The sequence below is a fragment of the Urtica dioica genome, chromosome 6 (genome assembly GCF_054948205.1).
Source record: "Urtica dioica subsp. dioica isolate 48M chromosome 6, U.dioica_male_clone48M_v1_H2, whole genome shotgun sequence".
Taxonomy (NCBI): Eukaryota; Viridiplantae; Streptophyta; class Magnoliopsida; order Rosales; family Urticaceae; genus Urtica; species Urtica dioica.
Window position 1 is genome coordinate 32,042,449 of NC_142761.1, and position 70,001 is coordinate 32,112,449.

The 70,001-nt window shown below is 40.5% G+C and overlaps 8 protein-coding genes and 1 non-coding gene across 11 annotated transcripts; 6 read left to right on the forward strand and 3 right to left on the reverse strand.

Moving 5' to 3' along the window:
• The first annotated feature begins 9,952 nt into the window (after positions 1-9,952).
• Positions 9,953-10,753, forward strand: LOC149393664 (uncharacterized). The gene is made up of 2 exons (XM_089618109.1): positions 9,953-10,072; positions 10,232-10,753. Exons 1-2 carry the CDS (start codon positions 9,953-9,955, stop codon positions 10,751-10,753), a joined length of 642 nt encoding a protein of 213 aa, XP_089474235.1.
• Positions 10,754-16,210: 5,457 nt separating this feature from the next.
• LOC149393665 (uncharacterized) lies at positions 16,211-17,381 on the forward strand. The gene is made up of 3 exons (XM_089616888.1): positions 16,211-16,468; positions 16,560-16,689; positions 16,808-17,381. Exons 1-3 carry the CDS (start codon positions 16,312-16,314, stop codon positions 17,358-17,360), a joined length of 840 nt encoding a protein of 279 aa, XP_089473014.1. The 5' UTR covers positions 16,211-16,311; the 3' UTR covers positions 17,361-17,381.
• Positions 17,382-23,076: 5,695 nt separating this feature from the next.
• LOC149393666 (uncharacterized) lies at positions 23,077-33,919 on the reverse strand. Its single transcript, XM_089618110.1, has 3 exons — positions 33,804-33,919; positions 25,072-25,315; positions 23,077-24,984 (listed from the first exon to the last, which is right to left on the reverse strand). The coding sequence occupies exons 1-3, from the start codon at positions 33,917-33,919 to the stop codon at positions 23,077-23,079; spliced, it is 2,268 nt and encodes a 755-aa protein (XP_089474236.1).
• Positions 33,920-37,581: 3,662 nt separating this feature from the next.
• On the forward strand, positions 37,582-40,528 carry LOC149393667 (pentatricopeptide repeat-containing protein At3g12770-like). Of its 3 annotated transcripts, XM_089617359.1 has the most exons (3): positions 37,582-39,130; positions 39,302-39,692; positions 40,463-40,528. In XM_089617359.1, the coding sequence occupies exons 1-2, from the start codon at positions 37,619-37,621 to the stop codon at positions 39,671-39,673; spliced, it is 1,884 nt and encodes a 627-aa protein (XP_089473485.1). In that variant the 5' UTR covers positions 37,582-37,618; the 3' UTR covers positions 39,674-39,692; positions 40,463-40,528. The 3 variants fall into 3 exon arrangements, with proteins under 3 accessions (XP_089473485.1, XP_089473484.1, XP_089473486.1); XM_089617358.1 differs by lacking the exon at positions 40,463-40,528 and having other exon boundaries at positions 39,302-39,876; XM_089617360.1 differs by lacking the exon at positions 40,463-40,528 and having other exon boundaries at positions 37,582-39,124; positions 39,302-39,876.
• Positions 40,529-41,967: 1,439 nt separating this feature from the next.
• On the forward strand, positions 41,968-44,836 carry LOC149393668 (Haloacid dehalogenase-like hydrolase (HAD) superfamily protein). The gene is made up of 5 exons (XM_089617741.1): positions 41,968-42,500; positions 43,449-43,491; positions 43,768-43,828; positions 43,993-44,127; positions 44,416-44,836. The coding sequence occupies exons 1-5, from the start codon at positions 42,140-42,142 to the stop codon at positions 44,578-44,580; spliced, it is 765 nt and encodes a 254-aa protein (XP_089473867.1). The 5' UTR covers positions 41,968-42,139; the 3' UTR covers positions 44,581-44,836.
• Positions 44,837-44,981: 145 nt separating this feature from the next.
• TRNAK-CUU (transfer RNA lysine (anticodon CUU)) lies at positions 44,982-45,054 on the reverse strand. The gene has a single exon. It is a non-coding gene; the product is annotated as a tRNA-Lys (tRNA).
• Positions 45,055-45,101: 47 nt separating this feature from the next.
• LOC149393670 (uncharacterized) lies at positions 45,102-46,500 on the forward strand. Its single transcript, XM_089617620.1, has 2 exons — positions 45,102-45,854; positions 45,969-46,500. Exons 1-2 carry the CDS (start codon positions 45,357-45,359, stop codon positions 46,284-46,286), a joined length of 816 nt encoding a protein of 271 aa, XP_089473746.1. The 5' UTR covers positions 45,102-45,356; the 3' UTR covers positions 46,287-46,500.
• An 8,370-nt stretch (positions 46,501-54,870) lies between these two features.
• Positions 54,871-56,850, forward strand: LOC149393671 (Major facilitator superfamily protein). The gene is made up of 2 exons (XM_089617572.1): positions 54,871-55,033; positions 55,475-56,850. The coding sequence occupies exons 1-2, from the start codon at positions 54,883-54,885 to the stop codon at positions 56,572-56,574; spliced, it is 1,251 nt and encodes a 416-aa protein (XP_089473698.1). The 5' UTR covers positions 54,871-54,882; the 3' UTR covers positions 56,575-56,850.
• A 5,865-nt stretch (positions 56,851-62,715) lies between these two features.
• Positions 62,716-63,221, reverse strand: LOC149393672 (uncharacterized). Its single transcript, XM_089618111.1, has 2 exons — positions 63,192-63,221; positions 62,716-63,144 (listed from the first exon to the last, which is right to left on the reverse strand). Exons 1-2 carry the CDS (start codon positions 63,219-63,221, stop codon positions 62,716-62,718), a joined length of 459 nt encoding a protein of 152 aa, XP_089474237.1.
• Positions 63,222-70,001: the final 6,780 nt, after the last annotated feature.

Here is a 70,001-nt window from a genome sequence, read left to right on the forward strand (position 1 = left end):
GAGTCTTGACTCTTTTGGATGAAACAATGTGACTTGTTAGCTCCTCGTCAATACATTGTTTCTAACTTATTCACAAGCGACAAAGGAGTTGAGGAAATAACAGCTAGAAGGGTAAAATGGTAATTTAGTAAATCCCGACTAGCTGATGACATTCATGAAGGGTAAACATAGATAATATTCAGTGGATCCGCTCATCATAATTAGGTCGAATTCTTGAGTAGAAAATAAATTCATTTGAACCGAGAGATTTTCAGTGTCAGCTCTTTAGTGGAGTCAGTTGGAATTAAGCTAAACTTGGAAAAGGTTTGTGAACTTTTGAGTCCAAGTGTTTAGCTAAAGCTTTGTTCATTTGGATCCATGAGGTCACTGTCACGAATCACATCGATAGGAATAGTTAAACTGGAAGCTAAGCCAAAACAAGAACGAAAATAGTTAAAAGGGTATTTTTGTCTTTTGAGACAAAGGATGAAATGAATGTCAATAAATTTTTGACAAGGTCATTTTGTGACATGTTTCACTCGGCCATGACTTGATCATTGGGCCTTGTGAATTATTTTCATTTCATAAGAATTTTATTGAAAATTCTAAATGGGCCTTTTCTTATGTTGTCTTGAACAAGTGAAGAAAATTCTAGAAGCCTTTTTCTAGACATGTTGGGCGCCCATAATACCCAAGAAAGAGAAATTATTTTGTGCATAAATGTATTTAGATACTTGCCAAAAGAAAAAGAGGAAACAAATTTGCATATTAGATGCACAAGGGAATCGGCCAAGAGACTAATAGGCAAGCCAAGGAACAAAAAAGGAAACAAATCCTAGCCTTCTAGAAGGCTGCCTTGGGCGCCTAAGAGGAATGGGAAATAAGGGTTATTTTGCTCATGAATATGTGATATTCTATAGAAGAGGAAACTACCTTATTGAAGGTGAGACCTCTCCTATAAATAGGAGCCTCATTCTTCTCATTTTCATTCATCCAAGTTTAAGAGATTTGAGAGACTCTCTCTCTAGAACTTGGCCGAAGTCCTCTTCTCTCTCTCTCTAGTTTATTTTCGATTTTTTTCTTGTCTTGGCACCTAGGTCCTCACTCGACCTAGCGTTTAGCTCTGCGACTTCAAGACTTGTTCTTAAGTCGTAGCGTTTAAAAGTGCCCACTCACTGATTCCTTCTTTTCGAGTGATTTAGTGATAGAAACTATCGTGGTTGCTCGAGTTCCCGAGGAAAGAAAAGAGAGACGTGCTGCGAGGGGAGACGAACGTTGCCAACCTTCCAAAGGCTCATCAACGTTCAAGCATCAAAAAGGTTAGTAACTTTAATAGCTCATATTAGTTTTTATTTACATGCACATGCTCTTGTCTAGGTTAGTAAAAACTAGTTTTACTTAAAAAGAAAATTTTTAAAATTCCGCCGCTTAACGAAGCGTTAAACTTTTTCTCAAACCCTAGATCGATTCCAACACTTGCAACATTGATACTTGGCATGCACGTTTAGGACATCCGTCCAAACGAGTATTAGATCAAGTGTTAAAGTCTGTACCTGTGTCTAAACAACCAATAAAAGCTGACCAGTTTTGTGATGCGTGTCAAATTGGCAAACTTCATCAATTTCCTTTTCCTGTGTCAACTTCCAAAGCAAAGTCAATTTTTGAACTTGTTCATTCAGATATCTGGGGACCATTTCCTCACACTTCACGAGATGGTTTCAAATATTACATTCACTTCATTGATGATTTCAGTCGCTATGTTTGGATCTACCCCCTCAAAGCTAAGTCTGAAACCTTTCAAATCTTCAACAATTTCAAGCCTTAGTCAAAACACAATTCAACATCACCATCAAAGCCCTTCAAACAGACTGGGGTGGAGAATATAGACCACTCTTACCTCTACTTCAGTCCTTAGGAATCCATTTTAGACATCCCTGCCCACATATGCACCAACAAAATGGCACAACTAAACGAAAGCATTTACACATTGTTGAAACTGGTCTAGCCTTACTTGCTCAGGCTCACATGCCTCTGTCTTTCTGGTGGGAAGCTTTTGTGTCCGCAACCTACACCATAAACAGACTTCCAACCCCAACATTACAAAACATGTCACCATTTGAAAAGCTCTTCCAAAAGAAACCAGATTACACCTTTCTCAGAACCTTTGGCTGCACATGTTTCCCATATCTTCGACCTTTCCACAACAAAAAGTTTCATTTCAGGACCACAAAATGTTTGTTCATTGGCTACAGTCCACATCACAAAGGGTATCGTTGCCTACACAGCAATGTCAGGGTATACATTGTTCGAACCATCACCTTCAATGAGTCAGAGTTCTCTTATCAAACACTCTTCCCAGAGTCAAACCATGAACTCACCAAACACATCACTTCTGTCTTTTATCCCCCGGATTTTCCCAGGCTCACATCACACACTGAATCAATCAGACCTTCACAATCCCAACCTTCTCACACACATGATCCACCAAGCCAAACTCACTTCTCAGCTGATATTGAACCACAAATATCTCCAAATCTACACTCTCATGTCTCATCATCTTCTCCAAATTTACACTCCCCTGCCTCATCATCCTCCTCTGCTCAACCACCCTCAGCTGATCCTCTCCCTAGTTCTCAACAACAAGCAATAACCACACACACTATGATCACTCTGTAAAAGTCAAGAATTTTCAAACCAAAAGTTTTCAATGTGGAATTATCTTTGTTAGAATTATTTAGAGAACCTTTTACTGTCAATGAGGCTCTTCTAGATCCTAGATGGACTGATGCTATACAGGTGGAGCTCAAGGCATTGCATGCTAATGATACGTGGGACTTGGTTCCAGCCCAGGAAAATATGAATGTGGTGGCTAACAAGTGGGTCTACAGAATTAAAAGGAAAGCTGATGGCACTCTTGATCGATTGAAGGCCAGATTGATGGCCAAGGGTTTTCAGCAAACGGCTGGCGTGGATTTCTTTGAAACCTTCAGTCATGTTGTAAAAGCACCAACAGTTCGAGTGTTACTTTCACTAGCCATGACATATGGTTGGCAGATACAGCAAATTGACATCAACAATGCTTTCCTCAACGGTGTTCTCAAAGAAACCGTGTACATGAAGCAACCCGATGGCTTTGAAGACCCCTCGAAACCAACACATGTCTGCAAGCTCAAGAGAGCCCTATATGGCCTAAAACAAGCACCTCGCGCCTGGTTTGAAAGTCTCCGAGCTGCCCTTTACCAGTGGAACTTTGTCAACTCAAAGTCAGATAATTCCCTATTCTACAGAAAGTCTGCAGGCAAAATCCTACTCCTAATCATCTACGTTGATGACATCCTCATCACCGGAGATGACTCAGCTCACATAACTCAACTCATCACTGACCTCAACCAAAATTTTTCTCTCAAAACCCTAGGCGATGTTAACTACTTCCTAGGCTTTGAAGCTCACAGAACACCCTTAGCCATGTATCTAATCCAACGCAGATATACCCTTGACCTACTCGTCAAAACCAACATGATACACGCAAAACCAAGTCCAACCCCCATGTGTCAAAACACCAAACTCCACACCACAGACAGCCCTCCCTTTGAAAACCCCACCTTGTATCGGAGCACAATTGGCGCCTTACAATACCTCACAAGCACTCGTCCAGATATAGCCTTCACTGTCAACGAGCTTAGTCAGTATCTTCAAGCTCCAAGTGTTGTGCACTGGTCAGCGTGCAAACGTCTTCTACGGTATCTCCGTGGGACTGTGACTCTTGGACTAACCTTCACACCGTTCACGCGGTTCAACATCAGCTGTTTTAGTGACGCTGACTGGGCGGGTGATCTGGACAGTCGTCGTTCCACAAGTGGCCACTGCTTGTTTCTTGGCAATAATCTCCTAAATTGGAGTGCACGAAAGCAACAGGTGGTTGCTCGCTCAAGTACTGAAGCTGAATACAGGTCTCTCGCTGCTACTGCTATAGACGTTGCGTGGTTTGAGTCACTCTTCACTGAACTTGCGCTCCCAGTAGAGAAGCCACCTGTCACTTGGTGTGAAAACATCAGTGCGAATCTCCTTGCCTCCAATCTGGTGTACCATCAACGCACCAAGCACATAGAGATTGATATTCACTACGTTCGAGATCGCGTGCTCGCCAAGGAACTGGATGTGTGATTTGTGAGCAGTGAAGAACAGGTGGCAGATGTATTTACCAAAGCTCTCTCGATTCCTCAGCACAGTTTTCTCCGCGACAAACTACACCTTGCTGATGCCTCTCTGCCCCCCACCGGAGTCCGAATTGAGAGGGGCTATTGATGTAACTTAGGCAACACGCTACTAGCGTGTATAGTGTGTAGTGAATCAAAACCAGCTCAGCTGGTAGTTAGTTAGTTAGCCAAGTGGATGCCACGTAGGACAGCAGTTACGTCTAGCAGTGGCACACTTGTAAATTATCAGTCTCTTGTATACGTGTATAAATCCTCACAATCAAGCAATAACAAATCTGTCAAAATCAGTTGCTTGAAATCTCATCGTATCCGATCTAGTTTCTCTCTCTATTCTGTTACACTTTCACTTCCTCTAAAAAGAATTTCAAGTCTTTAGGATACAAAAACAAAATGGATTATATATTTTTGCGTTATATATAAAACAAAATTTTGTTCTTATACCATTACAAGGATTAACATCAACCAGAAATATATCATTCTCATCTACTATCTGCAATTTAAGACTAAAAAAAATCTGAACTACATTTGATGTACATTATATATACGGACAAAAGTTTTGAGGAAAATATATAAAAATTCCACAAGATTACAGAGCAGTATATAACCAAGATCTTTCAAATCATTCATAGATTTTCTCTCCCCATCGATTGCGATTTTTTTTTTTTTTTTTGGTTTTAAAGGGTACTAAAATTTAACAGTACACCTTAGTAATGTATTTGGAATTGGATTATTTTTATACACGTGAGTCGTGACGTAACCCGTAGCTCCTAAACAACGTAGTTAAAATTAATAATGGTAATATATATCTGCAGACTCAACCAATAAAAGCTAGTTTCAGACAAAACGAAGATAATACGTATCTTTTGTATGCATCGAAAAGCAGCTTTACAAAAGTAATTATATACAAATTGGTTTAAGCAAGATTGCATAATTTTTTTTGCCACCGCTGATGTGCTAACATAGTATTAAGATAATCATTATAGCCTCATTATTTCATTGTGGAAAATTACACAACAATGACAAAATAAATTTTTATTTGGGTGTCCTAAAATAGTTTCTAGCAACCTATAATAAATTAAAGGCATGGTGTATTGCTGTTTGCAATTGGCTTTGAAGCATTTGTTTCAAATACTCAATTTTAAATTCTTTAAAAATTTTAGACAAAATTTCATTTTATTAAGAACATAGCTCACCAAACCTGCAATAAATGAATAAATTAAAGCGTAAGTTTAATTTACTCTTTCATTAATTAATTTACTGCGATCTTGATGAGTATTTTTCTTGATAAAATAAAATTTTAGTTATTATTTAAAAGAAGAGTGGACTAAATGATTACTGTCGTAATAGTCCCGTTAGCTTTTGGCACCTATGGTTCTTAAGTTTTATTTATTTATTATAATTGTATGTTAGCATTTATCTTCTTGAAGTTTTTATATCGTATATTTTATATTCTATACAAACTACTGTTGAAATTTTCAACAAAATAATGTATGTTTCAATCTTCTATATAATTATTAAATTATATCATAACATTATAGCTAGTTGTTTCATAAAATATCGGAAAAATTACATATATATATTATGTGTTTTAATGAAATGTCGAGTTTAACTTTTGATTTTCAAAAATATCAAATGTGTACTTTATTTATAATTAAAATGACGAGATTATACCATAAAATAGATAACAGTGCCACAATCTTCTTTTTGTTGAATTTTCATTGATGTTGACTCTAATATTTATATGTAAACCCCATTTTCCCTTATTCATTCGCACAATATATGTAATTTATTTAAAAATAAAAAACAGATAACAATCTCTAAATCGTGGAGAACGCAGACAGAGAAATGAGAAAAAAAAAAACCGACAGTCAATAATCATCAAAATCACTGATTCGAGCGTGAAATCCAAGACTTAAAGTTGCAAGTCGAACACGGAAGGAAGCCATCTCTTGGGATGTATGAATTTTATTAGTCTATTTCGATTAGAGTTATTTTTTATTTCAAAATTGGGAATTTGGAAGTTAGGGTACTAGTTTGGGGTTTGGTTTGGTTTCTTATATCAGAGTCAACATCAATGAAAAGTCAATAAAATGTAAATTTGTGGCTTTGATGTCTATTTCGTTATTTTAAGTAAATAGAAGGTATAAACTCGACATTTTCTAAAACCAAAAGTTAAACTCGACATTTTTGAAAACCAAAAGTTAAACTCGATATTTCACTAAAACACATGGTATATATGTGTTATTTTCCCTGAAATATAGTGCGTGGTTGGAGAGCATGCGTCTCCTGTGGAGGTGAAGCGCCCACAGGAGATATCGAACGCTGCTTCAACCCCCTCCTCGTCTCTGTTCGTTTCTTCGATGGTCGATTCGGACAGTAACTCCTTAATTGCTAAAGCGGCGCCCCTCGAATCGGAGGGCCGCCGAACTCAATGATAGGTGTTATGTGGAACGTCCAGGGGCTGGGAAGCCCCCGGACGAGGAGGGCACTCCACTCTCACACGTTGACGCATCGTCCTGAGCTTATCTTTCTGTCGGAGACGAGGATGAGGAGTGCGGCGGCCGAGAGAGTGCGAGTGTCTTTGGGGTATGAGGGGTGTTTTACGGTGGATTGTGTGGGTCGGAGTGGGGGTCTTATGGTGCTTTGGAGGAAGCCCATCGGGTTCTCGGTTCGGTCGTTTTCTAGATTTCATGTGGAGGGAGTGATAACGGACGAAGAGGGGAAATGTTGGAATTTTGTGGGGCTTTACGGAGATCCGGTGGCTGCGCATAGAAAAATGTCGTGGGAGCTGGTTCGTAGGCTGCAACTGTGGCCGGACTTCCCTTGGCTAGTCGGCGGAGATCTGAATGAGGTGGTGTCTAATGCGGAGCTCAGCGGGCAGAGAACGAGAGGGCCGGGTTTGATGGAGGAGTTTCGTAGGATGATGGAGGATTGTGGCCTTTGCGACCTGGGGTTCGAGGGGGGGCCTTTCACTTGGCGGCGCAATGATTCTCCGGGGAGTAGTGCTGGCCGTCTGGATAGGTGCCTTGGGAATGCGGGATGGTTAAATCTGTACCCTTCTGCGTCTGTTCGCCATCTAGAGTTTTGGGGGTCCGATCACAGGCCCCTCTTGCTTTGTACGTCGGGGATCCCGAGAAGGAGGGATTACAGAAGTCATACCCACTTCTTTTTCGAAGAAGCGTGGTCTCTGGAGGAGGGGTGTGAAGAGACTATTCGGTTGGCTTGGGATCCGGACCCGGCCAAGACTACGGAGGGGCGCATTGCCGAGTCCCTTCGTAATTGCCAAACGATGCTCCAACGGTGGGGGAAAGCTAACTTGAGGGCCATGGGAGATCGGATTGCTAGACAGAAGGAGGTCTTTCGGGAGACTAGTGAAAGGGAGGAGGGCAACAACGTGGAGGAGATCCGTCGTGAAGAGCGACAGTTGGATGCGCTTCTCGAGAAAGAAGAGGTTTACTGGAGACAGCGTAGTAGGATGTCGTGGCTGAAGTGTGGGGACCAGAATTCTAAGTTTTTTCACCGCAAGGCCTCGGCAAGACGAAAGAGAAATAAGATCCAGGGGCTTTGGGACGACAACGGGACCTGGGGAGAAGGTAATCATAATATTGAAAAAATTATTACCTTTTATTTTTCTTCTATTTTCTCCTCTATGCAGCCCACGCGGGAGGCCTTGAAGGTTGTGGGCGATGCTGTGACGCCGAAGATTACCGCAGCCATGAACGATGCTCTCCTTCTCCCTTTCTCTGACGAAGATGTGAAGCGGGCGGTGTTCGACATGGACGCGATCAAAGCTCCGGGGGCAGACGGCTTCCCGGCTCTGTTCTACCAGAAATATTGGGGTATTGTTGGTAAGCTTGTTGTTGATTTCTGTTTGGGGGTCCTGAATGATGGTAAGTCGGTAAAGGATATCAACAACACGATTATTACACTTATTCCTAAGATTGACAAACCGGATAGAGTTAAAGACTTCAAACCTATAAGTCTTTGCAATGTTTTATACAAGGTTATATCGAAATGTTTGGTGGACCGCCTCAAAGGTACGATGGCCTTCGCTATCTCTGAAAACCAGAGTGCTTTTGTGGGGGGACGCCAAATTTCTGACAATGTGATGGTTTGTTATGAAGCTATACATACTATGTCTCGAGGCAGGTTTGGCAACGGAGCATGCGCGGCCCTCAAGATCGACATGACAAAGGCTTATGACAGGGTGGAGTGGTCCTTCCTTGAGTTCATGATGCTGAAGCTCGGGTATGATGTGCGTTGGGTTGACAAAGTGATGAGCTGTGTATCGTCGGTGAGCTTCTCCTTCAACGTCAATGGGGAGACTCGGGGTCGTATTAGGCCAGAGAGGGGGTTGCTTCAGGGAGATCCTCTCTCGCCTTTCCTCTTCCTTTTCTGCTCGGAGGGCCTATCGTGTCTTATTCGGTGGCGGGAAACTGAAGGGCTGATTAGGGGGACCCGGTTCGGTCGGAACGGCCTGGTTGTGTCCCACCTCTTTTTCGTGGATGATAGTATTATGTTTTTTCAGGCCAATGATGGAGAGTGTGGAGAGGTGGCGCGGTGTCTTGATACCTACTCGGCGGCGTCAGGTCAGGTTATTAATTATTCTAAATCTGACATATGTTTTGGTTCAGAGGTGGACGAAGCGTACGGAGTAGAGCTTGCCGAGTCCCTTCAGGTGTCGGTCACTTCTTTCCATAACAGATACTTGGGGCTGCCCACGACGGTGGGAAGAAGGAAAGCGGATATTTTTGCCTTTATCCGTGAAAGGGTCTGGGAGAGAATTTCCTCATGGCGGGGCATCTTTTTTTCACAAGCGGACAAGGAGACTTTGATCAAGGCGGTGCTTCAGGCAATTCCGACCTATGTGGCGAGCTGCTTCCGCCTTCCCCAAGGGCTCGTCGATGGGATTCACAGTGTCATCGCGAGCTTTTGGTGGGGAGACACTGAACAGGAGAAGAAGATTCATTGGTGCAAGTGGTCGGAGCTTTCTCGCCATAAGTCCGAGGGTGGTCTCGGTTTCCGTGATATCGGCAAGTTTAACCAGGCCTTGCTTGCTAAGAGCATGTGGGGCTTATTCGGCGTCCGGAGAGTCTCGTTGGGCGGGTTTTTCAGCAAAGCTATTTCCCAAACGGAGACATCTTGCGCGCCACATGTGGGTCTTCGGCATCATTCATTTGGAGGAGCCTGATTTGGGGTAAGGACATTATTCTGCAGGGTTCTAGGTGGAGGATTGGGGACGGGGAGTCTACTTCTGTCTCTCTTGATCGGTGGATTCCCCGGCCTCCGACTTTTTTGCTCAGCGACCCTTCTCCGATTCCTGCTGACATTCGGGTTTCTGAACTTAAAGAGCTCAATGGGGATTGGAATATCCCTCTTATAGAGGCTATGTTCCCTTTCGAAGATGTCGAAGCCATTCTGAAGATTCCGGTGAGCCGGGGAGGAGGCCCGGACTTGCTTCGGTGGCACTTCACCAAGGACGGAGAGTATACAGTGAAGAGTGGATATCGAATTGTGACGGAGGCTCATGGCGGAGAGAGCCCTTCGAGACCGTCCGGGAATGTGGAGTGGTGGGGCAAGCTGTGGAGTCTCAGGATCCCCCCCTAAGGTGAAGATCTTTGTGTGGAGGTTGTGTCGGGGATGGATCCCGACTCGTACCAAGCTTCGTCAACGCCATGTCATTTCAGATACGAGTTGTCCGGTGTGCGAGTCGGGGGGGAGGGGGGGTTGCTGGGGGGGAGACCATCTTCCATGCCATGTGGGGTTGCATGTGGGTCAAGAAAGTGTGGAAGCTTGGGGGTTTCAAACCCATTGTGAAGAAGCTCTTCGACGGGGATATTATCGGAATGCTTCTTCTTACATCGAAGGAGCTCAAGGTAAGTGATTTCGAATTCTTTATTATTATCATGTGGGAACTTTGGAATCACAGGAACAACGTGTGCTCGGGTAAGAAGGCTTGGAAACCTGGGGAACTGCTTGAGTGGTCGGCCGGATTTTTACGTGATTACCGGAAAGCTTGTGTCGGCAATAAGTAGGAGCGGGCAGGGGCACTACATTGCAAGTGGAGTCCTCCCCCGACCGGTGCAGTGGCGATCTCGGTGGATGCGGGAGTCCGGGAGGATGCTAGACGTATCGGGATAGGTATCGTGGCGCGGGATTACAAGGGGGTGGTGCTAGGTGCGGAGACTATCGTACTTCATCTCGGTCTTTCACCTCAAGTTGCGGAAGCGTCGGCGGTTTTTCATGGTATGATTTTTGCTTTGGACAAGGGATGGGTTCGGGTCGTCATACAATCCGATTGTTTGGAGGTTATCTCGGCTATCCAAAAACGCAGAGCGACGGCTACGGAGTTAGGTACGGTGCTAAATGATGTTTTTATGCTCTTGTCTAGATTTGAGGATATTTCGTTTACTTTTCACCCTCGGGGTTGTAATAAGACAGCCCATGCTTTGGCTGGCTATGCGTGTAATTTTGATTCGGGCGCCAGTTGGTTGGACTCGGCTCCTCCGTGTGTGTTGCACGAAGCCGAAAACGACCTTCGTGGTATTAGTCATTGATGTAACCACGGTTTTCCTCCGCCATTTACGTGAGGGCTTATTAATAAAATTCCCCGTGGTGCCGACCACGTTTAAAAAAAAAAAAAAAACAACAACAACAACGTAGTTAAAATTAATAATGGTAATATATATCTTCAGACTCAACCAATAAAAGCTATTTTCAGACAAAACGAAGATAATACGTATCTTCTGTATGCATCGAAAAGCAGCTTTACAAAAGTAATTATATACAAATTGGTTTAAGCAAGATTGCATAATTTTTTTTGCCACCGCTGATGTGCTAACATAGTATTAAGATAATCATTATAGCCTCATTATTTCATTGTGGAAAATTACACAACAATGACAAAATAAATTTTTATTTGGGTGTCCTAAAATAGTTTCTAGCAACCTATAATAAATTAAAGGCATGGTGTATTGCTGTTTGCAATTGGCTTTGAAGCATTTGTTTCAAATACTCAATTTTGAATTCTTTAAAAATTTTAGACAAAATTTCATTTTATTAAGAACATAGCTCACCAAACCTGCAATAAATGAATAAATTAAAGCGTAAGTTTAATGTACTCTTTCATTAATTAATTTACTGCGATCTTGATGAGTATTTTTCTTGATAAAATAAAATTTTAGTTATTATTTAAAAGAAGAGTGGACTAAATGATTACTGTCGTAATAGTCCCGTTAGCTTTTGGCACCTATGGTTCTTAAGTTTTATTTATTTATTATAATTGTATGTTAGCATTTATCTTCTTGAAGTTTTTATATCGTATATTTTATATACTATACAAACTACTGTTGAAATTTTCAACAAAATAATGTATGTTTCAATCTTCTATATAATTATTAAATTATATCATAACATTATTGCTAGTTGTTTCATAAAATATCGGAAAAATTACATATATATATTATGTGTTTTAATGAAATGTCGAGTTTAACTTTTGATTTTCAAAAATATCAAATGTGTACTTTATTTATAATTAAAATGACGAGATTATACCATAAAATAGATAACAGTGCCACAATCTTCTTTTTGTTGAATTTTCATTGACGTTGACTCTAATATTTATATGTAAACCCCATTTTCCCTTATTCATTCGCACATATATGTAATTTATTTAAAAATAAAAAACAGATAACAATCTCTAAATCGTGGAGAACGCATACAGAGAAATGAGAAAAAAAAAACCGACAGTCAATAATCATCAAAATCACTTATTCGAGCGTGAAATCCAAGACTTAAAGTTGCAATTCGAACACGGAAGGAAGCCATTTCTTGGGATGTATGAATTTTATTAGTCTATTTCGATTTAGAGTTATTTTTTATTTCAAAATTGGGAATTTGGAAGTTAGGGTACTAGTTTGGGGTTTGGTTTGGTTTCTTATATCAGAGTCAACATCAATGAAAAGTCAATAAAATGTAAATTTGTGGCTTTGATGTCTATTTCGTTATTTTAAGTAAATAGAAGGTATAAACTCGACATTTTTTAAAACCAAAAGTTAAACTCGACATTTTTGAAAACCAAAAGTTAAACTCGATATTTCACTAAAACACATGGTATATATGTGTTATTTTCCCTAAAATATAGTATTGAAATTTAATTTTATATAGATATTTACTTATATTTTTATTTTTAATGATAACGCTGTAAATATACACTAAAATTAATTAAAAGTTTCAAATACGAATTTTTCATTGAAATATGAAGAAAAAAAAATCAAGGGCTAATATCCAAGATTAAATTTGAGAAACAAAGTGTAACTACCCAACAAGTTCAAACAAATGTGATTAATTAATATAGTGAACTCAAATGAATAAAATCTAGTATGATAAAGGTTGAAAAAGTGCAAGGACTAGGGCAACTTAATCCCAAGTTGCATGGATTTTATATTAATGAATCTTTATTCAATTTGTTGGCTTTGGGAGCAAATCTTGTATTAAGAATCCATGATGTATATCAAAGATTATGTGATCATACTAATAGTAGTATGAAATATCTTCCACCTAAATAAAATACATAAAGCGAGCACATTAGCATAGCCATCTTTCTCAGTGAAACTCCTAATCAAAGAACGAAATATTCGTGACGAAACCAATGAGTATGATTAATTATAAAATTTGAACGTTATATATAGACAATAATATTGGAATATATATATATATATATATATATATATATATATATATATATATATATATCTGTGTGCGTATATAAAACTTGGTATGTCCAGCCAAAACATAAAAACAAATCAAATAGGAAATAAACACACGCGAAATTCCACACGTATATGATCATTATTTAGTTAAGCAGAAAATATATTAAAGAAATCTTGTATTATAATATAAATGTTTCTAGAAAGACATAAGTGCCACTACATTCCATCTCACATTAAAGGACTATTGAGTTACAAAGATGAATGGTACTTCCAACCCCACATCATCATCTACATTTAAATAATCTGCTATTACAGAGCATTATTCAAAATAATTTAAAAAGAAAACATCAAAAGGTAATCCCTTACCAAGGAGATCATTCTTTTTCGAGTTTTTAAATCAAAGCACACACATGCTTAGCTGTTAAACAAAGCTTATTAAGTGTCTATGCCTTTTATTGATTAGCCGTACTAAACATGGATTAGTAGTATCTGGTGGAAATAATTATAATTTGATTAAATCCGTAGTGATATCATGACTAATTGACAAAAATATGAGGCAACCAGTAGTTTTGGTGACCCTTTGCTAATTGTACAAACTAAAATTAAGATAGTATTTGGTGACTCATCTGCAAGAACCCAAATGATCAATTTATTAGTTGTTCAAAAGTGGTTTTTCTCTCTTCAGAAAAATGAGATCCGCAGTCTTTGTGGACTAACACACAAGTAATAATTCTTTTTATCGTGCTAACTAGTTTGGTCTGGTGATAATTTCACAAATAACTCGATTGAGAGGTCATGCATTCGAACCTCTCTCTTACAAGTAGAAGTTTATCATCTTTCAACTTAATATCTCTGTACTTAAAAAAAAAAAAAAAAAAAAATCAGCCTTTCCTTTTAATAAAATAATGTCTTATTGCTTAATTCACCATTTACTGTGTTCAGTTATAACCTCACATTGTATTCAAATCAATCACAATAATTTTCAATAAGCAAATACATCAATGTAATATAACACAACAATTCACAAAGTGATACATGAACAAAAAAATATCAAAGTAAAATTTTATATTTGAAGGTTAATGTTATAGATGGTAATAATAGTTCTTAAAGGTACGTATAATTCAGTTGATACAAATTCGATCAGAAGAGAAAGTGTAGTCGGGGCCGATCCAAAGTATTACGGAGCCTTAGAAAAAAATAAAATTTGAGGCCTTTATTTTAGAAACATATAAAATATATTATAAAAAACTGGGTCATGTACATAATAATTTTATTTTTGATGTTTTTAAAAAAAAAAATATATAAGACTTCTTTTAAGCCTATTTTTTCATTAAAAATTTGATGCCATGGCCTAAATGGTCAAATGATAAGACCGGCCCTGAGTGTAGCAAAAGAGAACGTGTATTCAATAAATATCAACCAACGATATAATAATCTGCTATATTCCTTAATAACAGTTTAATAATTGTTCTATATTATCTAACCGATAACAACACTTTAGCGGCACTCAAAAACTTGCCAATGCCAATGATCAATTTGATGACAAGAAAATAGCGATGACCAACACGACGTTGAGCGATACCAAGTGGACGTTCATCGGAATCTTGGGCATAGATTATTTTTTTTTTGGCACACGGGATATTCTTAGTACTAATTAAATGAAACATACCATTGAACACTTGGTAGATATGTTTGAGGTTGTTAGATACATGGATGTCAGTTATTTAAACTCCTAATTTCGAAGGATAATATTGGTTAATGTTTGATAATAACTATTTATAAATATATATTTATTAATATCAATTGTGAACCTAGAAGAAAAATGCAACAAACTAAAAATAATGTCAAGTTGGCAACAAACTATTACTTATAAATTTGAATTTACAGTTGAGATAAAATGTGCGTGCGTGCCTCTGAGAGAGAGAGAGAGAGAGAGAGAGAGTTCCGATTTCAAAAAAACATAAATTGATTAATAAAATGATGATGTAGCTAAATAGCCAATTTAAAGTTATGAATTTGCAAAATAGTCAAAATTTGTCTTAATTTAGTAAAATAGTCAATATGTGCAGTAATCTAGTTTCAATTTTTTTTACCCCAAAAGTAATTTTTTTAAAGTCCAACGTTGCGTATAATAATCGTAAAAAAATTTAATCTTGGCTGTCAAAAAAAATTTTAAAACGAAAATTTGATTATTTTGCTGAAAAGTTAAAACTTTGACTATTTTGCTAATCAATAAGTTTCAAATGACTATTTTGTACAATTCTTCTTAAAAAAAAAAAAACCAAAAATAGAATGCTAGGCACTAGGCCTTGTAAATTTTCTAAAACTTAAATGATTGTTTAAATTTTAGTTAACACCATTTTATCATAATTAAATAATATATGAAACTATTTTATGCTCTCACATAAATGATTTTTGTAATTAAGTTATTAACCGAAAGTAACTTAATTTTCTCCATTATTACGAGGCATTATAGATAACAATAAAAAGAAAATACGTGTCCCTTCTTAGTGACGTGTGAAAACCATAAAAAACGCCCTCCAATATTTTAATTCACCCAATACTATAAATGGAATCCAACAAATCATATTTTACTTTGGTTTTAACTTTTAAGATGTTCAACATGTGTCAATCTCCTTAATAAGCAAGCAAATCCAACACTTGGTATAATTTCATTGGTCTCCTTGCATTTATAAATTTTATACTACTAGAAAATAATCCACCTCCTACTTTTCTTTTGGCTTTTCTTAGGTTATGGTATAGGAGTAATTTAAAAATATTTATACTATATAATAAAAAAAAACACTCATAGTCTCCAATGCATTAGCTCTAGTTTATACGTGGCTTCATAACATATGATTCCTATTATCTCTTTTGTCTCACTTTTGCGTCGTACGAATTTTTAAGTAATAGATTTAGATCCCTCGGTTATACCATGTCACCCAATGTATTAACACAAAATTTTCAGATACCGAAATTGACCTTGAATTTGAACGATGAATCGTGAATCTTCCATACTTTCTTAGCCACTAGATTGTGTAATTTAAACACAAGCATCAAATGATCCGAGGGTCGAGATTCATAGATGACAAACCAACTAACATTTTGGTCATTTCACGTACTTTTGTGATGGAATTTGGATGATTATTTGTACCTTAAACACGGTTGAAAAGATAGAGATGATCTGAAAACGACATCAAAATATGACTTGTGGGAAAGAGGAATAAGGAAAAGAAAGTAAAAACAGTGTCTTTGTTTGCTAATATAAATAGGCCACAAGCACAAGCACAAACAGCCATAGAATTTTGGGAAAGACCAAAATAAAGAAATAAAATCAATATCAAGTACAAACCTCATTATTATTATTATTATTATTAGGGTAATATAAGCTCTATTTTCATAAGATGTATTGGGGAGTGATGGGTGGTCAAATGGGTTGGGGTGTGATTGAAGATCAAGGTTGGAGAAAAGGGCCTTGGACTTCTGAGGAAGATAGATTGCTCATTGACTATGTTAGGCTTCATGGTGAAGGAAGATGGAACTCTGTTGCCAGGCTTGCAGGTATATACAATATATCTATACGTACATACATATCACATAATCACAAAAGATGGGCAGTTTCAATATCACTGATCAAAACATGATTTTTCAGGGCTGAAAAGGAATGGAAAGAGCTGTAGACTGAGGTGGGTGAACTACCTGAGGCCGGACCTGAAAAGAGGTCAAATAAGTCCACACGAAGAGAGCATTATTCTCGAGCTTCACTCCATATGGGGAAACAGGTGAATAAATACCCGTTGTCAATGAGAAGAATAACTCGTGATCTTTTCAATTTAATGATCAATTATGTCCTTGTATCTTGGGATCGGTTTTTTAGTATTTGTTTATTTAATGATTAAGGTGGTCGACGATAGCGAGAAGCTTGCCGGGAAGAACGGACAACGAGATAAAGAACTATTGGAGGACCCACTTCAAGAAGAAGCAAGCGAAAGCCTCGTCGGACAGCTCGGAGAAAGCGAAAGCCCGGCTCTTGAAGAGGCAACACTTTCACCACCAACAACTGCTTCAACAGCAACAACAGTTACAACTTCAACAGCAACGAGAAGAGCAAGAGCAACAGGCTCAGCTGGACCAAATGGAGCTGAAGAGAATCATGGCTCTTCTCGACGACACCGACCACAAGCCGGCAAGCTCAGTGCCGCTCTCTGCGGCATTTCCTCAAACACTTGACGTGCATGGGTTTTTCTACTCGGTTCCCGCCAATAACAGCAACGGGAATGTCTCTTCTGTTCTTGATGAGACCACAAACGGCCGAGAAGAGGCTGTTTGGGATTATGGGCTGTGGAGTTTGGAAGATTTCCATGGTAATAACAATACTAACGGCTATAACCCAGCTTGTTCTACCGCTAACAAAGCTGGTATGCCAAATTTGGTCATGCCTTTTTGTTCATGAAGATGATGAAGAAAAAAACAATTACTAGTAGTTTTTTCAATTTAGTAAAAAAGAAAAAGAAGCTCTAATAAATCAAAGAGCTTCGGATAATCTATTTCGCAGTTTTTAGTGTAAAATGATTGGGTTGTTGTGAAATAATGCAATCCGGGGAGTTTGTTTACGTATCTCTAATAAGTTGTCAAAAAAATAGAAGGAATTAAAGTCTGTTTTTTTTTTTTCTTTCAAAATGACAAGGGCTTGTTCCTACTCAATTTTATTTTTTTGTAAATTATGCTCTGAGTGAGGGCTTTTTCCCTTTTACCATGTTTTTATTAAGCACAAAGGTTATTTTACTTTGTGTGGTGTAATAGCTTGCCATCTGTACTTTAATTAAAAAAATCTTCAGTCAGTTTATGTTTAGAATATATGGATACACCAAAGTACAAAAATTACGGAATGCTTTTTAATAACGGCACCACTCTTTTATGCTTTTTTTTTTTTAATGACATGTTTGTCTCTCCATTAAGAAATAAAAAACTTTGATAAATAAACAATTATTATTATGTGGAGGTGTAGATTAGTATTCACCAGATAAGAACTAGATAGATTCTCTTAATCAGATTGTTTGATTAAATTAATCTTGCCTTTTTATTATTTATATTTTGTATGTTCATTTAACCTTCCTTGAATTTCTTATACGCGGTATCTCGCTTATCTCACTTCGTCATTCAAATCGATACCTGTCCGAATTCTTCAACTCTATAATTTTTTTTTTCTTGCCAAATTTCTAATATATCAAGATCAAGATCGTTAAAATGTATTGAACAAATTATGTTAAAAAGAATCAAAACATTCATATTCAAGAAACTACTCTATAAAAATTTTACGTCTTAGCCAAGGATTTGTCTTAGCCAATTAATTAGTCTGAATTGTTAGAGATAGCCAAGGATTTGTCAAAAACAATGACGACACATTTCAGAGAAAAAAAAAACAGTGGTAAAATATTTATGAAGAAAGCACGGATTGTACAAAATTCATTCAGTATGAGGTTATTAGTGGGATAATATTTAATTTATGTTTTTAAATAGTAGATCTATTTTTGGGTGTGAAAAAGATTTTCTAATCCACTAAACGAGCCAAAAGAGGTTAATGAAAGATGCGGTGGTGCAAACTAATTTAGTGCAGACATGGCTCAAGTCGAATTGAAGAGTCATTTGTATTTGTCACAAACACGGCTCTACTAGTTCCTGTGAAAGAGTGTATTATGTTTGCAAGAATATTGTTATTATAATTCCCTTAAAACCTGATCACCTTTTAGATAGATAAACACTTTTATGTTTAGTGCCTTGTCCGTGTAATCTATTAAGTACTTTGAATAGAGCCTATTATAGCAAGAGCCTAACAAAATTGTTGTCCTCATCAACTCTAGTCTCTGTTCAGGTCTGAAATGCCTCAAGTATTCAAGGTTGGAGTTAGTATTGAGCTCTTGTCTACTATTATAAAGTGCTTCTTGCTTGCTCCAAGAATTACAAAAGATCTTTGTTAAAAGGGCTCAAAGAAGTTCGTTGTCGGGATTGACATTCCGATCATTATAGACCCTTGTCTGTTTTGGTTGCTTTGTCCATATTTTGCTTATCATTTACAGTTGAAGACACATCTAGTTATGGAATGAGGGTCCGGTCTCTGTATCAAATCTTTGTATGCGTCAAAAATAAAATGTACGAAAGTGTTCGAACGGATCAAAATTTATTATATGCATAATAATAATTTTTTTTTCATAATCGAAGTGTCCTAAAATTACGAATAAAATTAGCATGTGAAATGTAAAAGAATGTAAAATTCCATTCGATAAGCTTCAAAAGCGGAATCGGAAAATTTTTGTTTCGGTTTCAATATTTCTGGTCTTTTTTTATTCTATGAATACTAAGTGAACCAAAATTTCATTCCATCTATAATCTTATTATTGATGTTTTTATTTTTTGAGCATCAACATATTTTAAGTTTAACATAACATGATGCTTCAGATAGAGCTAGAATCTGAAATTCTTCTAACAAAATTTGATTTGGACAAACGCAAGTTTTGTTACACATGGTTAGTTGAACAGAAATTCAAATTATAAATTTTTGTTTGAAGGTGGAATTTAGTCTCAGGAACCTTCAATTGGTTTAAGCATTGGCTTAGTAACCTTAATGTTTGTTAGTAAACTTATTCTGGCTAGGAAATACCATCAGTAGACGGCTTATTCATATAGAATTACATGCAACAGTTACTAGACCAGACCACTAAAAAATTAGTCAATTTAAACGTTTGATATTGCTAAATAGCCAACGTTTGGTAAATATTAGGTAAATAGCCAATTTCATATATTTACAAACGTAAATCTTAAGTAAATAGTAAATGTTGTATGTTAAGCCATTTATTGGTATTTACCTAAAATTTATCAAAGGTTGGTTATTTAGCAATATCAAATGTTTAAATTGGCTATTTTTCCTAATTTTTTGTAAAAATATCTTATACAAATATATAAATTAAATTCATCAACAAAATGAAAATATATCCTTTATTTAAATCAAAATTTAAAACAAATTGATTTCATAATAAAAAAAATACTACGCCGATCAATAAATAAATATTAAAATTATTCCTAAATAATAAATTAATTTGTAAGAAAATTCTTCTACACAAATCAAAGCAATAAAAAAAAATTATCACTATATGCAATGCGCTATACTCAAATATATCCATATATGATATATGATCAGCTCAAAAATGTCATATAATTATAACTGACAAAAAAAATTGAATGAATCAAAATAATATGGTAACACCATGAAATAAGCCCATCATTAACCAAGAATACTAAAAAAAAATACGACATTGACCAAAAAATTTCAAAGATGTATCGAGTTAAAGAATGAACAAAAGTAATTCTAAACCCACATGTTGCTGCGATATTTTTATAACTAGCACGCAAGCAGACGTATCGAACAAGTAATAGTGTTACGTAAGTAATGGATATCGATCCCACAGAGACTAGCTACTCTAGCGATTTTCTAAAACTTGATGCTAATTAATTCCAAGTAAAATTAAGAAGATGGTTGTAAAAAAAAAAAGCAATAATAAAACTAAAGCAGAGAGTTAAATACGAGTTTTGCAAGAAGAGAAAGTAGGGGTCAACTATAATGACATGAACAAAAGCACGATTATTTACTCTCTCTCGAGTAGCTAAACAATCCTAGATAACAATTCTAATGGTGATCAAGCACTAGAAAGCATAATGAACAATTCATATCAAGCAATCCATAATAATGAAGCAAACAATAATTATCTAACCCTAACGAGCCCCCCAACCATTATCAATCCCGGCTACATCGCAACCCCATAAGAAACTTAGCCTCTAATGGTGTCCATAATCAACGCTAAACATAACAGAATAATTAAAAGCACTAAAATATAGAGATTGAAACCAACACAGAATTCATATTAAATAAAGTTGATGTTCAACAATAATTTAGAGCAATAAAATAAATAAAATAAGAGAAGAAAGAAGAACGAATGAATTCGGAGAAGGAGAACTCGTCGGGTTATCAATTTCGTTGAAGAACGCCCTTTTCCTCTTCCAAAAGCTCTCTAGAAAAACCAAACAATAAAATAGAAACTAAAAACAAAAGGGAAGATGTGGTTTTCAGATCTTAGAGTCACATAAATAGGTCAAGGGGTGATTTTCGGAGCATATTGGGCCTTTGGAATGGTTTAATTCGCCCAAAAACATCAAAAACGGAAAGTAAGTCCGTCAAAACCCGAAGGAGGACGCGGCGCACGGTCGTCCATGCGCGGCGCGCGGTCCGAACTCCAGGTTATGCGCGGAGCGCGCATAAGACTCTGTGTGATTTCATGGTTTGTGCCCCCGTATGCGCGGCGCGCTATCGTCGATGCGCGGCGCGCGGTCTCGAATCCTGTCATCGCGCGGCGCGCGGTTGTCGCCAATTTCTTGCTTATCGCTTTTTGACTATATTTCGACCGTTTTGTCTCCAAATCCCGTCCTCTTTCCACGAAATTGATTGCAGATGCTCTATTACTCCTCTGAACCTGAAACTACTCAAAAACCTACTAAAAACCATTAAAATACTCGAGGACTCGTCGGTTTTTGGTTCGGGAAATAGGAGTTTTACGCGTGATTAACGCACCTATCAAATCCCCCCAAACTTAAACCGTTGCTTGTCCTCAAGCAACACAAAAGACTAGACAATAAAATAAACACACCAAAGAAGTTACACTAAAATCGAATGGTGATCACAAAGTTTAGCAACAATGTCAAGTGTTAGTTACATGCCTCAACCTACAAAAATTTTCGAATCCAAGTCAATCATCATATCACCTAAATGGCCTTTTGCAACACCTCCCCGATCAAAATCCCCCGTGTGTGAAAAATGTCCCGAAAGAGAGAGAGGTCAACTCAATATGTTCGTTCACGTCTTCTAATGTCAAATGCTCAAATAATGATGAGATGAATGTGAATCGAACACCATAATGCTTTTCGCCGCTCACTCTCCACTAATGTAAGACACTTACCAAGGAAATCAATAGGGCTTTGTCGGCTTGTAATGTTAGGCTAGGGTCAACGGTAGGATATGGTCAAAATGTGGCTAACACGTTAACCTAGCGACTCAATCTCACCAACTTTCACATGATATTTCTTACTCACTCATTCCACGTTAATGGTATAACATTTCACCTTTCGCGAACGTTTTCTTTCCTAAGCCTTTACTTCCCAATGTTCTCCCCCCAAACTTTGACTATGCAACATCTAGTCTCTAAAGCTAATGTCACAAAATACCACTCCAAAAATTAATACAAATAAATAATAAAACGCATAAATTAAACACTCTTTTTTTGTATTTTTTTTTTCTTTTTCTCTTTTTTTTCTTTCTTCTTTTTCTTTTTTTTTTCTTCTTTTTTTTTCTTTTTTTTTCTTTATACAAGACAATAAAAATAAACACGAACAATCACTGGCGTGGTGTCTAATGAACTATAAAACACGTAGAGACTAGTCGAAAAACATGTCACAAAAACGAAAGAATTCACTCAAGAGTCGCTGAGTTAACGGGGTTCTTTGTGGGACTTGTAATATTATTGGCTCGGTTTTTTCTGACTAAGTATCGAGAAAGGATTAATCGTTCGGCTTTTTCTGAAAGGGTGCTCAAGGAAGTATTACGGGTTGGCTTTTTGGCTCTGATCGGTCCAAATGAAGGCCTATGTCATCTTTCCTAGGTTCGTGTCATGTCATTTCGCCTCGAAGAGGGCTAGAGCGGTTCTTAGTGTTCGTGAGCTAAAAGACATTTAAAGATGTGATCGAACCTCTAAGGACTACTCAAACCCCGGGACGACGTGTGTGCATAAGTGGGAAAAATCAACCGAAATTGTGTTACTCAAACCACTAGTCAATCACAATGAAGCACCAAATAAAATTTAAAATTGACTCAAACTCGGATTTCTTCGAAAAAATACATGGTATCATTGGCAAGTAATGAGAGAAAACACTTTAATATTCTCACTTATAAGCAATCACTAAACAAAATTAAGAAAAATAAAAATTAAATAAAGACAACCTAATCTAACAGAAATCCCCCACAAAGTAGTTCACCCCCAAACTCAATCTCTACATTGTCCTCAATGTAGATCCAAAAAAAAAATGGGAGACAGAGAACTTACCTCGCGAGGGTGGTAGAACTCCCCTTACTTGTCGCCACCGCGCTCGGGCGGCGGTGGATCTTCTTTTACGCGCTCTTTCTTCATCCACACCTCTTTGAATGGTTTCGGCCAACGCCCTCGCCATGGCTTGAATAGAGACTTCGGCTTTGTATCCTTGCTCGCATTTTTTGTTGATTCTTCTTTAGGAGCCCGTGGCAGAGGTGTGGGTGGTGGAGTGGCGATTTTGTACGTCTCGAGGGCGTAGACCTCTTCTTTTTCCTTCTTGCGCTTTCGGGTTTTACAGATCCCGAACGTCTCCTCCTCGTTCTTCATGCGCATCATCAGCTCGCCTCTTTGCACGTCTATGCGAACACCGCAAGTGGCTAAGAAAGCCCTTCCAAAGAGAATGGGGATATCGCGATCCTCGTCCATGTCTATGACGTAAAAATCGGCCGGAAAAGTGAATTTTCCGACTTTTACGAGGAGGTCTTCCACGAAGCCGCGTGGGTGCCTTACGGTCCGATCTGCTAGTTGGAGAGTGGTGCGCGTGGGCTTTAGTTCACCCACCCCGAGTTTGTTGAAGACGGCCGACGGCATGAGGTTGATGCCCGAACCTAGATCGCACAACGCGTTCTCGATAAAGACGTCTCCAATAGTGCACGACAATGTGAACTTGCCCGGATCTTCTAATTTTGGCGGGAGCTCTTGTTTTAGAAGTGCGCTACACTCGGCGGAAAGTGCCACCGTGAGCCGTGTCGGGAACGGAAGAGGCGTCTCATAGATGCGCACCGACGAGGGCGGCGTAGGAGCTTTGTTGACCAAGGCAGCCTCTGCTTCTTCTTTCTTCGGGCTCTCAGTGACTTCCACATGTTGATGAGAAATGGCATTGCAATGCTCCCTTGGATTCACTTCGGAGGTGCTTGGAACTGTGCCTTGGGGTCGTGTGTGGATGGCGGTTGCGAGTTGCCCCACCTGCGTCTCGAGATTTCGGATCTGAGCCGATTGGTTCGGGAGTGCCGTCTTCGTTTCGTTCATGAAATCGGTGGTGGTATTCACGAAGGCAGTCGTCGACGTGGCCAGATTAGCTACGAGCTCCTCCAGATTAGTCTCGTTCTTGTAAGCTCGCAATGGTGGGGCTTGATATGGCGGTGGTCGGGGCTGATTCTGAGGCGGTCGAGGCTGAGCTTGCGGTGCGGGTTGCATCGGCATGTTATTCTGGTGACCGCGCCATCCCTCATTCTGATAGTTGCTCATCGGGCCTTGATTGTAGTTGTTGTAATTTTGGTTGGGCGGCCGATTGTTGACGAAATTTTCTTGTTGGCCCTTGTTCCCTTGCGCGCACTCATCGCTAGAATGAGGGCCGGCACACCAGAAGCACGACTCGGGAATAGGGGCTTGGATAGCATGAACTGTAGCTTTCTGCTCGTGGAGCGTTTTGGTGAGGTCGGCCACCTGTCCTGCGAGAGCTTTTATCAATTCCATCTCGGGCGTGACGGGCTCGCGCTTCTGAATTCTTCGCTCAGAAGGACATTGGTCGTTGTTGTACGCGAGCTCCTCAAGGATGGCATGAGCTTCTTCCTCGGTCTTTTGGAAGAAGGATCCCCCTGCGGCGGTGTTGACGAGGGTGCGCGATGAAGGAGAAAGGCCGCCGTAGAAGATTTGCACCATCATCCACCCTTGGATGCCGTGGTTAGGACACTTCCGCTGCAGCTCCTTGAAGCGTCCCCAAGCTTCAAATAAAGACTCACCCTCGAACTGGGAGAACGAATGGATCTCGTTGCGTCTCTTGTGCATCTTCTCGAACGGGAAGAACTTTGAGATGAATTTGACGCGCAGGTCAGCCCACGAGGTGATGGAACCCGACGGGAGGGAGTTGAGCCACGTCTTGGCTCGGTCCCGTAGTGAAAATGGGAAAAGGCGGAGGCGGATGGCTTCGTCGGACACGTTGTGGAGCTTGAACGTGTTGCTGATCTCGACGAAGTTGGTGAGATGGTCTTGCGGGTCTTCGGCCGATGATCCCGAAAATTAGGATTCTTGCACCACATGGATCACGCCGGTCTTGATTTCGAAATTCTGATTACCCGCAAGAACCGGAAGAACAATGGCTGATTGTGTGGCATCGGTCGGCGGTAGCCCGTATTGGAACAGGGTCTTGGACTCCTCGGCGTTGTTCCTGTTTTCTTCCATTGCTCGTTCCTTTGATTCTTTTCGATTTTTCCTGCAAAATCTTTCGATCTCAGAGTTGATTGGAACGAGAGCTGATGACCCGTCTTTTCGCATACACCTTCAAAAGCAAGAAAGTGACGCGAAAAGTTAGAAAACAAAAATTAAGAAATTAAATAGCAAGAGCAAGTAAATTCAATCGCTATTGTAGACTAGTCCCCGGCAACGGCGCCAAAAACTTGTTGCGATATTTTTATAACTAGCACGCAAACGGACGTATCGAACAAGTAATAGTGTTACGTAAGTAACGGATATCGATCCCACAGAGACTAGCTACTCTAGCGATTTTCTAAAACTTGATGCTAATTAATTCCAAGTAAAATTAAGAAGATGGTTGAAAAAAAAGCAATAATAAAACTAAAGTAGAGAGTTAAATACGAGTTTTGCAAGAAGAGAAAGTAGGGGTCACGACTTCACCGGAGCTAACTAGGTCGGGGGGGTTTCGGGCTCAAACAACAAAATCTACTCCTGTGGATGCCAATCTCACTCTATCAAACTTATTCACTAGCCTCTCTCGAGTGTTCTAGCAAACCTATGTAATTGACGGATTATTATCCTCTCGGCATCTAATCCTATTAAAACAATCACACGCAAAGAAACAAGAGTTCAAACGATTACATAAATTGCCTAGATTTTCTAACCTAGGATCAACTATGATGACATGAACAAAAGCACGATTATTTACTCTCTCTCGAGTAGCTAATCAATCCTAGATAACAATTCTAATGGTGATCAAGAACTAGAAAGCATAATGAACAATTCATATCAAGCAATCCATAATAATGAAGCAAACAATAATTATCTAACCCTAACGAGCCCCCCAACCATTATCAATCCCGGCTACATCGCAACCCCATAAGAAACTTAGCCTCTAATGGTGTTCATAATCAACGCTAAACATAACAGAATAATTAAAAGCACTAAAATAGAGATTGAAACCAACACAAAATTCATATTAAATAAAGTTGATGTTCAACAATAATTTAGAGCAATAAAATAAGAGAAGAAAGAATAACGAATGAATTCGGAGAAGGAGAACTCGTCGGGTTGTCAATTCCGTTGAAGAACGCCTTTTTCCTCTTCCAAAAGCTCTCTAGAACAACCAAACAATAAAATAGAAACTAAAAACAAAAGGGAAGATGTGGTTTTCAGAGCTTAGAGTCACATAAATAGGTCAAGGGGTGATTTTTGGAGCATATTGGGCCTTTGGAATGGTTTAATTCGCCCAAAAACATCAAAAACGGAAAGTAAGTCCGTCAAACCCCGAAGGAGGACGCGGCGCGCGGTCGTCCATGCGCGGCACGCGGTCCAAACTCCAGGTTATGCGCGGAGCGCGCATAAGACTCTGTGTGATTTCATGGTTTGTTCCCCCGTATGCGCGGCGCGCTATCGTCGATGCGCGGCGCGCGGTCTCGAATCCTGTCATCGCGCGGCGCGCGGTTGTCGCCAATTTCTTGCTTATCACTTTTTGACTCTATTTCGACCGTTTTGTCTCCAAATCCCGTCCTCTTTCCACGAAATTGATTGCAGATGCTCTATTACTCCTCTGAACCTGAAACTACTCAAAAACCTACTAAAAACCATTAAAATACTCGAGGACTCGTCGGTTTTTGGTTCGGGAAATAGGAGTTTTACGCGTGATTAACGCACCTATCACCACACATACAACTGGAGGAAAAAACAATTAGGAAAAAAAAATAGACACATTAACAAAATATATACAAAATTCACAGCTGTGAAATTATTTTAAAAACAAATGAGCTAATTATAAGGTATGGAGCGTCCTGAGATACCCTCGTGGTCAACAGGGCTTGAGCCACTCCGTAGACAACATGAGTCTGTCTCTGCCGGGTTGGACTGAAAAATTAGGCCAAATAACCGATCTTACCCTTTAAATGTCTTGACTCCGTGTTTAGGGCACCTGCCCATATTAATAACACACACGTATACATACTTAGATTGATTTTCAAATAGACAAAAAAAAGAAAAATTATGATGAAATAATAATTTATCAAAACAAGGGGATAGTTATGAGATTTTTAAAAGCAACACGAGTTATTGGCTTATTGCTAATATTTTACTGAGATGCTTCTAAAAAAAGTAAATGTACTGTTTTCGTGATGTCTTTTATGATATTATAACAAGTTAAGGAACACCAAGCAGTTTATTAAATTAGTGAAACTAAATAAATTGTAAATCAAGAGACAAACAATCGGTAACCCCGTTCGACCAATCGTGCCTACTTTGGAGGGGTGATACTTCCGGTGAAAAGAGAACTTCACTAGACGGTAGAATAATAACAACAATGGACAACCCCGAATGATTACCATCCTGGTTTTCCACTCTTCAAAACTACCGTAGTGAATTCTAACCAAGGATCCCCTTGTATTTGAGCTCCCCTCACTTTTCACTCGATATAGTCACCAAGTGTTTGAACAAGGCTTATAACAATGTGTATTTTACAATACTCGAAATACACAAACCAACTCTATAAACATGCTCCAACAATGACAATCAAGAATAACAAAGTAACATCACACAAAGGACAAGGTTTTTCGGCAATGGAAACTCTCACAAAAATCCTAAGTGTGTAACCCTACCAAGAGGGAAAACATCCCTTTTATATGACACATTCCCAGCTGTGTGTCCTTGGCTAGGGTTTCCTAATGCACCTTGTGAAACCTCATTGGACGATCAGAAAAAGCGAAGAAGCAAGACAGACAAAAAAGCAGTCTGCAAAAATTCCAGATACTGACGTGGAATAAGACACTTGATGTCACAACACAAATATTTCCAACAATATGAAGAACATCAGTTTTTCCAATAACAAAAAACAGTCAATCCATAGTAATAACAGCTTCAAATTTTGATTTTTTTTTCCAAATCATAGGGATATATGCGGGACCTTTATCCTTAAATACTCAAGATAACGGTACACATACTAGGAAATTGATACATGATTTACCTAGAGCAGCCTTCAGAAATCAATTCATTCTAGTTTTGGGTGGACCGTCAATCCTTCAAGAAGACCAATTGGGAACGAGAAACAAGTTTTTGGGTCTTCTGTGTAACAACCTTTAAGAAGTAGGTGTTTTGGGCCTATAATGGGCAACTGTCTGATTGGTTGATTGGATTAATTTTGAACTCATATTACATTGGAGTGGATGGGCTCACCATTTAAATTTCTTAATTACGTATTTTTTTATCAACTTTTATCGATCAAATTAAACATATTAACATGCTAACAAATTCAGCTTTGATAATTCAAGTAGTTAGGAAAACATCAAACATATTATTAAAATATATAAAATACTTTTATAAGTGTAGGAAGAAGAGAACCTGAGTCACTACTACAAATTAACATATTAGGTGCGGAAGGGTATTAGGTGCGACATGTCGCACCTAAATGTCGCACCTAAGCACATATTAGGTGTGACATGTCGCACCAGATAGTCCTCCAAGCGACTAAAAATTTCGCTGATGATTAGTGCTATCCGGTGCGACTTTGTCGCACCTAATACCTTTAGGTGCGACATTTGTCGCACCTACTGGGTTTAAAAATTTAAACCGATCAGAAATTCCCCCTGAATATTTTTGGTTCTGGAGTTTCACATTAGGTGCGACATTATCGCACCCAATATGTCTATTAGGTGCGACACTTATGACTAATAGGTGCGACAGTGTCGCACCTAATAGTTTTAGGGTATTTTAAATACCCGAGCGTCTTCTTCCTCGCCAAACCGCCTCTCTCTCTCTCTATCTAACTCTCTCTCTCTCTCTCTCCGACGCTCGTTCTTCTTCCTCCGCCGTGACCTCCCCCGCCGCCGTGACCTCCCCGCCACCGTGACCCCTTCGTCGTCCTCCTCCAAGGTACGTCTCTCTTTCTCTCTATCTATCTATCTGTCTCTCTCTCTCTTATTTTCTGTCTCTCCGACTTGCAGGTCGTTCCCCGCGCCGCCCGTGACCACCTCGGCTCAGCCCGGTCGTCCCCCGCCGCCCGTGACCTCCCCGCGCCGCCCGTGACCTCCCCGCCGCCCGTGCGCCTCTCTGCCGCCGTGACCTCCCCGGCACCGTGACGTACGTCTCTCTCTCTCTCTCTCACTCTCTCTCTCCCTCTCTCTCTCTCTCTCTCTCTCTCTCTCTCTCTGTGTGTTTCTCCGACCTGCAGGTCGTCCCCCGCCGCCGTGACCACCTCGGCTCAGCCCGGTCGTCCCCCGCCGCCCGTGACCATCCCTCGACTCAGCCCGGTCCTCCCCCCGTACCCGCTGCCACCCTAACATCCCTCGGCCCACCCGCTGCCACCCAAATAGCCCCGGCCTCGCGTTTAGCTCGTCGCCTCGGAAAACGTTAGATTAGAAATGGATTGAAATTAATCGTTTGAAATGGATAAATGTTTAGTTAATTAGAAATTTTGAAATGGATTGAAATTAATTAGTAATATATATGAAAATAGTAATATGTTAGATTAGAAATGGATTGAAATTATGTGTTTGAAGTGGATAAATGTTTAGTTAATTAGTAATTTTGAAATGGATTGAAATTAATTAGTAATATATATGAAAATAGTAATATGTTTAGTTAATTAATTAATTAGTATTGAAATTGAATTTGAAATGGATACATGTTTAAATTAGAATATTGAGTTAAATGGTTGAAATTAAAATGAATAAATGTTGAAATTGGAATGTTGAGTTAAATTGTTATATGTTGAAATTAGAAAGTTGAATTGGAATATTGAAATGGATATTCGTCTGTTAATTAGTTAATTAGTATCATATGTAGTTAGATTAATTACTAATATATTTTAAAATGATTAGTAACATGTTACATTTAATGTAATTATTGAAAATTTATTGCGACCGAGCCACAGAGGCTCGGTTTAGTATTTAGTATGTTAATAGGATAGACCTGGTTGGTTATATATGTGTTTTTTTTTAAATTGCAGATTTTGGTTAGTTAATATTTTAGGGGAAACTCTGCCGAAATTTCGGTAGAATAATAACTATATGTAATATAACGAATTCTAACCATTTTTTCAAATTAATATATATATTTCACAATTTCTCTTTCACTCTCACTAATTCGATCTCGAATCTTTCAAATGTTAACGAGTCACTCTCAATTTCCTAACAATTCATCACTCTCAATTTCATAACAATTCACTTTAAATTTCAAATATTCACTCTCAATTTTACCTCTCAGTAAAGTTGAATTGAAATGTTTAATTTAGTTTAGTTTTAGATTATCGTAATTATTTGAATTGAAATTGAAATTGAAATGTGTATGTGATTGTTACTTAGTAATTTCGTTAGTAAAGTTGAACTGAAATGTTTAATTTAGTTTAGTTTTAGGTTATCGTAATTATTTGAATTGAAATTGAAATGTTTATGTGATTGTTACTTAGTAATTTCGTTAGTAAAGTTGAATTGAAATGTTTAATTTAGTTTAGTTTTAGATTATCGTAATTATTTGAATTGAAATTGAAATTGAAATGTTTATGTGATTGTTACTTAGTAATTTCGTTAGTAAAGTTGAACTGAAATATTTAATTTAGTTTAGTTTTAGATTATAGTAATTATTTGAATTGAAATTGAAATGTTTATGTGATTGTTACTTAGTAATTTTGTTAGTAAAGTTGAATTGAAATGTTTAATTTAGTTTAGTTTTAGATTATCGTAATTATTTGAATTGAAATTGAAATTGAAATGTTTATGTGATTGTTACTTAGTAATTTTCGTTAGTAAAGTTGAACTGAAATGTTTAATTTAGTTTAGTTTTAGATTATCGTAATTATTTGAATTGAAATTGAAATTGAAATGTTTATGTGATTGTTACTTAGTAATTTCGTTAGTAAAGTTGAATTGAAATGTTTAATTTAGTGTAGTTTTATATTATCGTAATTATTTGAATTGAAATTTAAATGTTTATGTGATTTAATTAGTTAAGTTAATTTCAAATAACAATTAACGATTAACGATTCACTCTCAAATTCATAACAATTCACTCTAAAACTATTAACGATTCACTCTCAAATTCATAACAATTAACGAAATTCATAACAATCCACTCTAAAACTATTAACGATTGACTCTCAAATTCATAACAATTCACTCTAAATTTCAAATATTAACGATTCACTCTCAATTTTACCTCTTAATTTCCTAATAATTCACTCTTAGAAAATGAATTCTAAAGCTGTCGATGAAGTTCAAGTGTGGGAACTTAATGTTTTCCGGTTTGAAAATTGTGTGCCTTTTGGGATGATGAAGCCGATAGCTTTAGACAACGACCAAAAAAGAGGATGTCTACTTCAGGTCAGGACCCATCAGGAGGAGAGCGTGACCCCCCGCAGATGCCGAGGAAGAAGCGGGGACCAACGACTGGCGTCGTTTCTGCGAGAGCTCGTGTTGGGACCCCTGGAGCGAACACAGTTCGCTACGATCAGACTGCGCAGGCGTTCTACCAAGACGTCAGGGAGCAAAATCCATTGATCGGGACGTTCCAAAACCGATTAGGAAACTTGATCAAGAGTACCATTCCAGTCGACCTCCCAGACTGGAATCATGTGCCTGCGCAGAGTGTGGCGGCTCTTATGAACTCGATTCATAACGAGTATAACTTCGTTTATGAACATCCCGAGAGTGGCGACCTTGTGCCTGCAGATCCTATTCGCAACGAGATTGATATGGCTATCATTCGCGATGCGAAGAGGATGCGTCGTGGCCAAAAGTCGAGGTTGTCGCAGCTCTTCTTCAAGACATTTTGCGGGAGTAAGGATCTCGCTAAAAATGAAACTCCCGAAGGCTACAACAAGGAAGCCTGGTTGAAAGCAATAGAGACGTTCGACTCGCCGGAGCATAAGGTATGAGTTGAACTTCCGATGGTTATTCGAATTTCTTAAAATTAAACTTAACGAATTTATGTTTTGCAGGCGAAATCTCTCCGCAACCGGGAAAATTCGAAGATGAAGAAGACGAAGGCGAGACAAGGGTCGCTTAATTTTTTTGGTCATCGCTCGAGGAACGTAAGTCTCTTAATATTAATATGCAATATATATGTGATTCATATTTTAATGTTGAAAAATTACAGCGAAAAGAAGATGGGAGTATAGGCTCGGCTTTAGCGATATGGTCAGAAAAACACCATGACGCTAAGGGATCGTGGACGACGGACTTCGCGAAGACGCAATACGTAAGTTAATTTTTTTTTTTATTTACTATATTTAATTACTTTATTTCTTCTTATCTGATAAGTTTTTTGTGGTTTTATTTTGAAGGATCAAGTCACCGCTCAGACGTTAGATATTTTGCGGCAAGCGGAGGAGCAAAACGTCGTGATCTCCCAAGAAGCTGCGGAGATGTACGCGATGCGCGATGTTATGAGAGTGCGCAGAGACTGGGAAGTCGGTTTAGGGCCTTCGATCCCAAGGTCATCGTTGGGTGTTGCCCAAACGCTAGATGGAGGCTCGTCAAGTTCATCATCTCAGACCGATCCATTGGTTGCCGAGATACGAGCTCAGATGGATGCCCAACAAGCCGAGCTTCAAGTGATGCGGCAACAGATCGCCTTCCTCAGCCAGCAGCATAACCAGCCTCCCACAACTCCTCAACCTCCGCCTGCATCGCAACCAGGTGGGACGGATCAGCAGACGCCAGGTTCCACGCCGGGTTCTACGCCTGGTTCTATGGATTACTTGCGAGACCGTCCTTACAGAAGTGGCGGAACGAGCGGCAGCGCGTCAGGCAGCGGTGGACGAGGACGCGGAAGCGGTTCTCGAAGTTCTGGCAACTTATTCGGTAGAAGAAATTCTACTATCGATAAGTTTTATAGGAAAAAAATTAGGAATTCATTTTTTTCGCTTTTTTTGGAAAGAATTTGTATTTTTAATTAAGAATTCTATTTTCAAAATATTATTTCTAATTCATTTAGAATTTTGTTAATTAATTTTTATTTAATTTTAAATGAATTTTAATTTACTTTTTTAATTTTGTATTTTTTTTAATTAAAAAAACATATTCGGTGCGACAATGTCGCACCGAATATAATGGCGGGAATGGCATTAGGTGCGACATTGTCGCACCCGATATGAATTTACCCGCCAATGTTAATAAATTTGGCAGGAAAATAGGTGCGACATTAGGTGTGACACGTCGCACCTGAACGTGTCGCACCTAAAGGTGTACTTATTCGGTGCGACATGTCGCACCGAATACCTTCTGCGACGCTGTCGCACCTAATGTCGCTGTCGCACCGAATGTCGCACCTAATAACCTTTTAGGTGCGACATTTTAAGCTTTGGGTGCGACTTTCGTCGCACCGGATAACGTTTTTTGTCCTAGTGAGTGAGTGGTTGGCGACCTCATTTTGCTTTGACCAGTACTCAGTCTAGAGTCGATATGACAATCCCACGCCCTGATTCTCGTTTTTGGACTTCCTTTCTTGCCACCTTGATAATCTCCTCCTACGTCAATGTAAACAAGCTCGCCGATTCCCAACGGATGTTCAACACAATGAGCCTTAAAGTCGTATTTCGTTTAAGGTGAGAATACATTTCCAACACTGATGTCTCGAATTCCCCGATGGTCATGTACTCGATAAGAGTTTCATTCATTCGGTCGCTCTTGCTTCCCCATTGAACTCGATCATCCTTCTTCATCATCGTCATTATCATTATCTGAATTTTTAGTGTTTCATTCCTTACATGGTTCCATATTAATCAATTTATATTTACAAATATATATTTGATATTAATTAACTTGTGTTGTCGGTCGTTTTCGAAAATATTAAATTCCTTGTGACTTACAAGGAATGTCATGATAAAGCTCAAACAAGCCTGAATGAGGTCCACAAGGAAGCTCGACCTGAGCCCACGAAGACGTGCAAAAAAAGAGAAAACATGAGCCACCGCGCTCACTGGCGCGACGTGCCAAGCACTACGCACGTCGCGCTGCGGCCAGGTGCGCCACGCCCTCTACCTGGTGCGTTGCGGCCAAGTGTGATGCGCCCCTGCAAAATCATTTTTTGGGAGGAGCGCACGACACCAATCATGTATCGCGCATGTGGGCACGTGCATCGCGCGCCTTGCCTAATGCGATGCGCTCGACGAAAGAAAAGGCATGTGCACCATTCGATGCTCTGTGCGCTGGATAAGCCTTTTGCGTGCACCTTGCACCAAAAAATTCAGGGCTTTTCCAGCCCTAAATCCACTATAAATAGACCCATACCCAGAGGTAAAGCTAGAAAATTCTCTCTCAATACAATCACTCGATTCCAGAGTCGTTATACGCTGCCGAGGACTCTCGCTCATGATTTTACTCTGATCGAGCTCGATTTTCTCAAATATTCTCAAACAATAACGGTGCCCTCACCTCACTCATAGCAATCAGACTAATGTTGAGTATCGGAGCCCACGCCAGAGGCACCGCCTTTGTGCCACTCTAAGCTTATTTTCTTCTTCTTCTTCTTACTCCCAGGTCTCCGCGAAGAACAAAGAATGTTATTGAGCTAGGGGATGGATTTCTTGACTTTCGAGTTTCTACAAACCTGGCTCGGGCGTGGCCACTTGGTCCGACCTTGGGTCGAACCGCCCGAAGTCTTTGACGTTGTCCAATTTTTCAGCAACAACATTTTGGCATTAGAAGGAATGGAGTTCCTTACTTAAAATTTTGGTGCCGAAAATCTCTTCCAATCACCTTCTTTTCTTCTTCTAAAAATATAATTTTCTCAGACTTAAGAAAATATGAACGGCCAAAATCCTAACACATCTGATAGAGGCGATAACTCTCGTACAGAAAGTGTCTGATACAACATGCGCCGACTGACGCAAAGGAGCCAAAACTTGCCTCCAAACGAGGGCGAAAGTCCGATCCCAGAACTCTCGCATTATTGAGCTTGAGGAAAACATCCAACGATTGACAAATCACCTCGCCAAACAAGGAAACAACAGAGCCACCATCGAGAACCTTCTCGATTCGACTGGGCAGGTTGGCAGTTTCATTCACACGGGGGACTCCGAGGATAAACGTAACAATGTTCATGTGAATGAGGATGGGGTGATCATACCCACTCTCACATAGACGAGAGTGATGACACTCCCAATTCTGACAACGCATCATGACATCCCCAAAATTGGAGAAGTCGCCAATGGACAGGCTGCTCGGCATGAATCCCGATGTCTCGCAACTACATCGCAAACATCTCAGCCCGTGGCCGCAATGGCAATCGGAAACCATCCTTTCGATGCGCAGGTGACTTGAGGCAGCACCTCAATGTCTGTCGAGGGAGCTCGGACTCAGCCGAAACAACGTCGTTCCGCCCTGTACAACCCTCGTTGACCAAGCTTCAAATGAAAGAGGGCAAGGCACCTTACTCGTTCAAACCGGGCTCCCTGCAACACATACATACGTGGCCACCATGCTCTATGACTTCAGAAACGAGGTCCGCAACCTCGTAGTCGTTTAAACCATGACCCAAGAGGTCCGAGGAATTATGGAACTTACAGCTTTCCTGTTTATGGTGGACATCCTCACTGAGGAATTCCCGGGCGACTTCCGTATGCTAGATCTCCCGCTCTACAAAGGAAAAACATACCCCCTGCACCACATCCAACAATACCGTATATGGATGGGTGCGAAGAGGCATTCGTTGGCAATCTTGTGCCAGTCATCCAAGCCTCACGCTAGGCGGATCCGCCTTCGAATGGTTCGAAAACCTGAGGCTTGGGTCAATTAACTTATTTGAGGAGCTACAACGATCCTTCATCACTCGCTTCGGCGGCTCCCACAAAAAAATTCTTGGGAAAGCTCACTTGCAATCTCTCAAGTAAAGAAAAGTAAAATCTCTCCGCGGATAATTGGTTAGATTCACAGAAGAGTCTAACAAGATAGATCAGTTTGAGGACGCCATTACAGCTATTCTTGAGGGGCTTCAAATGGGGAACTTCCTCAGCTCCCTCGTCAAGAGAGAGCCGCGAACAATGGCCAAATTCTTGACTCGTGCAGAAAAATATATGTCCCTCGAGGACTTCATTCAAAGTCAAAAATCCCACGACGACCGCAACTTGCGAAGAAAAAGAGAAAAGTCTGATGACGTCTCTCGCGCACCTACTGGACAAAGGCCTCAGCAACCAGACAAGTTTCGTAATTATGCAAGCTACATGCCGCTAAATATGCGGCCTGGAACGATCCTCGCCTTGAGGCACGAAAAGTACCACAATCCCGCTCCATTGAAAGCCGGCACACATCGAGATATGACAAAGTACTCTGCATTCCACAAAGATCACGCTCACTCAACATCCGACTGCAGACAATTGAAAAAGCAAATTGAAGACCTCATCCAAGCAAGAGAACTGAAAGAGTTTGTCTTCGAGATGATCGGCAACACCAATGCCTCAGCAGGCCAACAGGGCACTACGGCTTGCCATGAAAACAACGGCAATCAAGCGTCCCTCAATGTCGTCACCTAAATATCTAGGGTTTTATTTGTGTTCTCGCTTTCAACAAATCAATGACTTGAGACAAAATAATTATGATCCCCTCATGAAAATAAGGTTGAGATTCGCAAGGATAAATAAAATCAATTTCTCGTTTTACAGATAAAAGGTTGACACGATCTCGTTGGACAGCTTATACACTTTTCGCTACTCTATCCCGCGATGACCTAAGATGCTCTACGAGGCGCACTAAAGATGCCTCCCCTAAGCGCACCTAAGACGCCCCACAAGGCATATCAAAGACGCCTCACCTAGGTGCACCTAAGACGCCCCACGAAGCCTATCAATGAAGCTTCACTTAAGCGCACCTAAAACGCCCCATGATAAAGGAGCTTGAACCTTCCGTCCATTAACGAATGTGATACAAGCTTACTAATACTTGAACCTTCCTTTCAGTTGTTCCAGTACTATTCACCATAAAGGAAAAGTTAAAACTATTATCCAAAAAAAAAAAAAATAGGTGAACAATATCGGAAGGGTACTGAAATTTTCGCTCACGAATAACAGAAACAAAATTTAGTTCCGTGAAAAGTGCTACAACAGAAGAAATTATGACTTGTGTCATTCAATGGCTCAGGTTTAAGTCTCCTAGTTGACACTTAACAAGACAGAAGTGTTGCCTGATGCCAAGATGCATGCGCTGCGAAGTTACGTTCTACCGATGGTTTATTGATTTCGTGTTAATGGATTTTTATTGATTTTGTTTATGTTAGAAAGAATGTTATGTGACATTAGCAAAAAAATAAAATAAACTTTAGATTAACCGCTTTTCAAAACATAAAAATGAAAAAAAAAAAAAAAAAAAAAAAAAAAGCAAAACTTTATATAACCGCGGGACGAAGCGAGAGACGTTGAGTGAGTGAGTGGCTGGCGATGCTGCGTTCAAATACAAAACCTGCCGTGACGAGCTCTTCCTTCATACGCAAGGCATCGCTTACCCTAAGCCCCCCTCGTAATTACGCTTCTGCCACTGACACGCAATCCCACATTCTTCCTCGCCTCGTTCAACTCTTGACCTCCTCTCAGTCTCTGCGGCTGACCCGAAAAGCCCACGCTCAGGCTCTCGTCCTCGGACTCCACCAAAACTCCTTTCTCGCCACCAAGATTATCTCCTCCTACGCCGCCGCCAACAAGCTCGCCGATTCCCGGCGCGTGTTCTACACCGCGAGCCTCAAGACCGTGTTTCTGTGGAACACTCTGATATCCGCCTGCGCAAAGAGCTCTGACTATGACTCCGTGTTCGAGCTCTTCAGAGAAATGTGCCGCGGAGACGAATCTCCGGACTGTTACACGGCCGCGATTCTGGTGAAAGCCTCCGGCGACGTAGCGGCCGCCGGAGAGACGGTTCACGGACGGAGCTTGAAGTCGGGGTTTCTTGTCGATGTTGTTGTCTCAAACTCGCTGGTGTTCATGTACTCCAAGCGGGGAGATCTCGTGGGTGCGCGTAAGGTGTTCGAGGAAATGCCGCAGAGAAGCTCGGCGACTTGGAATAACCTCATCGCGGGGCTTGCTCGCCAAGGCGACAGAGAGGAAGAGATTTGGGAGCTCGTGAGGCGTATGAGGGTCGACGGCGTGGATCTCGACGGGTTCACGATCTCGATTCTGCTGCCTCTTTGCTCCGGCGATCACCACGGGAGAGAGATCCACTGCCACGCGGTGCGGAGTAGATCCGACGTGGGCTCTCCCGGGTACGATGCTAGACTAGGGTGTTGCCTCATCGACATGTACTCGAAGAGCAAGAGGCTCGCCGAGGCCAGGCGCGTTTTCGACCGTACGATGAACCGAAACGTGTTCGTGTGGACCGCGATTGTCAACGGCCACGCCGAGAACGGCGATCCCAACCAAGCCTTAAGCCTCTTCCGCCAAATGGAGAACCCGAACCGAGTCTCGCTCCTTGCGGCCTTAAAATCCTGCGATTCTCGGGGAGGGCTGATCGGGTGCAAGCAGGTCCACGGTTACGCGGTACGCAACCGCCTTGACGACGACACGTCGCTCTTCAACGCGCTGATCGACGCCTACGCGAAGTGCGGGGCCCTCGACCTCGCCAGGCGGGTCTTCGACGAGGGCGACTTCCGGCGGGACGTGATCTCGTTCAGCGCGATGATTGGAGGGTACGGATCGCACGGCGGCGGCGCCGAGGCCGTGTCACTCTACCGCGAGATGGTCCGCGGGGGATCGAGGCCCGACGCGATCACCCTCGTCGGGGTCCTCTCGGCGTGCTCTCGCTCGGGGCTCCTCGACGAGGGCCTCGAGATCTACGCCTCCGCGGTGGATCGGCACTCGATCGAACCGACGGCCGAGATCTGCGGGTGCGTCGTGGACTTGCTGGGCCGGGCCGGGAGGCTCGACCGGGCCCTCGAGTTCATCGGGTCCATGCAGGTAAAGGTGGGCATATTATCCGGTTAAAATTAACCTATTATTTTATGGTTAAAGTTAAACAACTATTTTTTATGCTTCTTAAGTCAACTAGTATGGTTAACCAAAAAAATCAATTATTTAAAAAAAAAAAAAAAAAAAAATCAGGGTTTAACCGGTCGACTGTTTTCCGATATTTAGATGCGAGTCAGGCCCGGCCCGAGCGCGTGGGGCTCGCTGCTCAATGCGGCAACGATGCACGGCGACGAGAGGGTGCGACAGGTGGCGTACGAGGCTCTGGCCGCGGTGGAGCCCGGGAGCGCGGCGAACCAGGTGTCGCTGTCGAATTCGTACGCCACGTCGGAGAGGTGGGTCCACGTGGCGGGTGTGAGAGAGGCGATGAGAGAGAAAGGGATGAGGAAAGAGCCGGGGTGTAGTTGGATAAGCGTGAATAGTGTGACGCATTGTTTCTACGTCGCTGATGAAGCTCATCCTTGTTCTGCCAAGCTCTACCAACTTCTTCACAACCTAGTGCTTGTAATGAGAGAACAAGAAAGTTTCTGCTTTTTTTGAAGCTCCAATGTAGCATCAGGTTTCTTTTTTCTTCTTTAATTATTATTTTTCGAAAAACCAAAACTAGGGAGTTAAAACACTTTTGTGTGCAACAACCCAAAAAACCTGAAAACTATAAGCTAGACCGCGCCATCAACCTTTTTTAAAACGGCCTTCTGGTCTTAAACGGTTTTTTCTTAATCGTCCAGCCCATTTTTATTAAGCCAGTCTCACGATCGGATTAGAACGATTCTAATATTTTATTTATTTTTCATTTTAGTTCATTTAAACTTAACAGTTTGAGTTAACATATTAAGTTTGATTTGAACATGCTAGCTGTTTGACGTTTATCTTAAGACTTCGGAAAACTAAATTTATTAGCTATTTGTTTTTTTAATTAAAAGAAATTAAATCATAACAAATCTGCTCATATCAATATAAAATGGCTCGATTTGGTTTGAATTGTTTTCTTATTTAGTCAGTACGTACTCAAATTTTCTTAAAACTTTTTAAATCGGTCTGATCTTATTTGAAGATCGATTTAGTACAATACTTGCAGGCCCCAATATAAAGTTGATCTGGATTAAAAAATCAGGCATATTTATCAGCTTATCTCTCTCCCAGCGGATTTAGTGGCTGCAATTTTGTTATGACTTGTTACCACTAAACATAATAGAGCTCATCCTTGTATACCTATTTGCTGTTAATAAATAAGTGGCGTATAACTTGGTAAAAAAAAGAAAAAAAAGAAAAAAAAAAAAGCTAGCGCGCAGAGACATGAAATTTTAGAATAATGTTTTGTTCTGATAGGAGTTCTAGATAATGACGAGTCCCAAGTACTTTGATACGTTGGAAATGACTTGTCTCCATGGTGGGAAGAGAAAGGTCGTGAAATAATTTTGCAGAACATACGAGTTGTGGTGTGACATTGAAGGCTTTGGAATAAAGTTGATGAAAGTAAAATTCTTCTTGTTGCTAGCCACACATTGGGGATTGTTTTTCATCTTTCTCTCCAAGTATTGTTCTCTAGGACAACATAGTGTCATTCAAGTGTCATTCACAATCCTGTAAGAGAATTTTTATTCTTTCATTCAGGTTCCAATAATTAACCAATAATCCTAATTATCTTGGACTTGTCATCGTTTAAGGCTAGATAGCTGTTATTTAATTTGACTAATGAAATATTTATTAACCAATATTTATAACAATAATAATCCTAATTATATTTATAAAAAAAATTATAAGTGAGTAAAATTATATCTTATGAAATTAATTTGACTAATAGATGTACGTTGTATTTAATCAATTGTTGTTGATACGAATCCCGACCAACACTCATGCATTCATTGAGACTGCCTCTTCATCATTGAAATTTTGCCCTCCGGCCTTTGTCACTTGTAAGACTAACAATGGTAAAACTACGGCAGTGCTCAAATTTTTCCATAAGCGGCCACTCCGATGCTTGAGTCAGTATAAATTGGTCGGTGTCCAAAAGAAGGCAAACCTCTTAGGTCGAGTAAAAGATATACGTAGAGAGAGAGAAAGATAATGAGTTAAAAGATCAAATGTTTAGCTCATGAGAAAGATATGGGACAAACTACAAGACCAAGATGATTGTAGAGGCCACGTAGTTGGGATAAATCTACGCGCTGCCCTAAGAAGAGGTGCCACGAGACTTTGGAGGCCCCGAGGGTCAGAGGGGGACACGTAGACTAGGCTACACAAGAACGCCCAAGACATCGAGCAGTCACAGTCACATATGATTAGAACTTTTAACCATAGACGGGCGAAACTAGTTGTATGGTGCAATCCATTATGAACTGGGACCACACAGACTATGGCCTAGGCAACTTTAGCCGCACGAGCTTCAATTTCTTTGATTCGACGAGCTCTTACATTTTTCATGACGATGTTCGGCTTAATCTTGTTACGAAATTTCTTGTTACAAAATATGCGCCAATACGATTAAATAATGATGAGAAAATTTTAGTTTTAAAATCAAGAAATAAATGAAAAATAAATCGCAGAGTATGTATCGGACCCACGAAGGATCCTTTGATCTCTGGGTCGATCACAATCTACTTCACTAAGTCTTATGCTCGACATTTAACTCTTTCATTTTTTTTTCTCTATAGGGCTCTCGTTTTAAATTTTTTTATCTTGAATTGTTAGTGTTAGAAGTGTTATTGGTTTCAATTGCTGCACTAAAAACCAAAAATTTATAAATGCCATGATTATTTTATGCTAATCGTACCGTACAGAGCATAAGATTGTGGTTAAAAAGTAAAGACTCAACTCAAATATATCTCAACTCAAAGACAGGAAAAATAGTTGTAAAGAGAGCGAACACAAATACGAAAACCGCGTATCCCATCACATTTTCCCACCATCCAAACATATAGCAAAATCCCCGCAAATACCGAACCACACACTCTCCTTTCGCCCAATCCAAAGCCTATAAATACCACCTTCTTCTCTTTCCCAACCATGCGATCCTCACCATTACTTCACTTGTTCAAAAACCCCACTGTACTCTTCCTCCTCCCAAACCGCAAACGACCTCATATTCCAATGGCGACTTTCTCTTCCCTTTCTTCTTATTCTCCTCGGCTCAGGGGCGTCGTGTTCGACATGGACGGAACTCTCACCGTCCCAGCAATCGATTTCCCGGCGATGTACAGAGCTGTGCTCGGAGAAGAGACGTATCTGAGGATTAAGGCCGAGAATCCCTCGGGAATCGACATATTGCACCAGATCGAGAGCTGGAGTGCTGATAAACAGAGGGAGGCGTACGAGATTATTGCTGAATTCGAGCGCCAGGGACTCGATCGGCTTCAGATCATGCCAGGTCTGTAATGATGTAGTCAATTATGGTTCTTCTTTCTGTTTGATAAATAATGTGGTTATTGTCAAGTGTTTAGGAATTGCGGTTCTTCTTTAAATAATGTGGTTGATTGTGAAGTGATTGCAAACTGAGTTCCTCGTTTCTGTTTGTTTGCTGAAAACTAGTTGTAGGATACTTTATGTATAGATGATTTAGCAGTTAAATTTAGTGGCGGATAAATTGTAAGATAAATATAGGTGTTTCACATTTTTTTTTCTTTTTTAGGCAAAGTAATGTAGAAATCCTGAAGTGATTGCAGATTATGGTCCTGATTTCTGAGAAATTCGAAGGCATGCCTTATTTTGTCTCGCTTTTGAAATTAGCAGGTCTTTCACCAAAATGTTGCGTCAGATTATTTCAGGTCTGTAGTAATGCAGTGATTGTGAAGTTATTGGGAATTGTGGTACTGGTTTGTGTTCGTTTTGCAAGGAAATGATTCGCGAGCTTTCCATTGTGAAGTTATTCCGAATTCTCGTTTCTGGTTTTTGGTTTCTGGTACTGGTTTCAATAGAAAGCGCGATACTTAATGTAGAGACGATGGAGTATTTAAATTTAGTGGCTGAGAAATTGTAGGATAAAAAAAAGTGCTTCACATTTTCTATTTTTAGGTAAATAATGTAGAAATTGCAAAGTAATTGCAGATTGGGGGTTTCTGAGACAATCGAAAGCATGTTCCTTATTTTGTCTCGCTTTGAACTAAGAAGGTTTTTTTTAATGGTATTTTTTTATTGCATCGCATTGTTGCTTGAGAAATAGAAATAAATCAGCTTTACCAAAAGAATAAAAATAACTAATCAATCGTTCTTTTATAGCCGATAAACATATAAGTTCCGCCTTCTGTTTATTTGATGAGAAAACAGAAGATTTTCATGACTATATATGTACTTTTTTGGGTATCCTGTAATGGTGCAGGTGCAGCAGAACTGTGCAGTTTTCTCGATTCTAAAAGCATAAGGTAAATAAAACATGAAACTCGGTCATGTTACTTAGTTGTTTCTTTCAGTAATTCCTTTCTTTATTGATTTAGACATGGTTATGAACTTATGAGCTGTTAAGCATAAGCCCTATTTTCCAAAGATATTCAAAACACAAATCTATGAAGTTATTTCTTGAGTAATTCTTGGTGTGTTGGCATGGTCTTAATCAATTTCTGAGGAGTGAATTATGAAAACAAAGGTTGCGTCTTTGTCTCGTAAAAGTCTAAAACTATTCTTCGGCTTGCACTTTTCAGGAGAGGATTAATCACACGCAATGTAAAGCCTGCAGTGGATTTGTTTCAGGAGCGCTTTGGGGTAAGGACTTTGGAGTGGGAAACAAATTAAGAGATGTTAAAGTTCTTCTGTTCTAAATAGTTGTTAAGTGTCTAATTACTAGTGGTTGACTTAGGACATTCATCTTTTTTTTTTTTTTTTGGGAGAAAGACATTCATCTTATTTATGCATGTTATTTGGTTCAGATAGCATTTCATCCGGCTCTGAGCAGGGAATTCCGTCCTTATAAACCAGACCCTGCTCCGCTGCTTCATATATGCTCGGCTTGGGATGTTCCGCCTAATGAAGTGATAATGATCGGCGATAGTCTTAAAGATGATGTACGTAATTTTACAGATTATGTTTTTTGCTATCATAGCCTTTTTACCACTTTACCTTCGAAAAGGACTTCTACAAATCAAATAAGAAGTTTTCTTTAAATGGGAATCATAGTAAAGAAAACGGAAAAAAAAAAAACATCGAGATCTTCCCACTTTGCTCATGTGTTTTAAATATCTGAAACTCAAACCCGACTCAAAAACTTTCCTACACCAAATCAGAGGGTGGCTGATTTATTTCAACAGTGTGTACGATAAAGTCGTTTGATTCAATGTTGGAATATTTTGCAGGTAAGTTGTGGGAAGAAAGCAGGGGCGTTTACGTGCCTTCTTGACGAAGATGGGAGGTACGACTCTCCGAGATACGCTGACGTGGATCACAAACCGGATTTCAAAATCTCTTCCCTCACCGAAGTCAACGCTTTGTTGGAAACGTGTTTTCATCTCTATCCGTAAGTGAGTGAGACACGGAGAGATAGAGTGCCTTTGGAGGAATTGAAAAATAAAGATCACCCTGATTAGGTAGAAAGAAAGAACAATGGTGGATGATGGTAAGTGTAAGACTTGTAATTTGGGGTAATAAGAGGTCAATACTCTTGCGTACTTGTTGTATATATGGGTTTCATATTTCTTCGTCCAAAATGGTTCACAATGTTCAACAACAGTCCTATTGGATCGTTGGTGTTCCATATATAGTTGCTGATTTGACTTCTTTGTTGGGTTTCAGAAGTAAAAAAAAATAAAAGAAATTTTAATCGTGCCCACCGAAATGATTCAGCGTCATTCCATTACCATTTTGGATTGTTGTTGTTCAATATACTGATGAAAAAACATTTATCAGCAAAAAGGAATATTTACGCCCACCGTGGGGCTCGAACCCACGACCACAAGGTTAAGAGCCTTGCGCTCTACCAACTGAGCTAGACGGGCTAGTTGATGGATACAGTATATTCAGTAATCATAAAATAAAACTATAGACTCTAGACCAATTTATCCGGGTCCTTTTCCCTCCAAAACGGAAAACAGAGAGAATCTGACTCTCAGAACTCAAGATTCAAGAATGTGTTTCAACCGCTCACACGCAACACAGCTATATAAAAACCGAACCCTTTCCACCACATTCCCTCAGTCGATGAATATTTACATTTCTCATTAAGTAACAAAAACAAATACAGAGAGAGAATCATCATCATCATCATCAGCGTCTCTGTATTGCTATTGCTAAGAAGAATATGGGAGAAGCAGAGGCAGTACTGCATCAAGAACAGGAGACCATCCCTCTCCAAGCTCCGCCTTCGGAGGAGACGGACCCGCCGGACTTTTCCGTCCTCCGCCTCCACTCGACTCCTTCTCCGTCGTCGTTCCACCGGCGCCGCCACTCTCCCTGCTCCTCCTGCGGCTGCTGCGGCCACTCTCACACCCGCAAGCGCCGCCTCCCACTCCCTCTCCCCCACCACCCCGCGAAGAAGCTCTTTCTTGACACTCCTCCGCCGCCGCCGGAGAACTGTGCCGGAACCTTCCTCCCCCTCCGCCGCACCGTCTCCGACGCCGTCTCTCCGGCTAACCCCAGCCCCGGCTCCGCCTCCAACTCTTCTCTCCCTCCGCTTCCTCCGTCCTCGCTCCGCCGCTGCACCTCCGATCCCATTCCCATCCCGGCCGTTCCTCCGCCGTACTCCAACGCCGTGTCCAGCTCCTCTGCGCAAAAGCCCGGCGAATCTTACATCTCCAAGGTCTCTCTCTCTGTTTCCAAGCGAGAATTAGGGATTTTTATTTCGAGAATCTTAATTTCTCTTCTGTTTCTGAGAATTAGGGTTTTTTTTTCTTCTTTCAATTTTGTGTTGCAGCGGAACAAGATGCTGAGTTCTTGGAGAGAGTTCAACCAGTGGATGGAGAAGGAATTCACGGCCGCCGAAGAAGAAGAAGAAACTCCGAAGCCGATTCCGACGGTTGTTCCGACGGAAGAAGAAGAAGAAGATAATAACGAGGACGAAGAAGTACGTGGCGTTCTCGGATTGGGTGGCGGCGAATCTCGGGAAGAGTTCGAGGAGTCTCTGAGCGTGGAAAAGGACGGAGAAAGACTCAACATTCACTTCAAGTGTCACTGCGGGAATGGCTATCAGTTCCTTCTCGCCGACGGGAATTGCTATTACAAACTCATCTAATCACATTCACCACCACTTTTCCTCTTTCACGTTTCTTTTTTTTTTTTCCTTTCTTTCTTTGTTTGGGTTCTATTACGATTTTTGTTGTATGTCAAAGATTCAAGTTCAATGACTGTTGTTCAGTGAAAGGCTTTTACGTGTGTACTTGATTCCCATGGAAAGTTGTTATTGATCAAGGTTTGTCTAGATCGATATTAATCGTTTTGCTTACATGATGAGATATGTCTCTCTATTTTTTTTTTAATGAAATTTGTTCTGTTTGTACTTCTCTTTCCGTTGTACTTTTCCCCCTTTTTTTTTTTTTTTGCGCTTTCCGTTTAGGTTTTTCTGGTATGTAAAAGATCGAAACTTTTTCCTTTCTTTCCGTTTTTGGTTAAGGTTGTTCTGGTAATGTAAAAGATCGACACTTTCCCTTTCTTTCCGTTTTTGGCTTAGGTTTTTCTGGTATGTAAAAGATCGAAACTTTGAAGTGTTGTTCAGTGAGAGAGAGAGATTACGTGCTTTTGTTTTTCTAGATGATTAGATTTAACTATTTTCTCGAATAAAATTTAATTCTTTTAGTTGTTGTCAGACTCAGATCACTTTTGTTTGTGGGCCTATTAAAAAAATAGTCAAATTAAACCTTTGATATCGCTAAATAAACAACGTTCGGTAAATCTTAAATAAATAATAATTTTCAGACATAAATCTTAAGTAAATAGTCATTTTTATATGTCATGTTTGAACGTGGCTATTTAGCAAAAAGTTACTAAACGTTGACTATTTAGCAATGTCAAACGTTTTAATTAACTATTTTCTTAATTTTCCGTTTGTATATTCACTGTCGTATTTTTTTTTCTTGTGACATGAGAATAAAGAGTTTTGAGGGTTTATTAATGTCTATGAAGCAAGTTAGATCGATGACCAAAACAAAGTAAGCTTTGGATTCTTAGCACGTTAAAGATTATGAATAACACAACGATAGAAAAAAAAAATACGAAAAAATAATTGTCCTCTTGAGTCTTCTAATTTACGGAAAATCGAATGAAAAAAATACGAAAAAGTTATGACACATAGAACAAGATTTGTCGACAAAAAAAAAATTATTTTTCACAGAAAATGGACATATCAATTAAAAACTGCAAAATAAAAATTGTTGCATAATAAGCTAATTAAACTATAATTTTAATTAAATAAAGTCCAAACACTATAAATAAATGTATAAAACATGTAAATATTAACTTTAAATATTACAAATCAGCTACCAAATATAAATGTTCCAAACATAAAGCAGAATTAGAAAATCATGTATTGTGTAAGGAAATCAATTTGTTTGGGTTAAAATGTCTACTCTCTATAATCTTTTGATGAGTGCCTAGTTGACGAGCTACAATTTTCATGTACAAACGTAAGAAACAAGTCAAATTATAAAATGTTTAAAATAAGGTGATGCATCAATAAAAATTTGAACGAAGGCCCGGATATGGATAAACGCAATTGATGTTCTTGAACTTTACATTATTGGCATCATATAACTGTCTCATGTATGATTGATAATAGCTTTTCCAGTCTACTTACTTTTCTTTTTTTATTCAACGCAATATTAATAATCTAATCTCATCTCATCCCTCACTTCAAATGGGCACTTGTCACATTTTTTTATTCTTTCTAGGATCATTTTTTATTTAGGTGAAACTTCGTCCGCACAATTCATCAACCTATAATCAATCCACAATAATTATATTTGAAACAATTTGGATTTATTGCAGAGTGTATAACACTTGCAAACATATTCGCCGCTCATATTTGGCTACTTATAAACACTGAAATTAGGAGTAACAAAAAATTTCAGCAGAATTTTCCTTATTTTATTGCAAAATCAAACCTACAAGAAGATTCAATCAACTTCAATTCAATTCTACCAAATTAATATTCTTCCTAATCATCGATCCACTATAGGTAACAAGTATACAATAAAGAAATAATAGAACTATATGGAATTACTCATAAACATATTAAAATAGTTGAGAATCTATTTTGAAGATTGCATTAAAATTCTAAACTCGCCAAAAATGGACTGTAAGGGGCCAAGTGCGATGCCTGAGGGGCGTCTTCGATGGGGCTACTAAGGGGCCTCTCTGGGTGCAACGATCGAGGGGTCTCGCCAAGGGCGATGGCAGAGGCGTCTCATTGAGGGGATCCCGAAGTACGTTGGTTGAGGGGCCTCACCGAGTGGCTTTCTGAGTGTTACGATCGAGGGCCTTGGTGAAGAGCTCGCTGAGTTTGCTTGAAGGTTAGGCTTCGTTCCCACCCAAATGTACTTGTGGGTTATTTTTTATGGGTAATTATTTTTTATCGAGAAAAAATGACATCACGAGGATGATTATATTTTTATAATAGCACGGTATAAAATATTATTATTATTTATTATTACATACGAGAAATAGATTTTAACAACATAAATTTATACTTTATTCATACTTTTGAAGATGTGTGTAATAGTAGAGATTTTATATAAACAATTTATTTTCCTCTCCCTCTCTCTAAAAAAAACCTACTTTAAGTTTCATTTATTTTTTAGCCGCCACTAGATCTTTGTTTTATGAGAGTTTCTTTTCATTTTTTATACATGAATTTCATAGTTGAATAATGGTTTCTTTTCTATGGGCGCTGATCTTAATGGGGATAAATCGGAGAGTTGGCCTCTACAAATAACATATTTCGTTGATAGTTGGTATTTGTTGAAAACATAAGTGGAGAAAAACAATGTCCATGCATAGGTCCATCATCCTTGGAAATTGCAACACTCTATTTCCCATGTATTTTTTGTATAATTCCTAGATTAACTCTTCCTTATTTCCATGTAATGTAATCATGTTTAATTATCTTCAATATATGTATAAATAGAGGCTTCACCTCTCATAACAAGATAATGAAATAAAAAGATTCATTCTTCATATTTCTACATGGTATCAGAGCTCAGAAATTCAATCACCATGAACACCTTCGAAAACTCATCCGCGTTCAACACCACTTCACAAACTATGCCCACTCAGTCAAACCCCGATTCATTCTCCCAACATATCACAAGTCACAAACTCAATGGCCACAACTTTCTGCAGTGGTCTCAATCTGTGCTTATGTTCATCTCGGGACGAAGTAAGGATGACTATCTCACCGGCGTTGTTAAAGCTCTGAAGTGTGATGATCCAACGTTCAAGAGTTGGAAGGCTGAAAATAATATGGTGATGTCCTGGCTTATAAACTCCATCTACCCCGAAATCGGGAAAACCTTCCTTCTCTACTCCACAACGGCGGAAATCTGGCAAGCAGCTAGAGAAATCTTCTCCAACTCCGAAGACGTGTCTGAGATGTTTGAAACTGAGAACACTTTTCATGACCTACGTCAAGGAGAGATGTCTATTACTCAGTTCTTCAGCTCGTTCACACATCTATGACAGAAGATCGATCCCTACGAAAATCACCAGTGGACCTGCCCTGAGGACTCGAAGCTCTACCGCAGGATCGTGGAGACCAATCGTATGTTTAAATTGTTATCCGAACTCAACAAAGACCTCGACGAGGTCAGAGGTCGGATAATCAATACAAAACCACTACCATCTCTCCGGGAAGCCTTCTCCGCGGTAAGACTAGAGGAAAGTAGGAGAAAACTCATGCTCGGAGGAAATCTACCTTATACGACTCATCCGAGGACTCGTCTGCTCTCACCTCGCATGGAGATGAAGTCGTCGGAGCTCAGGTCTCAACAGAGAGACCTCGCAAAGCTCGTCCCTACTGCGACCATTGCAGACGACCTGGTCATCTTCGAGAAACATGTTGGAAGTTGCATGGGAAACCAAGTTCGAATTCGACTCAAAATACTAAAGATCCGAACTCAACCGGAAACTTGGTATCCACCTCGTCCGCTGCCTCAACTTTGACCTCGGACCCCTCTCCATTCAGCAACGACCAGCTCGCCATGCTCCAGAGACTTATTCAACAAGTCCAACTCAATGGTGAAAGCTCAGGCATGCGCCCTCTAGATAACTCCCCTAGAGCCCTTCATGTAAGTGCGGAGAATCCTTCAGCGTGGATTGTCGACTCTGGTGCCTCAGATCACATGATTGGTAATCGAAATCTATTCACGAATTACTTTATGTGTGATAGAAGCATATTAGTCACCATTGCAAACGCAGCCAAAACTCAAGTTATCGGTATTGGCACCGTGGTCTTGTCGAAGTCCATGAAGCTAGAGTATGTGCTCTTTGTCCCTCAGCTACAGTGCAAACTCTTATCTGTACACAAGATCAATAGAGATTCCAAGTGCTGAACTGTTTTTTTTATGAAAGTTCATGTGTGTTTCAGGAACAGGTCACGGGGAGACAGATTGGTAATACCGAGCTGAGTACCGGACTCTATGTCATCAAGCCAAACCAACCCGTCATTTCCTTCAGTGTCAAATAGTCCAATCTTCGCCCCAGTACAAAGAGATCATGCTCTATCACCTTAGACTAGGACATCCAAATTTCATGTATCTCAAAAGACTGTTCCCATCCTTGTTTATCAATAAAAATATCAATTCCATTCAGTGTGATATGTGTGAGTTTGCTAAACATACCCGCAGTTCATATCGTTCAACCTCGTACAAACCATCTCGCCCCTTTTCCACAATTCACAGTGATATATGGGGTCCCTCAAAAATTCCCAATGATGGTTTCTCCTATTTGTTGACGACCACACTAGACTCAATTGGATATACATGATGAAACAAAAATCAGAAACAACTGAACTATTCAAAATTTTCCACAAAATGGTCAAAACACAGTTCGATACCTCTATCCGAATCGTCCATACTAACAACACTCGAGATTACTACAACTCAGAGCTCGGCAGCTTCTTTAAAAACCATGGAATAATTCACTCCAGCTCATGCGTTTACACCCCGCGATAAAATGGGATAGCCGAGCGGAAAAATCGACATATTCTCGAGGTCGCCCGAGCAATCATGTTCTCCTCCGATGTCCCATCCCACTTCTGAGGAAAAGCAGTCCTCACAGTCACCTACCTCATAAACAGAATGCCATCTCGCATCATTGGTTACAAAATCCCAACTCAAGTTCTTCTCGAGACATACCCTCATTCTCATCTCATTTCCACATTACCTGCAAAGGTATTCGGTTGCTCAGTCTTCACCCATTCATATAACCAAGGTAAACTAGAACCAAAGTCCCTTAAGTGTATCTTCCTTGGTCACGAAAGTTCATAGTCTCTATGGATGTCTCATTTCATGAGCTGAGTCCTTACTTCACCAATTCAGCTTGTCAAGGGGAGAATGCTGATAATGACTTCCCAAATTGGCTCCTCATAAATCCAGAATTCAACTCACCTCAAATTCCTCCCAGCTCGACACTTCTCCCAAACACAATCACCTCGCTACTCATCCCAAATTCGACATCGTCTCCGAGTTCGACCTTGACTTCGAGCTCGCCACTCATCCCAAGTTTGACCTCGTTTCCGAGTTCGAGCTCGCCACTCATCCCAAGAAGTTCGACCTCGACAAGTTCACTCTCTATACCCAGCTCGTCACAAACTCCCATCACTAGTTTGCCAAATACTGAACCGTCAGACTCCGGCCCATTGCGCCCTTACGAACTGACCTAGAGTCCGGTACAAGCTCGCGAACATGAAGTCCCTCCAGACCTGAATCTCGACACCAATAAGCAAGGTAACACCTCATCTCCTGACTTACCCATTGCCTTGAGAAAAGGATCTCGTTCTTATCGACCATACATGATTGAAGATTTTATGTCGCAAAGTCGGATGAGGAAAAGGTGCCGCAGTCAATCGAGGAAGCTCTCCAGATCCCATCATGGCGAGATGCTAGTCATGCCGAGTTTCAAGCCCTCGAACAAAATGAAACATGGGACATCACCAAACTACCACCAGGCAAGCAAACTGTGGGATATAGATGGCTCTTCACCATCAAACACAATCCAGACGACATAGTGGAGAAGTTTAAAGCTCGTCTTGTCGCAAAAGGATACACTCGGGCATATGGCATCGATTATCAAGAGACGTTCGCTCCAGTCGCGAAGTTCAACACCATCAGAATCCTCCTTTCACTTGCAGCCAACTTAGATTGGCCCCTCATTCAACTCGATGTGAAGAATGCCTTCCTGGATGGCGAACTGGAAGAGGAAGTCTACATGCAACTCCCACCAGGATTCGACAATGATCAAGGTGCCAACAAAGTCCGCAAACTAAAAAAATCACTATACAGACTAAAGCAGTCTCCTCGGGCATGGTTCGGAAAATTCACCAATGTGCTAAGGCGATGCGATTACAAGCAGAGTTAAGCAGACCCGACGCTCTTCTCAAAGATCTCCACATAAGGCAGGCACACGATCCTTAGTGTGTATGTGGATGACATAGTCATCACTGGAGACAATCTAGAAAAAATCAAGAGACTGAAGCACACTTTGTCATCCGAGTTCGAAGTCAAGGACCTCGGCAGTCTGCGATACTTCCTAGGCATGAAGGTCGCTCGATCTGAAAAAGGCATCTCTGTATCTCAGCGCAAGTACAGTTCGAATATCCTCAAAGAAACTGGCATGCTCGACTGCAAACTAGGTGACACTCCGATGGATGCCAATGTGAAACTTCTAGCTCACACCACCGAGGTCGTCACCGACAAAGAAAGATTCCAACAACTCGTAGGAAAACTTATCTATCTCACTCACACGAGACCGGATATTGGATTCGCAGTATGTATGATTAGTAGATTCATGAGTAATTCTTCGAAAACTCACATGGACATAGTTATGAGGATTCTCTACTACCTCAAAACTGCCCCAGGAATTGGTCTCTCCTTCAAGAAAAGACGAAGTCGTGGTATCGAAGTTTTCACTGATGCGGACTAGGCATGATATATCTCAGATCGAAGATCGACATCAGGCATGTGCACCTATGTCCGGGGAAACCTTGTCACATGGCGAAGCAAGAAACAGTCTGTCATCTTGAGAAGTAGTGCTGAAGCCGAGCTCAGGTCTTTAGCCAACAGAGTATGTGAATGCATTTGGCTGAAGAGAGTTCTCGACGACCTCAAAATCAATGTCGAGGGTCCCGTCAAGCTCCTATGTGATAATCAAGCCGCACTCAGTATAGCTAAAGATCCAGTTCACCACGACAGGACCAAGCATATTGAGATCGACCGATACTTCATCAGCGAAAAGATTGAAGGAAAAATCATCGACATGGAATACATTCCGACAGATCACCAGATCGCTGACATTCTCACCAAAGCCCTTCCTCGAGCGACATTCTCCGAGCTATGTAACAAGCTTGACCTTCACAACATATACAGTCAAGCTTGAGAGGGAGTGTTAAAAACATAAATGGAAAAAAAAAATGTCCATGCATAGGTCCATCATCCTTGGAAATTGTAACACTCTATTTTCATGTATTTTTTGTATAGTTCCTAGATTAACTCTTCCTTGTTTCCATGTAAAGTAATCATGTTTACTTATCTTCATTATATATATAAATAAAGGCTTCACCTCTCGAGATAATGAAATAAAAAGATTCATTCTTCATATTTATACAGTATTAGCTTAAAATATTGATAACCTATCATTCTTATCTAATTATATTTTAGTGATCTATTTTTTTGTCTTCTTTATAAAAAAAATGACATTTCCATTTGATTCATTTATAACTTGTCTTTCTAATTTTATTGATAAGAAAAATTTACAGCTAAATAAAATAAAGAATTCAATCTCGAGTACGTCGATCAATTCAAACAAATGACGTTCGAAATTTTCGACAAAAACAGAAACGAAAACAAAAACAAAAAACACAATTGACGTTCGAAAACTGCGGACACGTCAACACCTGACTGGTCCCCACTTACTTTCCCCCTAGTACCCTAACAGATCTTCAAATAATATCTCTCTTTCGAGAAAAAAAAACTAATATCTCTCTTCTTCTTTTTACTATCTCTTTCTACAAAAAAAAACTATGAACTTCCTCGAGAGAAACAGAGTGGTCTCTGATGGCTTCACTCGAACTCTCTCTCACAAACCCTGCAATACACTCTTGTAGATTTCTCTCGCACCACTCTTTCTATATTAAACCTTCCTTTTTTTTTGTTTTTTTTCATTCTTGACCCATCACCCCAAGAAAAACAAAGCATCAATATTTGCTTCTTGTCGTCGCTCTCAAACCAATCACCGGTCGGTCCCTTAAAACAAACGAAGCTCAGAGACACAAACAAACGATGAATTTCCAATCCATTTCTCCCCGAAATCCGTCGCCATGGAGGTCAGTGCTCATCTCGACAACACCAACTCCGAAGACCTTGTTTCTGATAGGTCAAAGGTCAATGTCGAGAACGGCGACTTGTTTCAAACCCCGAAAACCAAATACGCCGTCGAGAATGGACAGCGCGAAAGCCCCGAGTTTGACTCGGGTGTCGCGGGGTAAGAAAGACGAGGGTTTTGAGCCTAAAATCGAAATGGGGTTCGCGGGCAGTGAAGAGAATGATATGTTGGCTTTTTGTGGGTTCGGGTATTGGGTCCAGGGTTTTAGGTGCTTTCCTTGGCTTGCTCTGAATTTTCACATGACTCGTTGTCTCGGACTGAGTCCGTCCACTCTGCAACTCGTTCAAACCTTTGCAAACCTTCCCATGGTGGTCAAGCCTGTTTTTGGCCTTTTCTCCGATGCTTTTCCCATCGGCGATGCTCGTAGAGTTCCTTATATCTCCATCGGAGGTAATTTATTGGCCAATGCTCTCTTATTTTCTACGATATATGTTTATTTTGTGGGTTATGCTTTGGTTTGAAGTTGCTTCTCCATTTACTATTATAGGGCACTTGGGAAAGTGAAAGTTTAATGCTTTTCAATGCATTCAAATAATCAGAGTGAGTGTGTTGGTGTTTTGGTGACCTAACATGGGCTTTCTCTGGCAAATTTGATATTATAGGGACACAGTTTTCTGAATTTTGCTTAGAGGTTTGTCACTTTTCGTCTGGCTGGTTTGTTTTCGACTTGTAACCAGTTTTTTCGACACAGCGACTTGGGTTTTATATCTATCTGTCGAAATTTTGTATGTTATTATTGGTGGCGTGAGATTTGAGGCCTTGTGTCTTTTGTATTTTATTGCTTTAAAATCATGGAGTAAAGTGTGTTGAAACTTTGTATGAATTCTGCAGTGACATTGCAGATCCTATCGTGGGTCCCGCTGGCTCTCGTCCCTTGTGCAGGCCGATCCGTCAAGGCAATCACGGCCCTTGTTATCCTGAGCAACCTCGGAGCATCCATTGCTGAGGTGGCAAAGGACGGCCTCGTGGCCGAGCGGGGAAAGACACACGGCCTCCAATCTCACGCCACGATGGCCATCGCCGCCGGTGCGATCCTCGGAAACTTGCTCGCCGGATTCCACCTGTCAAAATCCCCTCCCCGAGCCATGTTTCTCGTGTTCGTGCTCGTCCTCTCTCTCCAGCTCGCCCTCGCCTCGAGAACGAAGGAGAGCCCTTTAAGCCCGTCGAAGAGTCATTTCGGAGATCGGATCTCCGACCTCAGAGCGGCGATCAAAAGCGAGGCGGTCCATCGTCCCTTGATGTGGATCACGGCCTCGATCGCGGTCGTCCCGAGCCTCTCTGGCTCGATCTTCTGCTACCAAACCCAGTGCCTAAACCTCGACCCTTCGATTGTTGGCCTGTCCCGCGTGATCGGCCAGCTGGCAGTCCTCTCCGCAGCCGTTGTCTACAATCGGTTTTGGCGGGAAATCCCATTGAGAAGGCTCACCTTCGCGGCTCAGATCCTCTCTGCGGCCTCAATTCTCCTCGACCTGGTCTTGGTCAGACAGGTCAACCTTGGGCTCGGGATCTCGAACGAGGCCTTCGCGCTTTGCTTCTCAGGTTTAGCCGATACGGTGTTGCAGCTCAAGATCTTGCCTTTCTCGGTCATGCTCTCGGGCCTCTGCCCCGTGGGATGCGAAGGGACGTTAATGTCTTTCTTGGCCTCGGCTCTGTGCTTGTCGTCGATGATGAGCGGTTTTTTGGGCGTCGGGCTCGGGAATTTGCTCGGTTTGAATTGCGGGGATTACTCAAATTTGGCAGTCGCAATTTCAGTTCAGTTCGTGGCGGCTCTGTTGCCATTGCTATTCGTTCAGAATCTTCCGGATTCTCGAGCGGTTTGGTCGGCGAGGAAGAGAGGGTCGTCGAGCAAAAGGAGTTGGAGGAAGAGGAGGAGGGTAGGGAGAGTGGTGGTTGCCGACTCCGGTTTTTTCTACCGGCGAGAAAGAATCTGAAATGTCTTTGGTGATGAAATGAAATTGAAATATATTTTTGCAGGTCTAAGTACATTAGTGAGTCATATTTTATTCTTTCTTGTGTTAGAAATGGATGTTTTGACACTCTAAAGTATGTACAGAGTTCTTACGCTTTTGTAAATATCATCAGTTTTATTCGAACCTGTTCCAAGTTTTCATATTTTGCTGTTTTGTTTGTGTGATTCACTTTTGAGCTGTTGAGAAAACATTGGTTTATGATATTGTGTTGATGGAACATAATAAAACATTCGAGTGTAAAATGAAGTAAAAAAAAAAAAAAGTTTTAAGCTTTAATTTTGTACCATTTGCCATTTGTTTTCACTTTTACATGAATAATTCAGTTGAGAAAATGGGATGCTTGACTTACATGACATTTACGATATCAGTTATCATTCTCTTCATCTAACATTTTTACTATTTACTCATGCAAATGTGCGAATAAAAAGTGGTCACTCCTCCTAAAAAAAAAAAAAAAAACCGCGGTGGGAAAATTGAAATACAATTCCTTCTTCATTAGTAAAATATTCTCTACATTAATTTCTCCATTTTTACACTCCACCATCACATCTTTTCTCCTATTTTGTTATATTGATTTGTGTGATACCTGTTGAAGTTTAGAGAGAGAGAGAGAGTCGAATCTTGAGAGAAGATAAAGAAAGAGAGAATCGGAGAAGAGAGAGAGTGTTCCGAGACTTTGAATATTTCTTATATTTGATATTAATTTGTATCACCTATTTATACATATGATGGGTACAAGAGAGAGTGTAATAAATACATGTGTAATAACTACTTCTAGGAAAAAGAGAATAATAAATATACACAGAGAGCAAGACATAGGAAATAACATGAGAAATAAATGCGACAATTTCCCATGTGGAATGAGTTCCAAGGAGAGGACTTCCGAGGCGAGCTCGACGCGGAAGGGCGAGCTGACGAGCTCGACGCGGAAGGGCGAGCTGACGAGCTCGATTTCAACACTCCCCCTCAAGCTTGACTGTATATGTTGAGGAGGTCAAGCTTGCTACATAGCTCGGAAAAGGTTGCTCGTGGAAGGGCTTTGGTGAGAATGTCGGCGAGCTGATGACCTGACGGAATGTATTCCATATCGATTATTTTTTCTTCAATCTTTTCACTGATGAAGTATCGGTCGATCTCAATATGCTTGGTCCTGTCGTGGTGAACTGGATCTTTAGCTATACTGAGTGCGGCTTGATTATCACATAGGAGCTTGACGGGACCCTCGACATTGATTTTGAGGTCGTCGAGAACTCTCTTCAGCTAGATGCCTTCACATACTCCACTTGCTAAGGACCTGAGCTCGGCTTCAGCACTACTTCTTGAGACAACGGACTGCTTCTTGTTTCTCCAGGTAACAAGATTTCCCCAGACGTATGTGCACATGCCTGATGTTGATCGTCTGTCTGGAACATATCCGGCCCAGTCTGCATCTGTGAATACTTCGACACCTCGACTTCGTCTTTTCTTGAAGGAGAGACCAGTCCCTGGGGCAGATTTGAGGTATTGGAGAATCCTCATGACTGCGTCCATGTGAGTTTCTGAGGGATTATTCATGAATCGACTTACCATACTCACTGCGAATCCAATATATGGTCTCGTGTGAGTTAGGTAGATGAGTTTTCCTACGAGCTGCTGAAATCTTTCTTTGTCGGTGGCGGCCTCGTTGGTGCGAGCTAGAAGTTTCACATTGGCATCCATCGGAGTGTCAACTGGTTTGCAGCCAAGCATGCCAGTTTCTTTGAGGAGATCCAACGTGTACTTGCGCTGGGAAACAGAGATGCCCTTTTCTGATCGAGCTACCTCCATGCTGAGGAAGTATCGTAGGCTGCCGAGGTCCTTGACTTCGAACTCAGATGACAAAGTTTGCTTCAGCCTCCTGATCTCTTCCAGGTCGTCTCCGGTGATGACTATATCGTCCACATACACACTAAGAATGGTGTGCTTCCCTTGTGTGGAGATTTTTGAGAAGAGTGTTGGATCTGCTTGACTCTGCTCGTAGTCACAACGTTTGAGCACGTTGGTGAATTTTCCGAACCATGCTCGAGGGGACTGTTTTAGTCCATATAGTGACTTCTTGAGTTTGCAAACTTTATTGGCTCCTTGATCTTTGTCAAATCCTGGTGGGAGTTGCATGTAGACTTCCTCTTCCAGTTCGCCGTTTAGAAAAGCATTCTTTACATCGAGCTGGATGAGAGGCCAATCTAAGTTGGCTGCTAGTGAAAGGAGGATTCTGATGGTATTGAACTTTGCAACTGGAGCGAATGTTTCTTGATAGTCAATGCCATACGCCTGCGTGTACCCTTTTGCGACAAGTCGGGCTTTGTATCTCTCCACTGTCCCATCTGGATTGTGTTTGATGGTGAAGAGCCATCTACATCCAACAGTTCGCTTGCCTGGTGGTAGCTCGACGATATCCCACGTATCATTCTTTTCGAGGGCTTGGATCTCAGCATGACTTGCGTCTCGCCACTCGGAACTTTGAAGGGCTTCCTCGATGGAGTTCGGCACTTTTCCTTCATCTAACTTCGCCACATAGGCTTGGTAGCTCGTAGATAAATTCCCATAGTACACGTAATCCGCCATCCTGTATTGAGCACACGACCGATGAGGTTTTCTCAATGCAATGGGTAAGTCTGGAGATTCGATGTTACCTTGTTCAATAGTGTCGTGGTTCAAGTTCGGAGAGACATCTTGGTCGCGAGCTTGTACCGGACTCTGGGAGATATTCAGTTCGCATGGAGAGGGTTCAGAGGCTTGCGAGCTGGGAATTTCTTGACCAGGTGAGGTCGGCGAGCTGGGAATTTCTGGAACAGGTGAGGTCGGATTTTGAGGCGAGCTGGGCGAGCTGGGAATTTCTGGAACAGGTGAGGTCGGATTTTGAGGCGAGCTGAATTCTGGGTTTATGATGAGCCAATTTGGGAAGTCATTTTCGTCATTCTCCCCCTGACGAGCTGAATTGGCGAAGTAAGGACTGAACTCATGAAAAGATGCATCCATTGAGACTATGAATTTTCGTGATCGGGGTTCATAGCATTTGTAGCCTTTCTGGGTTGCTGAATAGCCAAGGAAGATGCATTTGAGCGATTTTGGTTCAAGTTTACCTTGGCCATAAGAATGGGTGAAGACTGAACAGCCGAACACTTTCGTAGGTAGGGTTGAGATGAGTCGACAATGAGGGTATGTCTCTAGAAGGACTTGAGATGGGATTTTATAGCCAAGGACACGAGATGGCATTCTGTTTATGAGGTAGGTGGCTGTGAGGACAGCTTCTCCCCAAAAATGAGATGGGACGTTTGAGGAGAACATGATGGCTCGGGCGACTTCGAGAATGTGTCGATTTTTCCGCTCGGCTACCCCATTTTGTTGCGGGGTATGAACGCACGAGCTGGAGTGAATTATGCCATGTGTTTTGAAGAAATCGCCGAGCTCAGAATTAAAGTAATCTCGAGCGTTGTCAGTGTGGACAATTTGAATGGATGTGTCGAACTGTGTTTGGATCATTTTGTGAAAGGTTTTGAATAGATTGGATGTTTCAGATTTTTGTTAAATCATGTATATCCAACTGAGTCTAGTGTGGTCGTCAACAAAGAGAAGGAACCATCGAACTCCAGTGATATTGGGAACTTTTGAGGGCCCCCATATATCACTGTGAATTGTGGCAAAAGGACGAGATGGTTTGTACGAGGTGGGGTGATACGAGCTTCGAGAATGTTTGGCGAACTCACACATGTCACACTGAATGGAATTGATATTTTTATTGATAAACAAAGAAGGAAACATTCTTTTGAGATACATGAAATTTGGATGCCCTAGTCTAAGGTGATTGAGCATGATCTCTTTGTACTGGGGTGAATGTTGGACGAGCTGACACATGGCGGGCTGATCTGGCTTGATGACATAGAGTCCGGTATTCAGCTCGGCATTACCAATCTGTATCCCCGTGGCCTGTTCCTGAAACACACATGAACTTCCATCAAAAACAGTTCGGCACTTAGAGTCTTGGTTGATCTTATGGACAGATAAGAGATTGCATTGTAGTTGAGGCACAAAGAACACCGAGTCTAGCCTCATGGACTTCGTCAAGACAACGGTGCCAATACCAGTGACTTGAGTTTTGGCTCCGTTGGCGATGGTGACTGATATGCTTTTATTACAAGCGGAGTAAGTTGTGAATAGATTTCGATTACCAGTCATGTGATCAGTGGCACCGGAGTCGACAATCCATGCTGTGGGATTCTCTGAGCTTACATTGAGGGCTCTAGGAGAGTTACCTAGAGGGCCAATGCCCGAGTGTTCTCCACTGAGTTGGACTTGTTGAAGAAGCTTCTGGAGAATAGCAAGCTGGTCGTTGCTGAAGGGAGAGGAGTCTGAGGTCGAGGTCGAGGCAGCGGACGAGGTGGATACTAAGTTTCCGACTGAGTTAGGATCCTTAGTATCTTGGGTAGACTTCGAGCTCGGTGGTTTCCCATGCAGTTTCCAGCAGGTTTCTCGGAGGTGTCCAGGTCGTCTGCAATGATCGCAGTATGGGCGAGGTTTGCGAGGTTTCTCTGTTGAGACGCGGGCTGCAAGAACTTCGTCTCCATGTGTGGTGAGGGCGGACGAGTCTGAGGATGAGCCCGGAAGTGAGCTCGATTTGATAACTCCCAGCATGAGTTTCCTCCTGCTTTCCTCGTGTCTGACCGCAGAGAAGGCTTCACGGAGAGATGGTAGTGGTTTTGTACTAAGTATCCGACCTCTGACCTCATCAAGGTCTTGGCTGAGGCCGGATAGTAGTTTAAACACACGTTTGGTCTCCACTATCCTGCGGTAGATTTTTGAGTCTTCGGAGCTGGTCCACTGGTGTTGTTCGTAGAGGTCGATCTTCTGCCATAGATGTGTGAGCGAGCTGAAGAACTGAGTAACAGACATCTCTCCTTGACGTAGGTCGTGGAGAGTGTTCTCAGTTTCAAACAGCTCGGACATATCTTCTGAGTTGGAGAAGATTTCTCTAGCTGCTTGCCAGATTTCTGCTGCTGTTCGGTAAAGGAGGAAGGTTTCTCCTATTTCGGGGAGCATAGAGCATAGAGTTTATGAGCCAGGACATCACCATGCTGTTTTCGGCCTTCCAACTCTTGAACGTCGGATCTTCGATCACAGGAGATGTGGCCACGCCTGTGAGGTAGTCATCTTTACCTCATCCCGATATGAACATGAGCACAGATTGGGACCACTGTAGGAAGTTGTGGCCATTGAGTTTGTGGCTCGTGATATGTTGGGAGAAGGATTCAGATTGCGACTGAGTGGGCGTGGTCTGAGTGGTGTTCATGGTGGTTGATTTCCCCTGCTCTGATACCATGTTGAAGTTTAGAGAGAGAGAGAGTCGAATCTGGAGAGAAGATAAAGAAAGAGAGAATCGGAGAAGAGAGAGAGTGTTCCGAGACTTTGAATATTTCTTATATTTGATATTAATTTGTATCACCTATTTATAGATATGGTGGGTACAAGAGAGAGTGTAATAAATACATGTGTAATAACTACTTCTAGGAAAAAGAGAATAATAAATATACACAGAGAGCAAGACATAGGAAATAACATGAGAAACAAATGCGACAATTTCCCATGTGGAATGAGTTCCAAGGAGAGGACTTCCGAGGCGAGCTCGACGCGGAAGGGCGAGCTGACGAGCTCGACGCGGAAGGGCGAGCTGACGAGCTCGATTTCAACAATACCTCTTAATTGTATTTTACAGCACTCTCAATATTGTTTCAATTTTTCTTTTGATTCATCATCTTATATCGAGGTTTTTATATTAATTGCAATCTTTGTTTTATTTAGATCTTTTATTATGAACCCAGGACCTAGATCCCGTGATTCGTCCTTCGTAGGAAATATTCGAATTACTGGCCGAGTTCATTTTCATTTTTCAGCCTCTCTAACCTAGAGAGACTGCTCTCTAAATTAAAATGTTGACTGAAAGATCATTTTTATTAACTCAAAAGACCTGTATAGGTAGGTCAAAATACAAGTGGGCTTGGCCCAATAACTTAAAGGCTAGGCTGAATAAAAGACATAATTTAAATAACTTAAATTAAAGTGGCATAATTAAAGACATAATTAAAATGATTACTCGGCCCGCGGCCCATAAGCGGGTTCAGTGTTACGAAACTTTCGTTGATACGGCTTTCCATCGAAAGTATCTGTAACATTACTCCCGTCCTCCGCAATGAGCTTGTCCTCGAGCTCAAAATCTGGATAAGCGTCGGTGAAGGTCTCGAGGTCCTCCCAAGTTGCTCCTTCAGGTGCTTCGGCGAGCCATTGAACGAGAAGTTGGTGGCGTCCCTTGGACCAGCGCGATTTGTTGACGGAGTGTGGTGTTTGGAATGTCCTCCCGTCATGAATTGCAGGGAGTTCGGTGATGATCTCAGGAAGCGCTCCCTTGTGTGGCTTCAATAGGGACACGTGAAAGACATTGTGGATGCGGCTCCCTTCTAATAATAGGAGGCGATACACAACTTTGCCGATGCGTTCAAGCACTTGAAATGGCCCATAGAACTTGGAAGAGAGTTTGGGCGAGAGTGTAGCAAAAAAAAATCGCCTACCTCGGTAAATGATTTGGCGGTGGTGCCCATCTTATATCGTCTTCATTCGGTGTTGTGCATGGTGCAGTCATTCTCGGGCCTCTTGGAGAAACGCAGTATGCTCGACCAACGTGTGATCAGCAACCTCTACGTGCGACTTCCCAGTAGTGTAATCAAGCAATCGCGGAGGTTCACAATGCTTATACTAACTGAAACGGTGTGGCTTTCAATGCCATGTGATAGGATGTATTGTAGCAGTACTCCACACATGGTAACAATTTCAGCCACCTTCGGGGCTGATCTCCGGTCAAGCATCGCAAGTACATCTCAAGTGTACGATTGACGACCTCCGTTTGGCCGTCAGTCAGAGGATGATAGGCAGAAGAGAACGCGAGGTCTGTCCCCGAGTGCTGAAAGAGCTCGCGCCAAAACTGACTCTGAAAGACCTTGTCGCGATCGGAGGCGATGGACTCGGGAAGGCCGTGGAGCCGAAATACCTCAGCGAAGAACACTTGAGCCACTGAGATGACTGTGAATGGATGCCCCAGTGGGATAAAATGAGCATATTTTGAGAATCAATCCACCACCATGAGGAAGACCAATTTTCCCGAGACCTTAGGTAAGGCCTCTACAAAGTCCGTGGAAATGTGTTAGGAATATTACCCACTGAAGATAAATGATTATTGAATTCGATAAGAAGAACACTGTAGCATTTATGATTAGTGGGTTGAATTCTGATATTAATATATAGAATCAATAACAACTATCCCCATATCCTCCGTATTAAACTGGATTACATGCTGGGCATCTAAGTTCGGGCGGTATGCTAAACCATGGTCGATGATTGATACACGCCTGGGAAGCTGTATATAAAATCATATATGTGGAAAACTAAGTGAAGGCTGATCACTTAGTAATAGCATTCTACACTTTTGGTAAGTGTACGACCTGGACAGACCTTGCCTGGGATGTAACGTTTAAGCACCGTTACAACACACTAACCGAGGTCACTATGATGGTCACAGTGAGACTTGATATAAATCCTGAAGTGTTCCTGGACTTCTAGGTCTTGTTACTTAGTTCTTTGATTCATCACGTTAAAGGCCAATTGAGGTTGCATGAATAGATGTTTTGGGAACTCGAGACTTGATCGTAGAAGGGAAGTGTTTCAAAGATACGGAATCCAGCCTTCCTAAAAGAAGGTAAATGTTCTCTCACCTAAGGGTTGTTTCCAGAACCGATAGATTGCCGGCACTCTCGAAGTAAGCAACGTTCGAGAGAATCTTTCGCTGGGGAAGCAACAATGCTTAGGGCTTATATGTGTGAGAAATGTAAAACGGAATAATTGACCTTTTCTCAATACGGGTTGACCTGGAGGATCTTGATCACGTACTGACTATATCAGTGGACACTCGTCACGATGAGTAAATATAATTCTAGTATTAAAGAAGAGTTCAGTCTTAGCTTACACGGTGGAGTATTGACTAAGATTAGACGAATCGATCGAAAAAGAGAAAGAATTTTTTTTCGTCTTTTTGATCGGATTTGTTAAGCTTCAAATACTAGGTCCATAGTCCCCGATTCGGCTTCGATAAAGACGAATATGAACTTTCTAATAATAATGTTTTTATTATAATCTCACATGTTGTAATATGATTAGCAGCATACATTCAAAAATTTGTTTATTTGCAAATTAACTATTTATAGTGGAATTAATTATTTTTTGTTGGATCAAGTAAATAATTAATTGAATTTTGAATTGGGTCTTATGGGCATTGCAAAATTCGAAATTCCTTGGCCCATAAAGAAGCAATTAATTTATCCATACCCACAGTGAGTATATTGGAAAAACGCCCAAAAACGAAATCCTTTGCTCATGGGCACATGAAATTCGAAATACCCATAGTGGGTATATTGGGAAAACGCCCAATTTTTCTCTTTCATGATTTAAATAAAGAGAGAATAATATTTAAAAGGAAATAAGATATTTGCCTTTATTCTCTCTATATTTAAATTCATAATATCTAGGAGATAATATTAGATTTGATATTATCTCACTATTTAAAAGAGAATAAGATATTGCATTTTTAAATAGATTCCTTATGTAAAGGAAGATATTATGGAATAATATATCCTAGATTATGATCTAAGGGTTGAGAGAGAAAGTAGAAAATTAAATAAAGATCTAACGGTTGATCTTTAATTGGAGACTAAGGTTTCCTAAAACCTCTCCACTCTACCACTATAAATAGGGGGTACAGGGTTGAACAAAAATCATCCAAAAAATAGAAGAAAAATTCGTCCAACCTATCCTAGGGGTGGTCAAAATTTTTGCCTCCTCTCTTCCCCTCAAAATTTTGTGATTCCAATCCCGTAAACACGGTGAGATCCGAAACACCATTGTTTCGAGATCGAAGTGAGATACAGAAAGCTGCCCACTCAGTTGTCCTATTTGTCTCGGAGATTACGTTTCGGAAGACTGCGGTTTCATCATCGACGACTCGAAGCTGATCTGGAAGTCCTCTTCATCGACGAACGTCCAAGAACGAAGACGGATCTGACAAGGCTTAAGAATTCGGTTCGTGAGCCCAATCCGTAAGTCTCCTCGAACCTTTATTCCTATCGGTTGCTTAATTGCTTCTCCAACTTTATAGTACAAACTCGTAAAACTAGATCTTGTTTTAAATATAATCAATATTAATTATCTTAAGATAGCGTAATTAATTCTTCCGCATGATTATATATATGGGTTTAATTCCCAACAATATGAGCCCAAATCGCCACAGGGCCTGGGAGGGGCTGGAGTAGTCCGACTGGTTGGAGAGTTTCCCATTTGTTATGTTGGTACACCTGACATTACTTGATGAACTCTCGAATAGTCTTTTTCCACCCCTTCCAATAGAAGTCGCGAGAAACTCTCTCCACAGTTTTCTGGTTGCCCTCGTGAGTCGAGTTGTGGAAGCCGGAGACTATTCGCTGCACCAACGGAGACGTGGGCAGCAAGTAGGATCGGTCGCAAAACATGATGATGCCGTCTCTAATCGACCAATCACTACCTTCCTCACCTCGAGCAATGCGATCTCGCAGCTCGCTCAAAGTTGTTTCCGTCTCTATCTCCCGTCCTAACTCGTTGAGAATCCCTGGCTGAGCTTGCGAGAGCGCGAACAATGAGAAATCACCATCAGAATCCTCCTCACGCTGAGACAGCACGCCCGCAGCATGGTTCAGGACTCCAACTCGATACTCCACTCCAAAGTCGAACCCGAGGAGCTGTTAGGAATTCTTGCCCACGAGAAGATACTTATGTAAATTCTCGTTGAAATTATTAATAAAATAAAGTTTGACATTTATTATCTATTTGAATTGAAAGCGTTATTTCTTATTTAATGAGATTTATTAAACATTCATTATTCCATAGCCTCCGTATCTAACTGACTCACGTGCTGGGCACCTGAGTTCGGGCGGTGTGCTAAAACATGGTCGATGACTGATATACGCCTGGAAAACTATATCTAAAATCATATATGTGGAACACATGGGTGAAGGCTGACTACTATGTGGGAGCATTCTACACTTGTGGTAAGTGTACGACCCGGACAGGTCTTGGTGTAGATGTGTCGTTTAAGGACCGTTACGACACACTAACCGAGGCCACTATGATGGTCACAGTGAGACTTGATCTAAATACTGAAGTGATCATGGACACTGGGTTATGTTACTGAGCTCTTTGACTCATTCGCTAAAAGGCTATTCATGCTAATCACAGCTTATGTCTTGAGAGTTTTCTCAGAGCATAATTCGAGTGGGAAATGATTTACAGATACAGAATCCAGCCTTCCTGAAAGAAGGTTAATGTTCTCTCACCTAAGGGTTTGATTCCAGAACCGATAGATTGCGCGCACTTTCGAAGTAAGTAACGTTCGAAAGAATCTTTCGCTGGGGAAGCAACAATGCTTAGGGCTGATATGTATCAAGAGAAGTATAACGGAAAAATTGACTTCTCTTGACACGGGTTGAACCTGGAGGATCTTGATCACGAACTAACTATATCAGTGGACACTCGTCACGATGAGTAAATATAATTCTAGTATAAATGAGAGTTCAGTCTTGGCTTACAAGGTGGAGTATTTGACCAAGATTAAACGAATCGATGGAAAAAGAGAAAGGACTATTTCGTCTTTTTCATCGGATTTGTTAAGCTTCTATTACTAGGTCCATAGTCCCCGATTCGGCTCTGATAAAGGCGGATAAGAACTTTCGTATAATAATGTTTATCACTATTAATCTCACTTACTGTAATTGTGATTGACAACATTAATTCTGGAAAACGGGTATTCGCAGAATTAAATAAATATTTATAGTAGAATTGTTTATTTATTGTTTGATCAAGTAAATAAACAATTATTAATTATTTGTTTATTGTTGGACCAAGTGAATAAATGATTAATTGGGTTTTAAGCAATTGGGCCTTGCACAAAAATATGAAAATCGGATTTGGGAATTTCGGCATAGGAGTTGCGCAAATCCCCCTTGGCCGTGTGCCTAAAATTCAACTTTTTCAAATATTGGTAATTACCAATATTTTCTCTTTAGTTGTTTAAATAAAGGAGAGAGAATAATATAAGATATTGTCCTATATTTTCTCCTTATTTAAAGGAAAGTATTTAGGAGAATATATGAGAATATATTTAAAGGGAAATAATATATTCCCCTTTATTCTCTCACTAAATAAAATATTATCTATTTAAATAGAGAATAATATCCCATAGATATTGATCTGATGGATGAGAGAAAAAATAGGATTCACTTGTTTAGATCTAATGGCCTAGATTTAATCCACTAGTGTGAACACAATAAAATGAAATAAAATATTCTGGAAGATTCCATGAATATCTCCTTTTACTACTATAAATAGGGTTTCATGAGAAGGCAAAAATAAGCAATTATTTGAGAGAGATTTCGTGCATCCTAGCCTCCTTTTGGCCGTGCACTTCTGCCTCCCCTCCCCTCAGAAATTCGTTTCCATTCTTAGTAAAATAAGAGAGAGATCTCGAAACACCTAGTTTCGTGATCTAGTGAGATAAAGACTGTGCCCACTCATCTTTCTTATTCGTCTCGGAGATTACGTTTCGGAAGACTAAGGTGTCATCACATCGAGTCCTTGAAGTAGAGTCCCTTATTTGATCGTGTGGAGGCTTGTACGTTCAAGACGAAGACGGTTTGTGAAAGCTTTCAGTTCGTGAACCGAAAATCAATGTAAGTACTCGTTTACTCTTATTTCGGTTGCTTGACATATATGCTCTCGTATAATTTTTAATTAACATAAATCTAGATCTTGTCATATAATCATTGAATTAATTAGCTCATGATTAGCGTAATTAATTACTTTTCCGCATTAATATGGTTATATGGGCGAATCATCCCCGACAAGTGGTATCAGAGCTAGTCGATTTACTTAATTAATTGATTCGTTCATGTGATTAAATTTAATATGGTTTGAATTAATTTATACTTTGATATGAAGTTCATGCAATTCAATATATGATTATGTGACTTGTGATTTGTGGTTGATCGTAGAATTTTTTGACTCTCGCTTTTCTAGATTTTTGTACACCCGAAATTCAAAGGGTATAGGATTTTTTGTAAATCTTTTATTATTATTATTATTATTGTTGTAATCCGACGAGCGATGTTCTTGATCACGACGATCGGCGAGAGAGGAGACAGACAGACAACGAAGAAGCATGACGGACGAAGAAAGCCTCAACGACTACGCCACAAGAAAATTTGTCACAAAATCTTGCAGGGCCGCGCCCTCGTGGCGGCGGCGGTCCGGTGCAGCCTCAAGTCTAATCTCGACCTAGGTCAAGATTAGAGGATTCGTCCGGGCCTCAGCCCGGAAACCCTAGTGGGCCCACAGGCCCACTCATTAAAAAAAAATTTACCGAAAAAATTAAGTTTTAAATGTTTTATTTAATTAATTGTATGGGCTGAGCTCTAATGTTTTTTTTATTTAAAATATTACAAAATAAATGATTATGATATCGATTTATTTTAAATGGGACATTGGAATGGGCCCTTACTTAATTAATTTTTTTCGATAAAAATTAGAAAAATTAAATAATTTGATATTGATTTATTTTTCTAAGGGACATAAGAATGAGCCCAATTGAATCCATGGGCCAATATGATTGGGCTCGTCTTGATTTACTTTATAAGAGTCAATTAGGATACGATCAACACGAATCAAACCATGCTTGCTATGCTTGTTTATTTAATTGCTTTGCCATGCTTGTATGCTATAACTTAGATCATGTATCGTATGTTTATGGTTGTCATGGGCTTTCATTCATTAAAATTGTCTAAATGGATTAGGATAGTTAATTAATGAATGAGTTGAACGGATCGGAGAGCTTTGTCACCAAGCCGATAAGAGGCTAAGCTGAGAGGTACTTAAGAAGACCTAGTGTCTCACCTTCTCTACTGGGAGCTTTTCCGTGAAGAATACTATTAGGATAATCAAGACTAGAATGTCACAATTTTCCTAATCACTAAGCTATATCGAAACTTATTGTTTTTAAGGGTAGCTTAGAATCACTCGTGCTTTTAATATGATTTAGTAAACACGAGTGTATCACCTAGATTAAAGTTAATGCTAGGAAATTAAAATACTAAAAGTATATTGAGTCTTAGGCCTCCAACATTGACACAACACCATGAGGATGAAAGATCCCCTCGTGACCGGCGGTTTTCTAAACATGGTGGTCAGTTCCATTCGGAAGGGCTTTTCTGATTCCAATACCAAGGTTGTGTCTCTGACGATAGGTGGGA

Coding starts and splice junctions, on each gene's coding strand:
- LOC149393672 (XM_089618111.1), bottom strand. CDS start 63,221: ATGGGCACCACCGCCAAATCATTTACCGAG. Junction 63,145..63,191: donor CCGCCAAATCATTTACCGAG/GTAGGCGATTTT, acceptor CTCTCTTCCAAG/TTCTATGGGCCATTTCAAGT.
- LOC149393666 (XM_089618110.1), bottom strand. CDS start 33,919: ATGACGATGATGAAGAAGGATGATCGAGTTCAATGGGGAAGCAAGAGC. Junction 25,316..33,803: donor GAGACATCAGTGTTGGAAAT/GTATTCTCACCT, acceptor TTGCTTTTGAAG/GTGTATGCGAAAAGACGGGT. Junction 24,985..25,071: donor AGACCGGCGTGATCCATGTG/GTGCAAGAATCC, acceptor AACACGTTCAAG/CTCCACAACGTGTCCGACGA.
- LOC149393667 (XM_089617359.1), top strand. CDS start 37,619: ATGCTGCGTTCAAATACAAAACCTGCCGTGACGAGCTCTTCCTTCATA. Junction 39,131..39,301: donor TCGGGTCCATGCAGGTAAAG/GTGGGCATATTA, acceptor TCCGATATTTAG/ATGCGAGTCAGGCCCGGCCC.
- LOC149393670 (XM_089617620.1), top strand. CDS start 45,357: ATGGGAGAAGCAGAGGCAGTACTGCATCAAGAACAGGAGACCATCCCT. Junction 45,855..45,968: donor GCGAATCTTACATCTCCAAG/GTCTCTCTCTCT, acceptor TTTGTGTTGCAG/CGGAACAAGATGCTGAGTTC.
- LOC149393665 (XM_089616888.1), top strand. CDS start 16,312: ATGTATTGGGGAGTGATGGGTGGTCAAATGGGTTGGGGTGTGATTGAA. Junction 16,469..16,559: donor CTCTGTTGCCAGGCTTGCAG/GTATATACAATA, acceptor ATGATTTTTCAG/GGCTGAAAAGGAATGGAAAG. Junction 16,690..16,807: donor CACTCCATATGGGGAAACAG/GTGAATAAATAC, acceptor TTAATGATTAAG/GTGGTCGACGATAGCGAGAA.
- LOC149393664 (XM_089618109.1), top strand. CDS start 9,953: ATGTGGGGTTGCATGTGGGTCAAGAAAGTGTGGAAGCTTGGGGGTTTC. Junction 10,073..10,231: donor TTACATCGAAGGAGCTCAAG/GTAAGTGATTTC, acceptor GGCAATAAGTAG/GAGCGGGCAGGGGCACTACA.
- LOC149393668 (XM_089617741.1), top strand. CDS start 42,140: ATGCGATCCTCACCATTACTTCACTTGTTCAAAAACCCCACTGTACTC. Junction 43,492..43,767: donor CTCGATTCTAAAAGCATAAG/GTAAATAAAACA, acceptor TGCACTTTTCAG/GAGAGGATTAATCACACGCA. Junction 44,128..44,415: donor GCGATAGTCTTAAAGATGAT/GTACGTAATTTT, acceptor AATATTTTGCAG/GTAAGTTGTGGGAAGAAAGC.
- LOC149393671 (XM_089617572.1), top strand. CDS start 54,883: ATGACTCGTTGTCTCGGACTGAGTCCGTCCACTCTGCAACTCGTTCAA. Junction 55,034..55,474: donor TCCTTATATCTCCATCGGAG/GTAATTTATTGG, acceptor TGAATTCTGCAG/TGACATTGCAGATCCTATCG.